Genomic DNA, 72,089 nt, shown 5'->3' with positions numbered 1-72,089 from the left:
GCCCAGTTGGCTACAACATTTGTTGTAGGATACAAGAGATCCTTTGGGTCCAGGTAAAATGTGCACTAACAGGGAGCCTGGTCAGACAATGGCCCTACTTTTAAAGTCTGTGTCTAACTCAAAGGGACAGTGACAATCAATAGAAAAGCTTTCACAATGGCCCCTTTCTTTGATGTCGCTTCCTCTCCCGTCCTTTGTGAAGATGGTCAAGGATGCTGGAGGCTGAAGCTGCCTGCATTCTGGCTGTGCTTTGCTTTGTCAGCCCAAGCACTCGGAGAGGTTCTCAGATGAGCGCCACTTGTTTCTATAAACTCTGCAGCTAGGAAATGGAGGACAGTTCAGAACTGGAGTGTCAAAGCCAAGAGGAATTGAGAGCCCACTTCGGATACTAGTCTTGGTCGACATTGTGAAGCCAGGAGAACGAAGTGCTGAGAACACTGCAGGCTGCTCAGGCTGCATCTCGCCTGCCTAACCTCACATGGACTGGGCAGAACAGGACTTGAGCCCAGCTCTTCTGAAACCGGGTTGTTGAATTTCCATCTTAGCTCCTATTTCTCTGGTGCTTCATCTCTTCCCAAGTACATTCACCAATCATTCTACCTAATCGCTGAAGTCACAAAACCAACCCAGGATGTGCACAGATAGCCCTACCCTGGTTGGTAGTGTTTTCAACCCCAAGTTTGTTTCTCCCTATTCCTTGTCTTTAGAATGGCTGAGAATGTTATAAAAAATGTCTCCATTTCATACTGGGAGTGACACAGAACATGGGACAGGTCCCTAGAATGTTTGGATGATTGATGTGTTCTGTTTCCTTAATTCTTGCTTCCTGGTGGCCCAATTGCCTGAAGCAATGCATGTATTGGGAATAAGAATTTAAGAAACAGGCATTCTCTCCTTCCCTGGGCATTAGAATCTGTACAGTTTACTAGCCTCTCAATCAGCTACTAATTCGAATTAGCAGAAAGGCATCCCCTGCATAAATCAACACTGTCAGTGAGCCAGGGAATGATTCTCAGTCGACCTACTTTCACTGAGGATGAAACCCTATTCCTAAACCTTTGGTTGAGGCTTGTGGATAAAGCAGAATGCATGCATGAAACTAACTTTTTATCAGTCTAAAACCGAAATGACCTTGGGTTTTATATTTGGAGGAAGTCAAGTGCTCTGATGAAAAGAGGAAATGGAAATTGAGCGTAATTTATTACAAAATAGGCAAAGACATAGAAGGATGCTTTCAGGCTTTTATGAAAGCAGCTGGGCTGGATTCAGAGGACAGAGGAGTATAACAGAGAAGGGAATTAAGAACCTGCCTACTCCTGAGAAATCACCCAGCAGTTCTCCTCTGTTCCTGGTTCATCTGTCAAAGAGGCTGCCCTCTCAGCCTAGTGAAAATAACTCAGGCCATGAGGGAAAGAAGGAGGTGGACAGCTCTGTCCATTCTGAGCTGACCTGCCTGCTGGGAGGCAGGCACACCGTAAAAACTCACTGGGGCCTTTGAATAATCCTAATATGGGATATTGATTAAAAATGCTTCAGAAGGTTGCAACCCATGACAGATCTTCCAGGAATATGGGAGCTTTGCTGGAAACTACAGGTTGAGGGAAAAGGTCTCCCTTTTGTTGATGAAAGGTTATCATTCTTAAGAATTAGTAAGGTTAGTTAGGTCAGTGTCACTGCCTTACATTTTCTCACCGGGTCTTCCCAAGGTAAGAGTACCAAGGGTCCCAGGTCTCTGAGATGGATCTGTATGTGAAGTAGCTATAATCACAGAACTGCTTGCTTCCTCTCATATTTGCTCTTGCTGCAGAAGGGCAGTCGTGGAGTAGTTTTCTTCCTTTCTAGCACCTGAGTGAGCTTAAGAAGTAGGTGAAGTGTGTTTGGGTGAAAGGCTTTGCTCTCTCTCAGCCCTCTGTGCTAGGCAGATCAACTGGACCTTGCTCCCACAATTTTTAGATTGTGATCCTATGTCCCTCTTGTACCAGTTCTTACCTAAATGGTTAGCATATTCCTGGTGCAAGGTGCGAGTTCACTGAATGCTTGTTTTGCTGCATAAAACAGACTTAACAACAAAACATTTTGGGATATTTAAAAATACTGAATTATTTATCTGAAAGCAAGAAGGAACTTAACATGTGCATAAGAGAAGGACAAAAAATGGTCCAGAAGTATGTCAAAGAGCCATGGCAGAATCATCACTCTTTTTTAAGGCACTATCTGGTTTGTGAATCTTCTGTGTCTGGTAGGGTAGAGGAGTTGGACAGACATTCAGGGGCTCTTGGCTAAGAGTGGCCTCTGCCTGGTCTCCCAACTGGGCCATTCACTCTCCCAGGCTCTTGTATTTTGCTTTACCCTCTCTATTTGCACTTTCTACACACGATTTTGGATTTCAAGATCTGATTTTCCACATACTTTGAATTTGTGTGGTTCAAAAGTTTATGACTTTTTGATCATATTTGGAAATCAAATAGATATTCTTGCTTATCCTATCACTTTGTAAACTTATTCATTACCTTGATCTTCCATGTTAGGTATATTTAATGTATTTTTAATCACTTAGTAGAATTGTTTACTACAGAAAAATAAAAAGAAGAAAACAAAAGTGAGCTATGGTCTTACTGCCCAGACAAGGCTTGTTAATTACAAAAGGAAAATTATGTTACACTGACTGTAAAAAAAATTGTGTTAACCTTCTTATTTTTGCTATGCTTTCGGATATAGTTTAAATGCACCAAAATATTCTGTTACTTCAAACGTTAAAAAAAAATTCACCTGTGACAATGGGTAGTCTTAGTGATTTTGGGAAGGGGTAAATAATCCTTTGACACCATGAAAGATACTTTTTCCTGGTGTCTTTCAGTGTCATTTTGAGGGGTTATTTTACCAGGTCCTTGGGCACCTCTGTGCAACTTTGTCTTCCTAATGCCATGAGGTCAGCAAGAATATAATTCAGATTCTAAACCCTTGCTTCCAGACTTTGAAATTGTCCCCAGGACAAAAATTAGCTTCAAGTGCTTGGCTCAATTTGCTAGATTCCAGAACTTCCCTGGATTTCAGTTGGCTAATTTCTCACCATCTGCTTAGCTGTTTACTGCCTTTAAACCTTTATAGAGAGCTAGATATTGGTAGAGATAAATATTTATGGATATAGATGTAGACATATGTATTTACGTATAGATATGGATGGATGAGACATAGATTGGCATTTTGGGTTCCTTTCAACAGAAGCATTGGTCTAAATTACCTGGTATTCCATTATCCTAAAATGAAAGAGTAAATAAGAAGATTAACAAAATCTTTTTACAGTCAATATAACACGATTTTCTTTTTTCACTTGTGTATATTGTCTCTCGTTGCTCTTAATTAATTTATTAACTGTAAATGGTGGCTTAAGCCTCAATTTGGTGTCTTATTTCCAAAGTCTCACTTCTTTTAAAAAGAAATCCCTTATTTGAAACTTCTATTAATAACTAAATTCACATTCCTTTATTTTTTTACCCTGCAGTTCAGAACGCTCGAGGAAACTTGTTTTCAGTCTGTGTTTTTTTTCGGATTAGATTGTTTTGGTTTTCACAGTTTTCTTTTTCTTTTCTTTGCCCTTTCTTACTTTCCTCTTTCCTTTCCTGCAGAAAGCTTGAATAAATGGTGTGTTGAGCTGCTTCTCTCTGCATTGGAGGTGAAAATATTATTTTTCAGGATGTTGTTCCTTCACAAAGTAGAAAGTTGCCTAGAACTTCACAAGCCAAAGCTGGGCAGGTCTTCGGAAACCCTCGTTCCTTTTTGCTTCTTTGTCTCTGTCTCTTTCTTCCCTTTCTGAAGCCATTTGTTGTTCATAGCATTAGGTTAGGAGGTTGGGTTAGATTTGCATTTGGCTTCATTTTCTTATCTCACAAGAACAAATCACTGATGGGATCTGTTTTAGAATGTGGGGTAAGGGGTGCTTGGACCACAAACTTTATTGTGATACACTGGGCTTCTTCTGACACAAAAACTGCTGCATCATGCTTCTAACATGCCGAAGCGGAGTTTCTGCTTTCGTAACATTCCCACCCAGGATCTGGAAAGAAGTTCTAATAAAATCAATGAGAACTGTCCTTTCCTACTTTCTCCTCCCGGCCTAGTCAAGTCCTGTCCTGTTTAAAAAGATGCAGTCAAGACTTCCCCTGCCACTGGAAGCTTTGGGAATATCTCAGATGCTGCAGTTTCTTTAGTTCTCCTGGGTCCAGACCCCTTTGGCCCTCTGTTTTCAGAATCAATCAAGTCTGCACTCAGCTATGCCCAGCTCTGCTTATCTCTAGTTTCCTTCAGCTAACTCCTTGGTGGTCTGCTCCCAATCCCACACTTCTGTAACCCTATGACAGGCAGCCACTGGGGTGGCCCAGTCATCCTCAACTCCGGATGCTCAGACTCCTGGGGTTTCCTTCCCACAAGGGTGGGCAGGACCTATGACTTAGCCCTAACTAGTAGAATATAGCAAAAGGGAAGAGAATGTCACAGCTGAGATTAGATTATAGAAAGACTGTGACTTTCCTCTGTCTCTCCCTCTCTGCAACCACCTCTCCCCGCAAGTCTTCACAGCTCGCCTGCTCTACTGAAGCACACAGCCATGTTGTGAATTCCCTGTGTGGAAAGAGGCCGATGTCTTTTGCCAACGGCCCTGAGAATCTGAGCACCTGCCAGCAGCAGCCACATGCGTGACCTCAGGAACACATCCTTCTGAGGACAAGTCTTCAGATGACCGCAGCCTGGGCCAACACTGTGATTGTGGCCCTGTGAGTGACCCAGGGTCAGAGACACCCAGCTAAGCCACACCCAGACTCCAGACCCACAGAAATCAGGAGATAATATATGGTTGCTGCTTTAAATCACCAAGTCCTGGAGGCATGTTCCATGCAGCAATAGGTAACTAATACAACCCCGTGTGGAATTTTCCCTCTACCTCTCCTGGGTAGCATGTTAGAACTGTCCTGGGAAATTGATTAAAATACACACATTAGACAATACCCTCGGAGGTGCCAGATGATGAGTCTGGAGTGGGACCTAGACATCTGCCTTTTTTTTTTTATTTTTAAAATTTTATTTATTTACATATATATATTGTTGTACTTTAGGTTCTGGGGTACATGGGCAGACCATGCAGGATTGTTGCATAGGTATATACATGGCAATGTGGTTTGCTGGCTCCATTCCGGCATGGGCCAATGGCGCAATGGATAACACATCTGACTGTGGATCAGAAATCTGCCTTTTTAAGCAGCATCTGGGACATCTGATGTTGGTTCAGAAGCAAGCACAAGGAAAGCCTGTCCTAGAGCGGCTGGGACCACCACGCTCTGTTACAATTTATTCTCACCAAGTGCCTAGGGGAGAAATAAGCTTTATTTATGGCCATTCAATGTTTATAAAGTAATTACTAAGCAAAAGTACCATGCTCGTTGTCGTAGATTATAGTTTCCAAAGAAGTCTGCGACAATTTCTCTTGTCTTATGTGCTCTTCTGCAAGGTGACTTTGACATTCCTCATCAAGAGGTGGAGTCTAATTCTCATCCCCTTGAGTCTGGACTGGCCTTGCGACTCACTTGTGACTAACAGAATGCAGTGGAATTGATGCTGAATGACTTCCATGGCTCAGTCAGAAAAGCTGTGCTTTGCCTGGTTCTCTGAGGACCAAGACAAGCCATGCTCCATGTAGGAAGTGTGATTACCTTAAGATCACCATACCATGTGTACACACTGTAGTTGACAGCCGCAGTCCGGCTGCACCCAGCAGCCTGTGCCACCTGCCAGTCGTGTGAGCAAGCCATCGTGCAAGGCCAGCCCACCAGCCCTTTGGATGACATCTGATGGTCACCCAGGAGAGGCCCCAAGCTAGAACTTCCCAGCCAGCTCTTTTCAAATTCCTGACTCACAAATCAGCAAAATAAAATAGTAGTTTTAAACAACTAGTTTTGGGGTACTTCGTTCCACAGCTGTAAGCAGAACACTGCTCAAGCTGAAATTGCAGATTAAAAGGCACGTTCTTTTCTCTCAGCTTCATGACTAAAACCATGGACAGAAATAATTACAACTGGGCCTGGAAGAGAAAGGGCTTAGCATTTGAGCTGAGGGTTGGAGGAAGAGTGCAGTCCTGGGAGGCAGCCAGGTGCAACAGCCAGCCCTAAGAGCTACAGAAGTTTAGCTGTAGTATAGGGGTTCAAAGAGTGGGTAAGGGGCTAAAAAAAGTGGGTAGGCCTGTGATGAACGAAGAGCTATTGCATAGGGACCTTCTATGCCAGACTAAAAAGCATACTGATTTTTTCCCGGCCCCAGTGAGTGAGTGCTGGAGATTTTGGAACGCGCTTATCTGGGTGGTGTAAACATTTATTTGTTGGTGGAAAAAAGGAATAACTCTTTGCCAATCAACCGAGTGGAAAAAGGACCACATTGCAACCCAAGCAGTTTCTATTTAAGTCCTTGTGCTCCCTGTGACTCACCCTATAATTTTGAAGAGATTACTTAAGGCCCAAGCCCTCCCTGTAAACACCTGTCACTCCTCTGGTTTGCAGAGATGCTAGAAGGCTAATGAGATCACACATATGGAATGTACAGGAGCTTCTAAAAGAAATAAACCAGATACATTCACGATAGTATTATCATCACTCCAGCCGTCTGGAAGTCAGCTTTCTAGCAGGCCTAGGGGTTCTGATCAGGGCAGAAGCCAGAAACTCAGGAATAAAGGAAAAACTAGAGGTATTTGGTCCCAGAGAAAGCAGGAAGGAGATATGGAAAGGACTGGAGAGTGAAAGATAGCGTGACACAGGATGTGCTTGGCTGTGGAGGAGACCCTGACACCTCGTTGGAGGGAATGGCAGTGAAAGCTAAGCTGATGCTCACACTCCTGGGGTTCCTTCCCCATGGGGGTGGGCAGGACCTATGGCTTAGCTCCAACATAGAATATGGAAAAGGAGAAGAGAGGTCACATCCGAGATTAGGTGATAGAAAGACTGTGACTTTCTTCTAGCTCTCTCTCTCTGCACCCACCTCTCCCCACAAGTCTTCACAACTCACCTGCTCTACTGAATGCACTGCCATGTTGTAAGTCGCCCATGTGGAAAAAGGCCGATGTCTTGTGCCAACAGCCATAAGAATCTCAGCACCTGCCAGCGGCCACATGCATGACCTCAGGAGTGGATCTTCCCCAAGGCAAGTCTCCAGATGACTGTAGCCCGGGCCAACACAGAAATTCAGAAATCCAGAAAAGTGAGAGATGCTGAGAGAGAAAGATGGGGGAGGAAAGAAGGAAGGGAAGCCCTCAGGCACAAGGCCAGAGTGTGGAAGCTGAGGAAGTGCAGCAGAGCCAGCTGTGGATAGATGGAAGCTGAAGAGGAGGGTCTTGAATTATGGGGTGCCAACCAGCCTCCCCCAAGCTCAGCAAGCAGACATTTCTGTGCAACGTCCTGCAGGTTAGGAGGTGGGCTATGTCTCTTTGACAATGTTTGTGCAGCAGCAGCTTTAAAGCAGTAGAGTGACAAAAGCCCAGATGTTCTAGGAAGAGCCGGTGGTGACGACAGACTTTAGTGCGCATGTGTGAGAAGGGATCCAGGGGCGTGACAGGAGCAGTTATAACAGGCCAGGTGAGAATAATGGGCCACCGAGTAAGACGGTGGCTGTCTGGAGAGCCCTGAAGGTGTTCCATGTGTCCACACCCTGAAGACCTCCTGAGTCAGGTTACCTACCCTCCTTTGCAAAACAACACCCCCTAAGGAATCCCAGTGTTTTCTTGTGTACCCCTGCACCATCTCCAATGCACTGGACCTGGACTGAGAAAAAGAAAAGGGGCACAGACCCCTTGGGTGGGACCTGCCTTTGGTGCTGTGCCTCTGAGCACTCATCCTAGCTGGAAATCCTTTGTGCCCGTGGTGGTTATGAGAGCACAACTTGTCGGCGCTCCTGCTGCACCCTCCCACCTGCAGTCTGGACTCCAGAGGATGCCTTCAGTCTTGGGAATGTGATTCTCTGATTACGTCCCTCTCCCTGCCCTGCCTTTGGGGGGACCTTGCACTCCTCTCCACCAGCACTGGAGTTATTGCTGCTACATTTTTTTCAGGAGGAATAATATACGGCTTTCTTTATTGATTCGTTTCCAAGGGCATTTGCTAGAGAAAGCAGGCTATGGGGAGAAGCAGAGTTTCCACCAGCCCACGCGGTGATTTGTTTCCTTTTAGCATCTGGTATCCCTGACTGGGTTTTCTGCTGATTTGGGTTGGTCAGGTCTGCTCTCTGGGTCCCGTCTTCCTCTAGAGTGTTTCAGATGATCTATTAGGTGTGTGACATTCACAGACTCAGCAAAGGGCTTTAAAAACGTTTGTTTTATGACTCCTTACTTTTATTTAATATTTGGCTTGTAACTCAAACTGATACTCATGTGCTACAACTCTTTGTCACCTGGGGGTCTGTTTTCCAAACATCGAAAGGTTGAAGTATTATAAATGTATTTTATTTATGACATTAAAAAAATCCTTGTAGGGCAATTTTTTTTCTATGATTTCAGCTCCTCCTTCAGAACAAATCAAGTATGTTTAGAAAGAAATAACATTAAAGCATAGCCATTTAATCGGGGTGGCGGAGGGGGGGCCTGCGGGAATTAAAAAAAAGGCATTTAATCAAACCAGGCAAGTCACTCAAAGCTTACTGAGTGTTGGGGTAAGTAACCTCTTTAGCAAGCTCTATTTGGAAAAGGCCATGTTTGGGCTGCTTTTCTGGTTCCTGAATAGAAGACCCATGCAGACCATTACAAGTCCACGTGTCATCCCTCTCGGGTCTATGCACCCACCTTAAGTTCTTACATCCATACACAGCCAACTATGGACTGTTCCTTTGTGCCAGGTCCCAGGCCCATGCCAGGAGTAGGAATACAGAAGGCTCACACTCCAGACAGCAGAAGGGCCACTGTTCTACTGTGAAGCTGCAGAGGATTATGGAGGCAGCAAAGAGAGAGAAGTTATTTCATCCTAGGCTGCCCGGAGATTACCTCCCAAGAATGACGTCACAGCGGAGGGAAGGAGGAAGGGCATGCACAGAGAAACAGAGGGGTGGAGCAGGGACCCCTCTGCAAAGGCCCACAGGGGTGGAGGGAGAGGAAGGGGCCAGTTGAAACATGGGTGCCAGGGATGCTATTCTGGGACTTTGGGTTTTATCCTTTAGGCCAGGCACTTTCCTTTTTAAGACAGTCTCACTCTTGTCACCCAGGCTGGAGTGCAATGGTGCCATCTGGGCTCACTGCAACCTCAGCCTCCCAGACTCAAGCGATTCTCCTGCCTCAGCCTCCTGAGTAGCTGAGATTACAGGTGCCAGCCACCATGCCTGGCTAATTTTTGTATTCTTAGTAGAGATGGGGTTTCATCATGTTGGCCAGGCTGGTTTCAAATTCCCAACCTCAGATGATCCACCCGCCGCAGCCTCACAAAGTCCTGGGATTACAGGTGTGAGCCACTGCGCTCAGTACTTTAGATTATTATTATTTTTTTAAGTCAGTGGAAATTTGTTTTAGGTGAAATATGAACATAAGCTCAATGTGTGAACTGGAGGCCAAGGGGCTCAGTTGGAAAGAAGGGGGGAGCTTCAGCCATCCTCTTCTGCACTCACCTTTTCAAAGATTTGAGGGTCTCCCCTGCTCTGCAGAGTATGGTCTGGAAACACACAAGACCCCGCTTTCCCCAGCGGTCAGTGGCAAGTCTGAATGCAGTCGAAGCCTCAGCGTCTCATGCCCTGTTGCCCAGTCACCCTGCCTGGCCTCGCCTCTTCTTCCCAGGCCTCATCCAGCTCTACCACTCATGGAGGGGCAGAAGCTGCTAGCTCACTCCCATCCTTCCCTCATTTTCACCATCAGAAGTAGAGCGGGTGATGCCCGGCTCATGATGGCCCTGTGTGAATAGAGGGAGAGCAAACCCACAGCAGGCCTTCACCCAGAAGTGGCTACCGTGGTCACCTAGATGTGCATCCCAAAAGCTCATGAGTGCATGGGACGTGGAAGGATAGCCTGCCATCTTCCCGAAAAACTTATCCCTGAACACATGGAAGATAACACAAGGGCCACACCAGAGACCCCTGTGATTCATTTTTCTTCTTTCTCTTCCTAATGAAGTCGGGCCCAGCCGCCTCCTTAAAGATTCTTCCACCTATATCCAGTTCCATCATTTGGACATGCCCCGCTAGGACCCAGATCCCATTTTCTACTTTTGTTTGAAAACGTAGACCAGCTCTGGGAGGTATGACAGTGTAGATGACATCATCTCATAAATGGAAAATCAGACCCTCAAAGGTGAATATTGTACTTGCACCCCAAGAGAGAGCTGGGAGCATAGGCCAGCTATGCTGGCCTCGACACCCAGGACACTAAATGTGCCCTTGTTTTCTGCAAAACAAATAGAATACTAAGAGAAGTGAAGCTGTCTGCCTGAACTGCAGAGTTGAAATGGGTCTACTTTACGATCTTCAGGTGGATGAAATTAATCCACACAGAGGGTGGCACAAGGTTGGATGCCACAGAGGAATGAACAAAAGAAAATGACTCAATTGTTGCAGAATGATTAGAGTTTGGTACCAGGAAAGAAAAACAAAAATCAAACAAACAAAACAGGCATTGGAGAACCTGCTAAGGGGTTTCTAGGGCAGGCCGTCAGGATGTCTTTTCCGGAGGCTCACAGACAAGAGGGCCACCTGTTAGGCAGGGATGGGCTAACAGAGAGGAGATGGAACAAGTGACCCATTGCTGCTCTGGTCCCAACCTTGTGGCAGAAGTTCCTCTACGTGGGTCTCCTGTCATTTTTAGGAGAAAGCTGTTTGTACATGCAAACTTATCTCAACCATGCTAAGACTTTGGTTTTATTACAAATTTTGCTGTTCAGATCTCCTTTCTCTTGCATTCCTGGAGAGGTGCAGCTGTAGGCAGTGGTTGCAAAGTGACACTTACAGACCTACCAGCCTGGCTTTAAAAGTCCCGCCACTGAACACCCAAGGCCCTGTTCTGCTTTCATAGCTCTCTGAACACTGAATTTTATCCAATAGTGTTTCCAACATTTGAGTAGAAAAGAGAAAGGGGTGAAAATAATTGGCTTATGGGGGTTCTCAAGGGTGAACTTTGCTGACCTGAGTCATTTGGCTGCTGCATCCAGACACCTGCAGTCGTGTTTTCAATAGGCAAGAGCAAAAAGCAATTGGGTATGCGAGAACAGAGTCGTTTGTACTCTGTGCAATCTGTTCTCCCTACGATCACAAAGAATTTTCTAATGATATTTCAAAACACTTTTTAAAGAGAAGTTAATGCAAAGCAGATTTGTTTGTGTAACAAAGACAGGAAGGATGCTTGACAGTAGCTCTTAAATCCAAGACTGTGGAGGCTAGCAGAAACAATCGGTAGCAGGTCAAGAACTCACATTTTGACAAGAGTTGTCAGATATCGTGAGTTGAGGGGCAATGAAAATTCTTCAAAGGTGCCATCCTTAGGTCATCAGAGATGTTTGTTGTGCTTATCTAGATTTCCCTCCAAATATCTTGCAAAGGTTAAGAGAACAAGTGATGATGTCTGGAGAGGCTTGTGATTTCAGGCAGAGGTTGTAAGGCAGGGCAAATGTGAACAACAGGGATTTGGGGATTTTCGCTGATAAGATTTTACCTGAAAGATCAGGTGAGTCTACCTCTGTATGCAACACTCTTAGGGTGACCTCTATAGGCATAAAGACCCCATTCTTGCCTTCAAAGAGTTTACATCTAGAAAGCACCACTTTCTCTCTTAGAATGCCTACGAACGATGAGTTCATGTCCTTTGTAGGGACATAGATGAACCTGGAAATCATCATTCTTAGCAAGCTGACACAAGAAAAGAAAATCAAACACCGCATGTTCTCACTCATAGGCAGGTGTTGAACAATGAGAACACATGGACACAGGGAGGGGAGCAGCACACACTGGGGTCTGTTGGGGAAACTAGGGGAGGAACAGCGGGGGGTGGTGAGTTGGGTAGGGATAACATGGGGAGAAATGCCAGATATAGGTGATGGGGAGGAAGGCAGCAAACCACATTGCCATGTATGTGCCTATGCAAAAATCTTGCATGTTCTTCACATGTACCCCAAAACCTAAAATGCAATAAAATATATATTTTTAGAAAAATCAGGAACAAAAATCAAACACGAGCTGTAATAACATCACCAAGGCCTGTGCAGATTCTTTAACTCATTTTGAAGTGAAGAAACTAGTAAAAGGTCACACAAGTTTCAAAGGAGAATCCAATAGTGATTTATGGATTAAGAATATTCGTAAATGGAAGCAAAACTGGCTTGGAGTGAAAGTCGTTGTTTGTCTTTGGGATAGAATTGATTTACATGTCTATGGACAATTATTTGCATTACTATCAGTTTCCCACATGTTCACAAAAATCTCTACAGCAGTGTTAAACAGCTCGGAGAAAAGTCTCTGATCCCTAATGGTCCAGATTATCCAAGGGACACCCTCATCCATTGAGAGGATGCCCAGTCATATTTTTGCTTATTCCAAAGTCTTTTATTTTTCCTTACATTGATAATTAATGCTGGATTCTGGAACACTTCAAAGATGTGTGAGAAAATTGCTGTGGGTGTGGGAAAGGATCAGGAAACCATCAGGGATATGAGTAATTTCACTTCACACTGTACACGAAAAGCCACTGTATTAGTCTATTCTCACACCGTGACAAAGAACTACTGAGACTGGGTAATTTATGAAGAAAAGAGGTTTAACTTTAGTTCTGCTGGTCGTACAGGAAGCATAGTTGGGGAGGCCTCAGGAAACTTATAATCATGGCAGAAGAGCAAAGAGGAAGCAGGCACCTTCTTCACATGGTGGGGCAGGAGAGAGAGAGACAGAGAGCAATACAGAGCACTCGAGTGAGCAAAGTGGGAGGTGCTTCATCCTTTAAAACAACCAGATCTCGTGAGAACTCTTATCACGAGACAGCACTGGGGGATGGTGCTAAACTACCGGAAACCATCCCCATGATCCAATCACCTCTCACCAGGCTCCATCTCCAACACTGGAAATTACAATTCAGCATGAGATCTGGGTGGGGAGACAGGAACAAAGCATGTCAGCCACATAAGGAATAACGGTGAGGCAGACAGCAATGCATGCCAAGGTCTAGGTCTGACAAATTCTGGCTCACATTATGTTCAAGGACTTTTTTTCATTTATTATTTATTGGTAATTGGAAGATTTTTTAAAAAAGTAAAAATTACACCTCAAAGAGAGTATTCTTGCAGAAATTTGGCCTTTAATAACATTGTCACTTGAAACAAATGAGTGAATGAGAGCAGAGCTTTGCTAACTTCTATAATACCCAAAAGGCAACCACAAGAGGAGGCCAGTCTTCTAGTCATCTTCAGCCTAATACAAAATTTCTTCAGGCAAGGCAGTGTCTGTGGCCTGGCGATTCCTCGTACTGTTTACAGAAAAGTAAATGTAACTGCAGAAGTTTTAGATAGGTCATTGCTTCTCACTCATCTTCGTAAGTATTTAGATCAGTGCTTTCTAAGTTTAATACGCACATGAATCATCTGGGAATGCTGTGGAAATGTAGTCCCATTCCCTAGGACTGGGGCAGGGCCTGAGATTCTGCATTTTTAACAAGGCCATGCTACCACTGCTGCTCTGTGAACCACACACAGCTCAGGATTGCTGACCCTTCATTCCCACTCAGCATCAATGAAGCAGAACATGTTCGAAGCAGATGGGCCTGGTTGGCTTTTGTTTTCCCCTCCCCTTCTCTGGTATCAGCAGCACCCAGTGGGTAGTTAAACTTGCACTCTCACTCAGAGGCAATATGACAGTGTGAATTGGTCTCCACTTCTCAGGAAAGCATTGGTGGAGTGTGGAAAGAGCTGAGGTTCCTTTCCACCCATGAACAAAGAGAACACCCAGATGGAACCTGTGTGTATATATCCCTGGCTCTTACACTGCACATTAGCAGGAGAACTACCTGCTAGTAAAAGAAGACTCAGTAAGGTCCTCCAAAGTCTGAACCCAAAGTTGCAGGATACAATCAATTATCACTCACCAATTAATTATCACTCACCATAGCAAGAACAAGGAAAACTACAACTTGAATGAGAAATGACAACCAGAGATGAATTACCAAGATGAATCAGATGCTGGAAATATCTGAGCACCCACCATAAAAATGCTTCCACAAGCAATTGCAAATTCTCTTGAAACAAAAATTAAAAAATTGAAAATGTTAGCAAAAAATAGATAATATAAAAATAACCATATGAAAATTATATAACTGAAGAAATGCTATCACCAACTCCCTGTCCCCCAAAAAGGAACAAAACAAAAACAGACTTGCTGAATGGGAAGATGGCAGAGACAGAGTCAGTGAATCTGACAGCAGATTAATAGGATTTACTCCATCTCAACAATGAGAAGAAAATAGACTATTGCGGGAAAAAGACAAAAATTATCACAGGAATCTCTGGGACAATAATGAAAGAACTAACATGGATATAATCAGAGCTCTGGAAGGAGAGACAAGAGAGTGAGACTGAAACAGTAATTGCAGAAAGAATAGCAGAAAACTCCCCAAATTTGGCAAATAAGATAAATCCAAAGAAGTTCATGCCAAGGCACTTCATAATTAAACATAAAGTGACATGTGCAATGGTACTATCCAGAGTGTGATGGAGGAGCTTGGTGATGGCACATCCAGGAAAACCCTGTGATAAAGGTGACTATGGAGGCACAGCCTTGGTGACTTGTTCCTGCTTTTCGGATTAGATCCTGGGGCTGCAAGATGGATGGAAATGGTCCCTGCTCTAAGAAGAACCTAGGTGATTTGGGGGGTGGACATCTATTATAATGGGAACACAAGGATTGTTCTGCCTCTGGCTGTTCTAATGAGGCCTGTCTTGATTTCAAGAAAATCCCTCTACTTTCCACATCTGTAAAATTGATGTACAGATTCGTGTGCTCTCTAAGTGTGGGACACAATTAATATATAGATGATAGTTGTATAAAATACCTTTTTTAAAGTCACATTTTGGAGAGTTGGAGCCAGGCTCTCCCAGCATTTATGGAGTTCTGTCACTCTGACTGATGGCTTCTGGGAATGATATGCATGGATTTCTGGTCCTTTATCTCCTCGTATTGGGACTCTTTGCTACGAATGCAAGAGATGGTTCAAGAAAATGATTCTCCACTGCAATAGCTACATGCGTACTTGGGAGACTGGACCCCTCATATGTGTTCCAGGTTTCTCAGCATGTCATTAAGAATGTTTAGGGATCTTGTAAAATTATTTGCAGAAGGCGAGTTTCTTTTTCCTACAAGAACTCTAGTGTAATTCCCTGGAAAACTCAGAATTCTATGGCCTGTGTAAATCACATCCATCTCTGGATGCTTCTCTGTATACCAACTGGCAACTTGCAATTCTTTTTAATAAGGTTAAAGCCAGGAGAAAATTCAACTTCAGTGTTTTTATATTCCTGTAAAAGGCTCACCTGTGAGAAAAGTGAGGATGCAGGACCAGGAAGGTAAGAACATCGAGCTGGATGACGAATCCAGCAAGCCCCACACAGATCTCTGTGAGTCACACCTTAGGGTTGTCCCTATCAGGAAAAAAGGAAGCCTGGCAGGTGGGGCATTGCCATAGGGAGAAAGACCAAATTCTTCAGGCACTTTCATCTCCCAGGAGTGGGGAGGGTGGGCTCCTGCAGCCTATGGGCAGCTCCCCAGCAAACAGACTCAGATGCTGGTGTTGGGGCTACACCAGGAGGCTGGGCAGTCTCCAGCTTCTCCAGCTGCTCTATTCCAATCCAGGTTGTCTCTTGCCTGGGACACATTCGTGCTGGACTCACAGCAAATTATTTTATACCTAGGCTACCAGCTGGACTTTAAAAATCATAAATTCAGTCATTTTTAAAACCTTCCTATGGTTCTTCCTTGTGTTTCAGAAAAACAATCTGAACTCCTACAAATGACCTCAAAGGCTCAGCACGACCTATTCCCTGCCACCTCGACCTCCACCCTACACCTCTTCCTTATATCTATCTATCACATTTCAGTTCCTGGCCCTCTCAGGATGGCTTAAAGACTCATTTCTACCTTAGGGACCTTGCATATATTTGCTCTGCAGAAATGTGATTTCTCTTGTTTATATAGATATAGTAACTATGACATCCTTGCAAAGAAGAAGGCCACTCCAAACCCATTTATATTATATCCATTTATATTTATATATCACTTATATGTCCATAGTGTTTTCCCAAAACGATGTCAACAGAAAATTATTTAGTCTTTTGCCAGAGACTGAGCAGTGATGGGATTGAGGCTCAGAAGCACATGTCTTTCCTCCTGTGAAGATTCAATTGCTTCTTTTATTATTAACCAGTAAGGTACTCTATAGTTCCCTTACATCCTTGCTGCCATTAAGATCATGTATAAATAAACTTTGTCTAAGAAAAGCAAAATTTGACCAGCATTATTCTGAAGTTGACATAGTTCATCTTATTGTAATATGCTCATTTCTAAGCATTCTATAGAAAGAAACAGTGGATAAACCATAGCAAGATTAGTGATTATGAATTTTAGTCAGAGTGGACTCATGGCTACAACAGATGAATCAAGATTGCCTTTCAGGAGCTTAATGAAATAAAAATATATTCTTACAACATCATTCTATGTGGGAGGAAGGTGTTCAGCTGTCTCTACCACAAGGACACAGATGAGGAGGATTCTCTGCTCCACATGGTCATTCAGGAATTTAGGCTTCTTCCATCTGTGACTTGGCCTTCCTCATGGTTCCTGGAATCGCTCCATTTACCTGGCAGATGAAAAAAGAGAGTAGGGATTACATGTGAGAGATTTCATGGGCAGGTCTGGGAGGTGGGGCACACTCCTGCTCACACTTCTTTGGCCAGACCTCAGGGCACTGGCCTCATTCTACCCCAAGGGAACCTGGTTGATATGGTTTGGTGCCTGGCTCTCCAAATCTCCTGTTGAAGTTTGATCCCCAATGTGGTGCTTGTTGGGAGGTGTTTGGTCCTGGAGGCAGATGACCCATGAATGACTTGGTGCTGTCCTGGTGATGAGTTCTTTCTCTATTAGATCCCATGGAACTGATTGTCAAAAGGAACCTGGCACTTCCCTACCCTCTCTTTTCCATTTTCTCTTACTGTGAGATGCTTTCTCCCCATTCTCTTTCTGTTATGAGTGGAAGCAGACTGAGGCCTCCCTCACCAAAAGCAGATGCTGATGCCATGTTTCCTGGCTTAGAACTGAGCCAAATACACCTCTTATCTTTACAGACTTCCCAGCATCAGATATTACACTACAGCAACAAAAGTAGACTAAAACACTGGCAAAAACCATACAGGTGTGTGCCAGGAGAAAGGAGAGCACAGGTACTGGTGGCAATTGGCTGTTTCTAACACATCAACCTAAGTTCCCATATCTAGAAAGCACCCGCAGGTTGGATGTGTCAATAAGCCTGATGAGAAACCAAAAGCAAAAGAAGCCCAAACACATAAACAGTCCAAAGTAAAAACCTTTTGGAGAAGGAAAACGTGGTTTCAGCAGTGACTGCCAAAATCATCTGCACCAGGCAGGGTCTGCCATGATCCAGTCTGAGGCCGAGGGTCAGCAGGGCGAGGGGCCCGCGGCTGCACAGCCCTGCCAACTGGGAGTGCTGCCCACAGCACACGTGTTTAGTCACACGGTGCAATTGCTGGCCTGCCTTGAACTGTGTCCATCTGTTCGGTGGCATTGCAGCTTAATCAGGCCCTTCGAGCAGGGCACAGGTGCCAAGCCAAGGGGGGGCTGACTGGGAAGCCCCAGATTGGACATCTGCTCCCTCTAGAAGTCCTCTGGGTCAGACTCGTGGCACAGGCAGCGCCCCCCAACCTCCTTATTTTTTTCAACAATAGAAGAAAGGAGGCTCCCAGATGCTTCTGGCTGCCAGCGCCCTGGCTGTCTCTCTCAGGGCCCTGGACACCCCAGAGGCCACTTTGGGAGCCAAACATGTGCCCTGCAAAAATGGTGCTGGGAGTTTCTGGGTGGAAGCCATGTTCTCCAGGGCACAAAGGAACCTGAAAAGAAGAGTCCAGATGCTACCCTGATAAGCCTGGGCCATGCTCAGGGAAGCAGTTCAGAGACAGTGCAGCTTCACATAAGGACAGATGCCTGGGAAGGAAATGGGAAGCCTTGTGGCTACATGGCAAGCAAGCTGCAGCCACAGTGAAATCTGCATGGCGAGACTGTCTATATGGAACTCTGCTTCATCATCATAACCGCCTGATGATGGGAGAATGACCTAATCTCACTCTGCCTCTGTTTCTTCTCCCAGAAAATGGAGATGATAACCCATAGGATTGTTAGGAGAACCAAGTGAGTTGTTGAAAATGCTTGGAACAGACCTCAGCCATAGTAGGGGCCGCCCCAGATGCCATCAGCTTCTCTTAGTTACTGAGGCAAAACTGCACACCCAGGTGCCTGCAACTGCACATCTCAGCACTCGGTGTGAACCATCTTGAAATACCAGTGCCAGGAGGAAGAGCGTGCACTCGGCATCTAAACGACCAATACAGTGGTCATTAGTCACAGGTGGCTATTTACATTTGTCAAAGTGAAATAAACGTAAACATTGATACCTTCATGCTCAATAGTCACATGTGGCAGCAACTACTATGTCGGGCATGGTAGATAGAGAACAGTTTCATGCATGCAGAGAGCTCTACTGGGGAGTGCTGATCTGGACAGCAGCCAATGGACAGGGAGGAGCAGGCTTACCTGCCTGCAGACCTGAGCCGGGTAGGCGAGTTTCTGGAACTTGTGAGGCCACTATAGTGGGAGGAAGGTGCTCAGCTGTCTCTACCACAAGGACACAGATAAGAAGGAACACTAAAAACCCAAGACAAGTGAAGATAGACATTTGACTGTCAGGGAAAGTGATCTTGCCAGTGTCTGAGCTGAGTGGGGGGCCTAGCCAACGCCCAGTAGTATTTCTTAATGGATGAATGGAGTAGGCCGAGAGCAAGACCTTCCCAAGGGGGCTGGCTCATGAGAAGCACTCAGCCCTGAACCTTCTTTCCTCAGGCTTGCAATGGAGATTACAGCAATGGGGGGGATCAAAATATGAAGCAATCATCAAAAAGCAACCAACTTCTCCCATCTCACACTGAGCCAATGTCATACCCAACAAGAGATGTGGCTCAAATTTATCTGAAGGGCATTTTACATCTCATTTAAGATCACATTTTTGGCACGACAATTTAAATTCCAAATATCTGAACATACTGCTTCATGCTGGAGTAGAGGGAAAGGAGGGCATAGCAGGGACATTTCTAAATAATGGAACTGTATTAATGCATTCTAAACTGACTATAACTCCATGGGGGTCGATATGGTTATTATCTCCATTTTACAGAGGAGAAAACTGAAGCACAGAGAGGTTAAGTAACTTGCTCAAGGTCACACAGCAGATGAGAAGCAGAACTGAAGTTTGAACCCAGGCATTTGGACTCTGAAGCTTCCATGCCTGTCCACTCTCCTGTCTTGCCTGAACCTTCTGCCTCTTAAATCTTTGGTAGACTTCTTAGAAATATATATCAATGTGTGTGCCCCTGTTCTCTGGAAGGTGAGAAATTAGTGTGTTTACATGCATTAATATTTATATTACAAGTCACAAACAGGTGGCCTGCTGGCTTCTAATCTTTTATTTTATTTTATATCTTTATTTTTTAGGCCTGCAACATTTTGTGTGTGTGTTGGGGGTGGGGGGGGGTAGTGGAATTAGCAATAATTTAGCATACATAAATTTTTTATCTTCTAGGTTTTCTTGAAAAATAGGACACTAACGACATTATGCCCGTTGTCTTGTATGGTGACAATTAGCTGGGGCTGAGTTGCAGTGCTCCATTCGACAGTGTACCCCCTTCCTCTCTACCTCCATCCGCACAAATATTTTCCCTGCTGGCACTTTTTCTTTCAGCTTTATAGAGCTATAATCACATACAAATAATCGCACATATTCAAAGTATACAATGTGATAAGTGTGAAATCATCACTTCAACCAAGGTAATGAGCATATTCATATTCATCACCCCCCAAAATGCCCTGGGCCCCTTCCTATCCCCTCCTCCACTCCCAGGCACCTGCTGGTTTACTTTCAGACACTGAAGATATATGTGGCTTTTCTATAATTTATATAAAGAAAAATCACACCTGGTTTACTTTTTTTCTGACTTCTTTCATTCCGCATAATTACTTTGAGATGTATTCATTTTTTTTTTTTGTCTGTGTATTTCCAGTTTCTACCTTTTTAGTGCTGATCAATCAATTTCCCACAGTTTGGAGACACACACTGTGTTTACTAACTCCCTATTGCTGGACGTTTGGGTTGCTTCCAGTTTGGCCTGTTACAATAAAGTTGCTGAGAACATTCCTGCACAACTCTTTCATGCTTCCAGCTCTTTGTAGTAAATATTTAGGAGAGGAACTGCTGTGTTAGGTGTATGTTTAACTTGTTAAGAAACTGACAAATTGTTTTCCAAAGCAGGTGAATTGCCTGTCCAGGGCCAGGCACCTGCTGACGTCTGACTTTGCCACCCGTGGTGTTCTGACAGCTGGTGTGAGAAGCTGTAAACCCAGACTTGAGGGAGTGGATAATAGGGAACCAGGGGATGCCCTTGCATTCCTCCATACACCCTGTAATATCACGCTTATTGGGAGGCTGTAGTGGCCGAAACACTTCCACACAGATAATTGGCTCTAGGTAGAGTTAGATTCCACATGTAGTGAGCTCTGTCCTTACAACAGGGAAAAAACTAGACAGGTAGAAAATTTACAACTTTCCACAAACCCATCGGAGAACTAAGATCACAGGACAAATGGCATTGTGAAGAGTGACAGGGGCCAGCAGGGGACACAGGAGTCAGACATTTGCATACCTGGGTAGAAGCTACCCTGCAAGCCAGCAGAGACATTAAACAAGAAATTTTGATGAGTTGCTAAAGCCAAAGGGTAGGCTAGCATGCAAGTGGGGAGCTCCTGGGGGCTGCAGGCAGAGAGGGGCTCCTGCTCTTCCTGAGTGGTATCCCAGGTGTTGAGACATAACAACAGAGCTTCACTTTCCCAGGCCAGGCTGAGGACTTTTAGTGTGAAGCTTCCTGTAGGTCAAGGGATTTGTTAGACTCTAGTGTACAGCTTCTCCTAAAGGCCGCTTCCGTGGAGGAGAAGGTGACATTTTGTAGATACTTGGGGATGATGTCAGCTCTCACTACAGACCATCAATTTATCTAAAATGTGCAGACAGATGGACACAGATCCATGTTGCAGATGTTTGGAGCAGGAGGTTGAAAAAGGTTGGTGCATGCATTTGAAAAATACACACTGAATCTGCTTCTAAATTGGGCCTTTTGCTAGGGTTTGGGTACAATGGTGACTTAGATAGGTCTGTCTTCAAAGAACTCCCACCCACCAAAGGTGACAAATACATTAACAGGCCATTATCAACAATGGGGTAACACCTTACAACAAACCCCACTTTGGAAGCCAAGCAGCCTTCCTGGAGGAGGTGGCATCTGGTTTAACTCTTACCATTTGTAAGAATTAGCCAGAGTTACGTGACAGGGGCTCAGATGAATAGCAAAGAGGGTGTGCCAGGCAGGGGAGTCCCTGGATCAAATGCACAGAGTCAGAAAGGGATGCACATGATACTGGAAGTTCAGGATGCTGGAACATCAAGTGTGCGGTGTGAGGCAGGGGACAGGGTGCAAGTTCTGTGTTTATCCCAATTCCCGATGAACTCATAGCTCTAAGGAGGCATGGTGAGGCATGGGCTGCATCCCTGGGGAGGGCTAGGAGAGAACAGGTGTTCAAAGACGTAAACGAAGAGCCCCAGGGTCCGGTGAAGCCCTTCTGCTCCCCTGGATCTGGAAGCCTGTAGCTACTCCCACATCTGGATTGGAGGTTCATAAACCATCCAATGCCACCATCCCTTTAAAAGTTTATTATGAAAACAGAAAGAACAGAACCAACATGCCTATGCGTACCACCTGGCTTCACATGAGTTCATATTTTGCCATATTTGTTTTCAGATGTTTTTCTTCCAAGAAATGAATCATGGCTCATGACACCCAGAACTGAAGTGTTTTTGTTTGTTTATTTTGACACAAAATCTCACTGTGTAGCCGAGTTTGGAGTGCAGTGGTGCGATCTCGGCTCACTGCAACCACTGCCTCCCCAGTTCCAGTGATTCTCCTGCCTCAGCCTCCCAGGTAGCTGGGATTACAGGCAAGTGCCAGCACGCCCAGCTAATTTTTGTATTTTTAGTGGAAACAAGGTTTCACCATGTGGTCTCGAACTCCTGAACTCAGGTGACCTGCCCACCTCGGCCTCCCAAAGTGCTGGGATTATAGGTGACAGCCACTGCACCCAGCCTTAAGTTCTTTAAATAAACTCCTGACAGACGACCTCATTTCTTCTCCACTGGTACAATGCTGCTTCCAATGGTTTAATATATTTCCTACTTATAATGGAACTATAGCATGTTATTAAAATATCACAGAAACTATAACCAATAATAATTGTACATTTTAGAAAGTTACAGAAATGGCGTTAACTGTATGTATCATTCTTCCATTGCTTTCTCCTCCTAGCACAATGGTATAAAGACTTATCCGTGTTGTTACACAATTATTTATTTTTATTGATGCAAATATTTTATCATACAAGTATAAAAGCTGTATTCATCGATTTCTCTATTGCTATATATTTAAATATTTCAAAAATTCTTATTAACAATGCTTGAATGAATCTCTTTAAAATGTGGGCATGCCCGATGTGATGGCTTATGAATATAATCCCAGCCTTTGGGAGGTTGAGGTGGGAGAATCACTTAAACCCGGGAGGTCGAGGCTGCAGTGAGCCATAGTGGTGCCTCATCTCAAAACCAAAAACCCATAAACATAAAAAATAAATAAAAATAAATAAAATGTGAGGATGGGCGAGCAGCAATGGGCCTCACACTCTGCCAGAGAGCTTGGAAGCACTGGCCAAGCCCTACCCCACAGCAGCTGGGAGCCTTCCGTCTAGAGGCGTGGCTGGGGGTGGGCAGGCCTGTTAAGCATCTTTCAAATATTTTACTGAACATTAAAGTTTTTCTTTGACAAATTTCACGTTCATGTCTGTTGCCCATTTTCCTATTCACTGTTCATATCTTTAATATGGGCTTGGGGGAATTATTACTTAATTCTCTATATGATTGCTTTGTCCATTATCAATGTTGCAGATCTCTCTGGCCTTGGCTTATCTTTTACAAATGTATTACATTATTTCTATTTACTCATGTTTTGAGTGTATAACACAGCCATGTGATTGGGAAATTAAAATGCTTTGAGGTTCACATCTGTCAGCCTCCAGCCTATCCCTTTATTTATACGAACTGCAGAATAAGTGACTGAAGTAACCTTCACCATCATCTCCATTTTATTTTATGGATGGGAACACGGACCCACGCAGACATGTTCCGCCTGTCCAGTGTCCACAGCTGAGAGGGCCTCTGTGCAGCCCTTGTGGCTCTCTGAAGTCACCCTCCACACAGCCCAAGGCTCGAGGATGTCCTGGGCTTCAGCAACTGCTCCAGGTGACAACAGAAATTTCAGGTGGGTTGCATTCCCACCTGGCCTGCCTGTGTTGGGACAGTATATTTTTTTAATGTGGAAAATGAGCTAAAGAGTAAAACAGAATTGGCTTGTCTCCAATTTGGAAGTGGGGTGAGAAGAGACCCAAAGAAGACTGGAGAACAGAAACACCTTCCATAGTGTCCCCAGCTCTCTTTTGGCCTCTCTGCCTACGCAAACACCTAGGTACACCGGACTAACAGTGACCGCATAGTTCAAAGACACACTTCACCCATAGTGGCCAAATACAACCAGTTACTGGTTCTTTCTCTACAGCCAAACCTCAGAGCTAATTTAAGTCACTGTGTGGGAATGTACAAATTTTTCATCCTGGCATTTATCTCAGGGCCATTAGACATTTCTCTGGAAAGGAAAAAAGAATTAAAAAAAAAAAAAAGAAATAACAGAAGGCGTATTGGTTTAAGTACATTCTTAAAATGTGAATTTATAAGAGGAAGTTGAGATGTGGAATTTTCTCCAGTCCCTGAGCAGATGAGCTGCTTCCTCAGGTATGTCCTGACCCATCTCTTCCCTCCCAGGACCACGGGTGGCCTGCAGCCCCATTCCGTAGGCACAGAACCTTCAGGAGGGCAGGGCCATTGCCTACATGGGGCTTGCACACAGAGGTCAATAACACATCTCCCTTATTGAGGACCAAATTGTGGTTCTCCTGGTAACAGCCTTACTATCTGACTGTGCTGGAAAAGTCCACTGGATGCCTGGAGATGAGGTGAAGACTGTGCAGGGTCACCATGGATGTCTAGAGTTTGAGTGGGGCCCACTCAGGGTCACAGTGGATGCCTGGAGACAGGAATGGAGGGTGTGAGGGGAGAGAGGAGGGACTGTTCAGGATCTAGTAAGCACCTGGAGATGGAACCTATGCTGTCTGGGGTCACAGTGGATGCCTGGAGACTAGGTGGGTTTGGTGCAGGTCACATTGGTGCCACTGTGCCTTCCAGGGATCTCTGCATGGACAGGGCCAACATGAAGTCAACACTGGAAACCCTCTTCCCAGTGGGTGTAGGTGTGAGGTTCCCTCTCTTTGGGTTGTCTGATGTCCCTATGTTGCTGCCTGCTCTGAGGCTCCAAAAGATACAGGGGATTTATTTTGTGTTTTCCCCAACGTTGAGGCCAAGGCCCAAGGAATAAATCCAGGGCAGAGACAGAACAGATCTTGTTGACCCAGGCTCTGGACTCTTTCCCACAGAGGTGAAGAGGAGAGGAGGGGCAAGGGCATCTCCTAAGAGGAAATTTCATTTAGCGCATGTAGGTCCACAGGGCCGTCCTCTGAATCACGGCTTCCTGTGTCTTCGAAGCAGAGTCCAGAAATAAGCTTGTCATATTTGCTTCTTCCTCGGATGCTCAAAGGACCAGGGCTGCCCTAAAGGTCTGAAGGCTACTCCAAGAATGTCAGGCAGGCCGGGCTGTGGGCTCCCAGGCCAGCGCATCCAGACTCAGGGTTGGACTGCGGCCATCCAACACAGGCATGTGCGGTGTGTCCAGCTCCAGGATGCCACCACCCATTTGAATGCTGTGCTGTGGGCTCACTTTATTTAGGGTTAAGTGACTAAACCACAGTGAAACTGAAAGTACTCCTTCTAGATCTGACTTTTTCCCTTTTCTCAAAACCGGCAGCTAGATTGGAAATCATGCAGAGTAAACCATAAGAAACACAAGTACAGAGCCAAGCAGCTGACTTGAGATAGGATTCCAGTCTCATCAGTAAGCACCCAATTGTGTGTCTACCACTGCAGCTGTTGCCGGGAGTTTACCGGGAGGTTCTGTCTTCACAGATGTCTGGAAGTAAAACTTGGCATCTGTTTCTCCTAACTTCTTGCTGAAAACATTCACAACCTTGAGATGGGACAGTCAGTGTTCCTGTTTGGATTTGGGGGTGTGGAGATCTCCCCAGATTTCAGGGTCCCCACTACATTGTATCAGTGCCCACAGCCATGTACACACCCTTGGGTGGATATGACAGGCCAAGTCAAGGGGGACAAATGACACCGATTTGTAGTGTCACTACAGAGTTGACGGAGGGCTCTCAGGGAGCTTCTGCACTGACCTCAGCTTGAGGAAGACAAGGTAAAGCCCAGAGAGGCTCGGGCACTTGACTGAGGTCTTCGGCCACATGTCACAAGGCTGTCCTGTGCTCCAGGGCTGCTAGCACTCAAAGGACGTGGGTCTGCTGTGCCCTCGCTGGGGCCACCTTAGGGGAGTTTAGCTCAGGGTGGCTGCAGCTTCTGTTGGGGCTCCAGTGGGACCCGGGGCTGAGTTTCTCAGTCAATGTGTTGCCCAACAGGCCCCAGTGCTGTGGGCCACCCTCTGTGACTGTTCTCCTCCCTTTCACTGATGGTGACATGGTCATTGTTCTCCTTAGGAGTACTAGGTTGTCTCTCTATCCTTGGAGTTCAAAGGGACATGAGAAACCATCTGGTACAACTTCTCATCTAACAAAAGTGTTGAAGCCATCACGGAACTCTGACTGAATTGGCCCTGGCGGCACCTTGTCCATGACGGCCTCCTTTCTTCGGTTTCACTTCTTTGCTCTAGGAGAGAGAAGATCATGCAAGATAACTCCCTTGTCTTTCCTGGCATGACTGTGGACTGTCACACCACGCTCCTGCACCACGGCCACCTACACTGTGAATCTGATGTCCACACCAAGGGCTGATGATCACACAGAGCTCATTTTCAGCGGTGAGCACAGCAGTGGCTGTGCCAGGGTTCTCAGGCCAAGCCATAAGGTAAGTGCTCTCCCAGGCATCCTCCCTTCCCTCCCTGGTCACTCCCTCTCCCTGAAAGCCCCTTTCCCTAGACTGCTGATACTCCAGCTCTTTACCCTGGAGACCCCAGTCATGCCCATCTACAAACACAGCAACACACACACACATATCATTTCACTCACCACACACACTTGCATGTGCATGTACACCACACATGCTACATGCACATACACAGGAACATGCACACACAGCACATATACCACACACCACACCTCCACATACACACCCCACATGTATCCCCAAATATATTCATACCACAACACACACATACACACACACACAACATTCTTCGAGTCACAGATCAAACATAACTAAAGAACAATAAACGTGAGTGTGTGTATGTGTATGTGCACATATGTGTGTGCCTTTTAATAATTTAAACTATTCACATTAATAGTTCTTAATCCTGTCACAAACTTTTGCATGTTAAGAAGTCTAAATAAGAAAAAAAAAAGTTCCCTCTCATTCCTAGAGGCATTCTAGAAGACAGGGGCTGTTTCTTCTATTTTCTCTGATCCCACATGGATTCATAAAGGTGTTTAAAAATAGTTGTTGGAAATTAAAGAAAACCTAAATAAATGGAAAAACATTCCGTACCATAGCTAGAAATACTCAACACTGTTCCAGTCACCTAAAGCCACCCACAGATCCACAGATCCCTATCAACATTCCAATGGCCATTTTGCAGAAATGGAAAAACGGATCCTCAAATTCATATGGAATTGCAAGAGACACCTGAGTAGCCAAAACAACCTTAAAAAGGAAAAACAGAGTTGGCAAACTCATACTTCCTGATTTAAAAAGATATAATAACCAAAATAGTGTAATACTGGCATAAAGATAGACATCAAAATTAATGGAATATAATTGAGAGTTCAGAAATAAACTCATACATTTATGGTAATTGATTTTCAAGAAGGATGCCAAGTGCATTCAATGGGAAAGAACGTTCTCTTTAAAAGATGGTGCTGGGACAACGGGATATCCACATGCAAAAGATGTACAAAAATTAACTCAAAATGAATCAGCAGCCTACACAGAAGAGCTAAAACCATAAAACTCTTAGAAGAAAATAGGAATACATCTTCATGATCTAAGATTTAGCAAGGGCTTCTTAGATATGTCACCAAAAGCATGAGTGACAAAAGAAAAAATAGATTAATTAGACTCATCAAAACTGAAAACTTTTGTGCATCAAGGGACATTATCAAGATAGTGAAAAGAAAACCTACAAAATGGGAGAAAATACTTGGATAAATAAAATGTGGTATATACATACAATGACGATTATTCAAAAACAAAGGAAATGCCTTCTGGTACATTCAGCAACGTGAATGAACCTTGAACACATAATGTCAAGTGAAATAAGCCAAACACAAAAGAAAAAAAGATTATATGATTCCATTTATATGGAATATCTAGAATAGGCAAATTCATAGAGACAGAAATTAGATTAGAGGTTACTAGGGACTGAGAGGAGGAGGGAATGGGGAGTTATTGCTTCATGGGTACAGAGTTTCTCTTTGGAGTGATGAAAAAGTCTTGGAAATAGTGATGAGGATTGCACAACATTGGGCATATAATTAATGACACTGAATTGTTACTTAAAATGGTTAAAATGGCAAATGTTGTATTTTATCTTACCACAGTTTTGAAAGTTAATAATGTATTATACTGAAACCACTGACTGACCCTTTACCTGAGTAAACTGTTTGGTGTGTGAATTATATCTCAACAAAGCTGTTAAAAATTATTTTTGATCTGGCCTGGCCACTAACTCTCAATCATTTCAGATTTAATGACTTCCTCGGGGAGATGTTTAGCAAAAATAACTATCCTGTGTTTATCCCTATGTTTTCTTCTAAGAGTTTTATGGTTTTAGCTCTTCTGTTTAGGCTGCTGATTCATTTTGAGTTAATTTTTGTGCATCTTTTGCATGTGATATCCTGTTGTCCTGGCACCATCTTTTGACTAGAGTATCCTTTCCCCATTGCATAAGGATGAACTTGGCATCCTTGTTGAAAATCAATTAACCATAGGTAGATGAGTTTATATCTGAATCTCCAATTAAATCCCATTAATCTGGAGAGGAAGATATAGACCTCTTGTGATGTTCAGAGTTAAAAAGAAACCCTTGAGAATCTTGCTGGTATTTTAGGACAGGCCTTTGGCACCTGCTCTTTGGAATACAGAGCACATTGTGGGTGTCAATTGTATTGCCATCTGAGACCTTGGGTCAACTCTCAGGGCCTTGATTACCTCATTAGCGAAGTCAGTGGCCGAGAACAGGGGTGTCTTCAACTCCAGAATTTTGTGTTGCAGCAGTAAGCAGAGACCGAGAAGGCCCCAGCCAACACCTTTCCATCAGCTCCTTCACTCCGTTTTCACTCCTGCACCTGGCAGTGACAGGGACTTGATGGCCTATGTCATAGCAGTGAGGGTCCTGGTGGTCTGTCCCCCTGGAGTTTCATCCCACATCCTTTGCCCCATCTCAGCCAGCCACCTACAGGCACACACAGGGACCCACACTATCTGACTCACCGTGGGGAAGATTAAGGCAGACCCCCATGATAGCTGGGCTGGCATATCCCTGAGAGGGCTTCAGTCACAAACAGTTTTGTTCTCTCTCACTTGGCCTTGACAATAGTCAATTTTTCTTACATGCAGGATAAATTGGATTTATCTTCAAAGTTAGCCAGCAATGCTAAATGCTGGTTTAAAAGCATTTCTCCACTGCGGTAAAGAAAGCAAGTTCTCCATGTGACTCAACCCATGTGAAAGAGGGAAGAGAGAATTTTTCCATCCAGGACGGTTCATTCACATAAAGGTGACAGCATTCAGGATATAGGGTACTTAACAGGAGGGTTTTTTCCCATGTGTTTAAGATATAATTTATGCATCATACAATTCACTCATTTCAAGTATGCTATTTAATGGCTTTTAATGTATTAATAGAGTTGTGTATCTATCATAACAGTTCACTTGAGAACATTTGCAGTATGTCAAAATAAAGAACCCTCCCCCTCTTTCCCACTTCAGCCCTAGACAATTACTCCTCCACCTTCAGATTCTAAGAATTTGCCTCTTCTGGAGATTTCCTTGAAATCGTTTCATAGGGGCTGAGAGCGGTAACTCATACCTGTAATCCCAGCACTTTGGAAGGCCAAGGTGGACAAATCACCTGAGGTCAGGAGTTCAAGACCCGCCTGGCCAAAGTGACAAAATCCCATCTCTACTAAAAATACAAAAATTAGCTGGGTGCGGTGGTGCATGCCTGTAATCCCAGCTACTTGGGATACTGAGGTAGGAGAATTGTTTGAACCCAGGATGAGAGGTTTCAGTGAGCCGAGATCGCACCACTGCACTCCACCCTGGGAGTCAGTGTAAGACTCGACCTCAAAAAAAAAATGGTTTCATACAACTTATGGTCTTTGGTGACTGGCTTCTTTCACTTAGCAGAATGTTTTTAAGGATCATCCATGCTGTAGCATCTTCACCCCTTCTTTGTGCCAAATAATATCCCATTGTGTGGGTCTATCACCATTTATTTATTCATTTATCAATTGATGAACATTGGGTGCTTTCTACTTGTTCACGATTATAAACAATACCATTTTGAACCTTCATGCACACATTTTTGTGGGGATAAGAGTTTTAACTTCTCCTGGGTATATACGTAGGTGTAACATTGCTTGGTCATATGGTAACTCTCTGTCTAACCATTTGAGGAGCTGCTAGACTGTTTTATAAAGCAGCTGTATCACTTCACATTCCTACCAGCAGTGCGTGAGGGGTGCGATCTCAAACAGTCCTTAAAATACAAAGCCAGTATATATATACCATGAAATACTATGCACCCATAAAAAGGAATGCGATCATGTCCTTTGCAAGGACATGGATGGAGCTGGAAGCCATTATTGTTAGTTAGCAAACTAACACAGGAACAGAAAACCAAACACCGCATATTCTTACTTATAATTGGGAGCTGAACAATGAGAACACATGGACACAGGGAGGGGAACAACACACACTGGGGTCTGCGATGAGGGAAATGTGGAGGGACGGCATCAAGATAAATAGCTAATGCATGCTGGGCTTAACACCTAGGCGATGGGTTGATAGGTGCAGCAAACCACCACAGCACACGTTTACCTATGCAACAAAGCTGCATGTCCTGCACATGTATCCCAGAACTTAAAATTAAAATAAAATTAATTTTTTTAAAAAACCACTTTGTTTAAGTTACCATATGACTCAGCAATTCCACTGCTAAGTATACATTCAAGAGAAATTAAAACACACATCCACGCAATAACCTGTAAATGGATATTAATAGAAACGTTATTCATCAGAGTCAAAAAGTGAAAGAAGCTAGTCATAAAAGCCACTTCTATGAGGTATGAGAGGAGTGAAATTCACAGACAGTAGAGTAGTGGTTGCTGGGAGTGGAGGAGGCAAAGTGCAGAGGAAGGAGGAGGCACTGCTAATGGGTACAAGGTTTTTTCTTGGTACAAGGTGATGAAATTGTTCTAAAATTAGAGAGCGGTGATAATTGCATAGCTTTGTAAATATAATCAAAACTGTTGAACCATACACTTTACAAAGGTGAGCTTTATGTCAACTGTAAATCAATAAAGCTGCTGAGAGACAGGGAGAGCTCAGCTTCGTTACTCTGTTCTTCCAGCATCAGGCTTTTTCCTGGACACTTAGGATTTAGTTAGCCTCTCTTTCTCTCTCTCTCTCTCTCTCTCACACACATACACACACATCCTCACTCATGTATTATAATCTTCTCCTTTTCTCTTCATCCTTCAAAAGTATCAATCAAATGGAAAGTGATGTTCCCAGTGTAGAGACACTACCATTCTTACTGAGATCTCAAATAGGCGGAGGCAGGGGAAGGTGGCTGTTAGCTTTACTTTCCAGTAAACACAGGGCAGTAGGAGTTCACACGGGCCCTCCTCCTCCTATAAAAAATTCGTGAAGATGTGGATCAAATGTGACACCCTCAAAAATGCACACAAGAGCCCAGCAGAAGAAGCATAAAGAGCGCTGAGCCCTGGACTGGCAAACTCCAGCAGCTGCCCCCAATCTCTAAGCGCTGGTTGGGTGTGGAGTCTGGTGGGGCATGAAGTCCAGCCAGGCAGGCTTCAGAGAGGGACACAGCCACCTTGTCCACTGTGAGACACAGTAGCAAAGGTAAGAAGCCACGTCTGCTAGTTTCTGCTAGACAGTGTAATTCTACAAAGCCCCTGACACTGTGATAACATGCAGCTCTCTGGTGGGATGCTTTGAAGACAAAACAAGATAGAGCACATAGCCACCCATGTCTCTCACCGGAGTCCCTACATTCTTATAGTCAAAAAACACATGATCCTAGTCCCTGCATTTCCTACTCGTAAAATCATGTCTGGTCGGGTGTGGTGACACATGCCTATAGTTCCAGCTATTCAGGAGGCTGAGGTGGGAGGATCACTTGAGCCCAGGAGGTCGAGGCTGTAGTGAGTTATGATCGCACCACTGCACTCCAGCCTGGATGACAGAGGGAGACCCTGTCTCAAAAAAGAAGGAAACGTTTGACCAGTTAGTGATTATGCCTCTGTGATCTATCATCTGTAAGTGTATTCTTACTCTTAAACCTTGATTTGGCTCTGCTTTAATGTAACTTCCTAGCAAGTCTGATGGGATTTTGCTGATACTGAACCCTCACTACCTGTATCTGAGCTATGGGCTGAAACCCTGGCCAAAGCCATTGATAGATCCCCTCTAAAGAACTGCTCCCGCCGGGCGCGGTGGCTCACGCCTGTAATCCCAGCACTTTGGGAGGCCGAGGCGGGTGGATCATGAGGTCAAGAGATCGAGACCATCCTGGTCAACATGGTGAAACCCCGTCTCTACTAAAAATACAAAAAATTAGCTGGGCATGGTGGCGCGTGCCTGTAATTCCAGCTACTCAGGAGGCTGAGGCAGGAGAATTGCCTGAACCTAGGAGGCGGAGGTTGCGGTGAGCCGAGATCGCGCCATTGCACTCCAGCCTGGGTAACAAGAGCGAAACTCCGTCTCAAAAAAGAAAAGAAAAAAAAAAAAAGAACTGCTCCCAGGTGATTGGCCTCTGTCTATAGTCCTCAGTGAGGCTTCCGAATAAAACTCACTTTAATTCTTTGAAAGCTTGATTATTTTATCTTTAGTTGGCACTAGGAAGGAGGATGTGTCCCATGAAGGCAGGGCTATGGGTACTGCCACGTCGGTGATGGGACTGAGCACCCTGCCCAGTGGGCCAGCAACACCACCAGGACACATGGCTCTGTCCAGGCATCTGTGTGGAAAACAAGATGAGGCCCAAAGAGAAGACCAGGGCTTGGTGAGGGTGAAGGACTGAACAAAGAGGGAACAGCCGTACACGTGTGAGTCCTGTAGACACCAAGACCTCACGCCATAAAATCCTGGTTTATTGCAATGAAACTGAAAATGCTACATGGCAGTTGGAGAGGGCAAAGTACTTAGCATTAAATGACACTGAAAATGCCCCTGCGTCAGGGGGTGAGAGATGTAGCTAGAGTTGTGTGGAGAGGAACACGGAGCAAGGAAAAGAATATGGACATTCACAGGCCAAGATCCAACTCAGAAGACCAGAAAATGAACAACCCAGCAAACTTAGGAGAAGGGGAAGGAAGGGAGTTTGGAAGGTGAGAGATGGAAGCGTCCGCAGACCAGTCCTAGCAAAATGGAGATCGAAAGGCGGAAAGTCACAAATAAACAATGTTAGAAACGAAAGGCAAATATAACTACAGATAAAGATTTGTAAAATACAATCAGTCTTGAAACTAGAGAAAATCAAACGTAATTTTAGAAAAATATAAATTCTCAATATTGTGTTAAAAATAAACACACACCTGAGTTGTTAGGAGAATCTGGGAGTACAAAAGTCACCCCTGATAACTCCTCATTTTAACCTAATTAGAAATTAAATGATTGCTAATGCAAAATTTTAAGACTCCACGGGGATTTTTCTTCCTAAATTTTGCAAATTATTTTTTTTAATTTTCAGAACAAATGAAGCTTCCACCAAATTTGTAGATGCCTGAATCTAGATGCCTCATTTAATTTTCTTTTTTTCCTATACATCTTGTGCTAAGCAATACTTATTTTGTAAGATTTCTTAAAAGATCCTGATTATTATATGATTATTGGTCCGGAAGTATCCCCCTTTCCAGCCTCTTTATCTGATACATGTTATTATTCCTTTCTCCCTCCCTCCCTTCCTTCCTAATCCAGGGGTTATCCTGCTGCAAGAATCCCTGTCATCTCTACACAGGAGTTCTACACAGGCAAGCGGCCTATATATAGATCATGATAAGGGGCTGGGTGCGGTGGCTCACATTGTAATCCCAGTGCTTTGGGAGGCTGAGGCAGGTAGATCACCTGAGGACAGAAGTTCGAGACCATCCTGACCAACATGGTGAAACACCGTCTCTACTGAAAATACAAAATTAACCAGGTGTGGTGGTGCATGCCTGTAATCCCAGGTACTTGGGAAGCTGAGACAAGAGAATCTCTTGAACCCAGGAGGCGGAGGTTGCAGTGAGTCGAGACTGCACCATTGCACTCCAGCCTGGGCAACGAGAGACAGAATCCATCTCAAACAAAAACAAAAACAAATAAATCATGTCAAGCAGTTTAGCAGGAAAATCCACTCATCCTGAAACTGCCTTTGACAGCAGGGTGGAATAGAATCTTCCAACTCCTGAGCAAAAAAATAAACTTATAAACTCCCCTTGGAAGATGTCAAATATCCGCTGCCCACTTGTTCTGGAGGCTCTGCACTGCCTGTAACATTTCTCTGGAGGAGTGAGATTCTTTCTTTCAGTGGGCTGCCAGCTTAGAACTCTATTCCTCTTACTTGAGCATTGGGCTTTAATCAGTATGTCGGGCAAAAAATGGCCTGCAGTTTCCTCAAGTTTCCCGTCAGGAATATTCTCCAACTTGGGGATTGCCACTCGATGAGTCTAGTACAGTTATTTCTCTCTACAGGGGTGAGAAGTCTCTTTCTTCACTGGAGAGCCCATAGGATAAGTGACCAAAATAGGCATTTTTAGGCCAAGAGGGCCTATCCAGTGTGGTGACATGGTCTGTCATGAAAAATTAGTTGCGAGTGTGTCTACTGGTAAGAGAATAAAAGGAATGCATTTAAAACCTGATCCCCGTTGCGCCTCTGCCACTTTTTCATGGGATCTGTGGCTTTGTTGAGGACTTCTTTCTAAGAATGTGAACAGATTGTAATCATCAAACAATCTATGCAGTATAAATAAAATGTTTAAGATTCCTCTCGTCCGTTTTCAGTCTTCTTTCTCCAGGTCAGGAGACCTATGTCTTTCTCTATGTTCTTACAAACATATAATATGTAGAACGTCCGTTTTTATGTCATTTATCACTTTTTTACATTTTGTAGTTATAATTGCGGCAAAATGCACATGATGTGGAATTCGCCTTGTTAACCATTTTGAAATATACAGTTGAGCAGTGTTAAAGTTATTCACTGTGAATAACCTTAATTGAAATTCTATGTCTGCTAGATACTAGCACCTGTTTCCCCACTGCCCCAGCCCCTGGAAACTACGCTTTGATTTTCTGTCTCTATGAATTTGACTTTTCTATATGAGTAGAGTCATACAATCTCTGTCATTGGGGACTGGCTTATTTCACTGGGCATAATGTCCTCGAGGCTCATCCATAGCATATGTCAGGATTTCTGTCTTTTTAAGGGCTGAATAATATTCCATTGAATGAAGAGACCACATTTTACTTCTCCACCGATCTGTCCATGGACACCTGGGTTGCTTCCATCTTTTGGCTAGTCATTCCAGACCTTTGAACAGTATTTCTGGAAGAAAACTTTACTCAATCCAATCAACTCTGGAGGTGAAGAAAATATTCTCCTATATCTTCATGCATGTATTTACCCACAAGTGCATTCCGTTAGAGAGTACCTAGTGCATGCCAGGCGACCAGGGGCTTGTTTCACAGAAGGAGATAAAATGGACATGATCCTGCCATTATGAAGAATGAATGACTTAGACAGACTATAAAGTGAAGGAGTAGGAGTGCGAGACAGGCTCTGAAAAAAATGAGCTACGTCAATGACAGAGACAAAGGGAGGGTCAAGGCTGGCATACTGAGAAGCTGATAGTTCAGCTGAGGGTGCCAGGCTGTGGACCCAGGCATGCACATGGGTGCTTTTGGAGTGGGTGCAGGCCTTCCCATTAGAGAAAACATGCTGAATTGGAAAAGGGCAATCAGAAGGCACAGAAGAAGCGGGCATGCCAGGGGCACAATGAACTGCAGGGACTGTGGCATGAGATGGGCATGAAGAGGGATGGGTGGACCAGGGTGTGAACTCTGAGTATATTCCACATGCACGGTATGTTCTGAAGGATTTAAGTGAGGCCGTGGCAAGACTGTCGGTATGTTACAAAACAGTAATGTGGGAGAAAATAATTTGAAGGGGAACAGGAACGGAAGCAGAAGGCCATTAGGTGGCTACTGCGACAGTCCAGGCACGAGATAAAGAAGGATGGATCTGGGGTTGCAGCAGTGGCACTTGGGAAAAGTGGTTGAATCTAAGATACATTTTGCAATTAAAACCAGTGGAACTTGGAAGGGGGAATTGGATGTAGGAGGTAAGGGAGGGAGGAGATGAAGATGGTGCCTTTCTTTCCTGTTTCTTTTAGTCTAGAACACTTTGTCATGATCCCCAGTACAGTGGGCTTAGGTAGGCCCAGGACACACAATGCATTTTTGTGTGCTTGAGTTCCCCTCCTGCTCCCAAGTCCAGGAGCTGCAGAATGCTGGCTGGCTCTAGCACCTTTGATTTCCTCTAAACCTACAGGTTAGAGGATCTCTTGTGTGAACAAATGCCTGCAGGTGGAGGTGCTCAGTGGCCACTCTGTTTGACCATCCCAGGGGTGTCTGGACAGCAGCATGAGCAAAATAGCCCAGAGGTATGGGGATGTTCTATTTGGGATCCACCCTCCATTTTTCTAAGTCACGTGATAACTTCATTCATTATCCATATGAACTATTTTTCCAAATGTTTGAAGTCATAAGATAGGAAGAGAGAGAAAGAACTTGAAAGCTAGAGAAGCAGAAGAAAAATCTGAGGCTTTCTCATGCTTCAATTATCTGTCTTTTAAGGCCATCAGTTCTTACCTTAAAAATAAGAAAATTTTATTAAATTTCCCCAAATTTCCTTTCAGCCCTACCAATTCATGACTTCTTAGAGTAATTGTCTACTTTTAGGAACAATAAGATCATGTGAGTTTTTCAAAACAAGAACAGCAACCTTGTATCAACAAAAAGACTGAAAACGAAATACATTTGCATTTGTGCAACTGAAAACATGTAGAAGCACTACAGTAGGTGTAAGTCACTTCTTTTTTTGTTTTTGCTTTTCCAAATTGAAATATAGGGGCCAGGCGTGGTGGCTCACGCCTGTAATCCCAGCACTTTGGGAGGCTGAGGAGGGCGGATCACAAGTTCAGTAGTTCGAGACCAGCTTGGCCAATATGGTGACCTTGTCTCTACTAAAAATACCAAAGTTAGCTGGGCGTGGTGGTGTGCACCTGCAATCCTAGTTACTTGGGAGGCTGAGGCAGGAGAATCACTTGAACCCAGGAGGTGGAGGTTGCAGTGAGCCAAGATTGCACCACTGCACTCCAGCCTAGACAACAGAGTGAGACTATATCTCAAAAAAAAAAAAAAAGAAAGAACTGTAGGAGTTCTGCTTCTGAATATGATAAACTAGTTTATAACAGATCAATGTTCTTGCCCAGAGCCACTGAAAAAACCAGATAAAATGTAAGACTCTGCTGAAATGCACTGAAGAGCCATCGAGGCAGCTCACAGGAACCCCTTTCTCAGAGCCTGCATCTGGGAGGAGTGTGGTGGCATGAAGGGGAGCTTTAATGGGCTGCTTTTTACTTTGGAACATCTGCCAGTTTTGGTGTGGGGAAGAGGCCAAGAACATCATTGTTTTGGACAGAATCAGGCTGTCAAGAGGCCCAGAAGCCAGAAGAGCTTTTAGAAATTTCACAAACCTAAAAACAGACTTTGGACCTCAGGATTGGAAGATGGGAGCAGGATTTGCAGAGAGCAGGGTGGGAAGGAGGGGTGCAGTGAAGACAGGCATTTGCTGAACTGTTCAACTGAATGGTAAGAAGACTAAGAGAATTAACAGGAAGCTGCAGGAGATGCAAAAGCAATTGTAGTACATAACAGGAGGAAGCTTAAGTTATGAGTTCATCTGATGCTCTATAGAAGGGAGTCCTATGTGACCTCTGCCCAGGAGCCATGCTGCATGAACGTAAATTGATTACACAAGCAGTTGTAAGCCATGGATTTCTTGCTTGAAGTATTGCACAGACAGGTATTCTCCAAGCAAATAGCATTAGTCTATTTTCCCCAAAGCCCAGAATTATGCCTTAATTTATTTCCTCTAGGACCATCCCTTCACCCTCCCATAATAGAAGGAAAAATGCAACACAGCCCAACTGCTTCAACTCTGTTCTCCATGGTGTTTCGGGGAGAAACTCAGAACCAGACATCTTGGGTTCTGAACCTGGCACCCCATGTGAATTTAGGCATGTTACTTTCAGATGTGCTATATCTGAAAAAAAGGGGGGTGGATAATAGTACATGCACAGTAGAATTTTTATGAGCATTTAATGAATTTTGCTAGCCTTGCACGTAGTAAGCACTCATTCAGTACTTGTTACCATTATTATTGGCTTATCTGAATTAATACAAATATCAAGTAGAAATAGCACAAGTGGGTTTAGCAGAAACACAACTGGCTCTTGGGAAGCCTAAATTGAGGGCTTCCTGGTTGTTGATGTGGAAATATGCCCAGAGGGTGAACTCCATTAGCATGGTCCTTCAAATCCTTCACAGATGTAAACTGGTTATGTTCAGGTGTTTGCTATGCTCCAGTCAGATGTGGGAAGGGTGGCTGGTGAGTCCTGGAGAACATCATCCTGGCACCATCAGGGCTTTAGATGTGGCATTGGCTTTCTTGCCAACTCATCTGGTGTCCTCAGCTGGCAGGTGACTTTGGCTTTATGCAGAGCCCTTCTGCCTGCTACACACTTCTGTGCTAATATCCCTCACACTAAGCACATCATTCAGCTGTTGAAGTCCATGCATGTGAGCCCAACAATGTGGGTGCGTGTCAGCGTCCCAGAGCTCTATGAGGCTAGGACGACAGCAGCCCAGTTGATTGGAACACAGGTATGCAGACATCTTGGAGAACCAGTGGGGTGTCTGACTGGGTTGGTTGAATGGAAGGCTATCCAGAACATGGCTACTGTAGCGGCTTTATTTTTCTTTCTTTCCATTATACAAGTAATACATGCTGGCTGAAAAAGAAAATCAGATAATAATTAAAAGCATAAAGAAGTAAATTAAAATTACCTGTCATTCTACCACATGGTGGGTCTGTTTTCTGAAAACGTGATTATTTTGGTTTCTAAACTGTTTTCAGTACCAGAGTTTTTGCTTTGTTTTTGTTTTCCAAAATCATGGCAGATGAATGCATGAAAATTTACCCCTAGATTCCAAACTTCCAGTAATTAAATGTACGTGTCTTGTCTGCAGTACACTTCATCCAAGGTGAATAAAAAATTGACAAAGTGATTTGGTAACACATCAAATGGCGGGTCATTTGTAATACATTCAGTGCCACCCTCGCTCCTGTTCTCTCAAAGGAATTTCAGTCTTACCCCAGTCAGAATTAAAAGGTAGATAAACTGTCAGCCTACGAGCTTCCTGGTCTAATTAATTTGGGGACAGCAATGCTTATGAGACAGTAACAAGCATCTGTTTTCTCCTGAGGTTATCAATTCTCTTTTCTGTACATGTCAACTGCAAACCTGAGAATAGACTTCAAGGGAAAATTTGGAACAATGCACGCTTTCTAAAAACAAAAAGAAATGAAGTGAAAGATGAAGAAAGGGAGAAGAAGGAAGAAAGAAAGGGAGGGAAGGAAGGAAGAAAGGGAGGGAAGGAGGGAAGGAGGGAAGGAAGGAAGGGAGGGAAGGAGGGAAGGGAGGGAAGGAAGAAAGAAATGGAGGGAAGGAAGGAAGAAAGGGAGGGAAGGAGGAAAGAAAGAGGGAGGGAGGGAAGGAAGGAAGGGAAGGAGGGAAGGAAGGGAGGGAAGGAGGGAAGGAAGGGAGGGAAGGAGGGAAGGGGGAGGGAAGGAGGGAAGGGAGGAAAGAAGGAGGGAGGGAGGGAAGGAAGGGGGGAGGGAAGGAGGGAAGGGAGGAAAGAAGGAGAGAGGGAGGGAAGGAAGGGAGGGAAGGAGGGAGGGTGAGAGGAAGAGAGGGAAAGCAAGCAAGCAAGAGCAGATGCAATGCTGCTTATTTCTTCTTTTAATATTTCATATTTTAAAGTGAAATCTGCTGCTTTTTACAGTGCATATTTGTTCTTTGACCACACTGGCGTTTTGCAAAACTTAAATTATTTGAATTTTAGTAAGATCAATGGGGTCACCATTGATGCTGCACTATTTCTTTTCCCAAATATTCATTTCCCTTACAAAGTGGCAATTCGCATAAACTGTGATGTTGGAAGTACACAGACTTTAGGTTGGAAGGAAGTAAAATTGCCCCAGGTCGTTTAAGCTGTTGATTTTATCTCCTAGGACTTCGACATTCTGTGCTTCTGCAGCCATCTAAAATCAGCTGGGAGGGTTTAAGACCCCATTTCCTGCTCTCGCATGGGCTGTCCCAGCTGCTGTCCCTCTCTTTGCAGTAGGAGGGTGTTTCTCTTCCTATGTGAGAGGAGTGCCAGCGCTTGAGGTTTGGATTCCGTCTTTTCCTGCCCCTGCAGGAATCGTGCTGCAGCATCATCTTCTCTGCCCAGTAGTAGCAGCGTCTGCCGTAGCTAAAGACAGACCAGAAGGAACTCTCCTGAGAACTCATGCCCCTTCATAGGCACCTCCCTTCTCTTTCCCTTTAGGGTCCTTCAAAAGCAGCTACTTATTTTGTTCTCCTCTTTCACTTTGATCCTTTATTTCTAGCTCTGTAATCTATGGTATTTGTCTCCACCATTCCCCTACAAACTAGAAGCTTAGATTCGAGAAGTTCTTCACGAGCTTTTCATGCTGATTTTTTGTAGTTTTCTAATAATAAATCTACACACACACACACACACACACACACACACAGACACACACTTTTTAGGCATTTGCATTCTTGATGTCTTATGTTGATTGCCAATGCTGATGCCTCTCGAATCCAAAACTCCCAACCATACTTTCGTTTCAAGCCCTAGGCCAGTATCCAATTTCTTAGTAGACCAGAGCATCTGGATCTAGACAAGTCTAAAACCTAACTCATGATTTCCTGTTTGAGCCCACTAGACTCACTCCTTCTAGAACTCATGTGTGGTGAGCAAAGCTACCACCCCACCTACTGTTCAACAACACACCTGGAGGTGATGCTAGGTGCTGCTCCCTAGCCTCTCGATTCCATTGGTCACCCACTCAACCCTACGGATTCTCTTGCTAAAACATATCATTCCATTATCTTATGACAGGTTTCCACCCTTTCTTACCATCCACATTTATAAAAAAATTTACAATAGTTGTGAAATACAACACTCAAGAAAGTAGTATAAATTTCACATATATATTAGGTTGTTGCAAATGTATTCTTTTATTTTTTTATTTTTTGCACCAACCTCAGAATAAACCAGTCCTCAGGTCAAGCAAAAGAATATTCCTTGAATTCTGAAAGCTTCTGAGTTTTCTTTTCTGGGTAACATCCCCTTCCTTCTTCTGAAGGCAAACCCCTATCCCAGTTTAAGAGTGATCACTTCCAGGCTCACGCCTATGATCCTAGCACTTTGGGAGGCCAAGGCAGGTGGATCACAAGGTCAAGAGATCAAGACCATCCTGGCCAAGACAGAGCAAAACTCTACCTCAAAAAAAAAAAAAAAATGGAAAGAGTGATCACTTCCTTACTTTTCTCTTAGTTTCCTCTCTGACACATGTGCCCTGGGTTTCCCTCTCTGTGAGCAGTATGTATTCTATTCCTTTATTTTCATTTTGTTTTTCATTCACAGTTATGAGTTTGAGATTCATCCATGCAGGGAAGCACAGTGGTTTTTGTGTAGGGTTTCATGGCATTAATACAGAGCACACTTTTTTTCCATTTGTCACTTGGGAGACACTAGGTGGTTCCTAGCTTGGAGTGGATCGTAGTAACACCACTGCCTGCAGGACACACTGCGGTTCCACTCCCTGCTATGTGTCTGACAAACCTAGGGTGCATTCCTTGGAGTGGGATCTCAACCCCAATTGGGGCTGGTCCCAATTGTCTACCCCATCACTACCTGGCGTAGAAGTACCACATGAATTCTTAAGCAATTTCTGCAATAGCAAATGAATCGTTCTCTTTCCTTTCACCTTCGATGTCAAGGATTTTCCCAAGGCACAGATCTGATGATGCCACCCTTCTGCATGTCATCTTTTCAGCGACTCCCCCCCACCCTCAGACAATATTTATATTTTCTAACAATGGTATTTAGGGCTGATTGTGATCAGAGCTCTGTCCTTCAATCCAGACTCCCACCCTGCCATTTACTTACCTCAGCCATATACATCACCCATACGGAAGTGCTCCCAGCTACTGCAACATGAAAGCGTTTCTTCAAGAGCTGACCCTTTACACACAATTCTTCATTTATATCAAATCCTTATGGAAGATATTCCCTAATCTCCTCCCTGAGTCTAGTGCAAGTCCCCAGGATTCTGAAATCTCTCTAGGCATTCATTTATTATAGCAGCTATCAAGTTGTATCGAGAGTTATCTGTTTACATTGAATTCATTCATATCCTGCCGCCTTATACAAAAGGGTTGGATAGATGAAATAGAATAGAGATGGAACCATATAAGCAGTTAAGTGTAGCTAGACTGCAGTTTAAAGAGGGAACATTGGAAATTAGATACACAAGCAATGGGATTCCATGTGGTCATTAAAACTGGGTCCCAGAAAGACACTTGGGACAGGAACCACAATGCAGGTGTGCTCCTTCACCAGATGATGGGAATGAGGGCTGTGTATTCCATCTTTGAATTCCCAGTGCCTGACACCTCCTCAGAGCAATAGGGTCACGTGGGCATTGGAAGTGGATGCCCAGGTAACAGGCACCTTTAGAATTGCCATCATCTCATTCATATGAAGTTGGTGTGTATGGTTAGACGATTAAAGTATTCGGAAGGATGAGTGCCATCTACAAGCCTACTAATCCATCTGGAGGGACAATCTGTCAGCAGCTGTCACAAAGACTGAGCAGGCTTAGGAGTTGGGAGCAACTAACGGCAATGATGGAGGCCTTTCTTTTTTAATTAAATAAACATGAAGAAAATTTTAAAAAATTAGCTAAAATGACTTTTTGTTCTTAAATATTCACAGCTTCCAGTTTTATAACTTTTTTCACAAGGTTAGAAAAAGAACACTCAGAATTTAGGAGTGCCTAATAATAACTGTCTTCAACGACTTAGGGAGGATAGGCAGGTTGAAAGAGATTTGTTTTGAGACCAGCATCATAAACTAGCTTTGTTCACAACCATTATCTGAGAGGCTGCCATCTACACAGGCCAGACGTCAGGGATGAGCAGCTCTGAGGCCCCTCCTGGAAACTGCATCCCCTTCCTTCTGTCTGCTCACCAAGTCCTGACCACATTATGGGGACTAACAACTTACCCTGCCTTGTTCCCTTCAAATATGATTTGGGAAATCAGAAAATTTTTATCTGGAGCTAGTAAGAGACGGTTTTATTTATTCTGATTTCTCTTGAGAGGTGCACTAGATGGAAGACATCAATATTCCTTTTTATTGTGCAGCCCGACATGCTGAAGTCTTGTTTATAAACACCTTCCATCTTGCAGTTTCTCTGTAGCTGTTCTATGCCTGGTGGTGATGTAAAGGTTTCTCAGAACATTTACGTTTATTCAGTCAGCCAGACAATGGCATCCTGTAGGCTTACTTAAAGTTTGTCTTTTGGTTATATTGTTGCAACATGTGATTCTTAAATCCTCAAATTCTAAGAAAATAAAGCCTGAAGGCAAGGAGGATGTGTTTGACACAATAGCTCACTTAAAGGTAGACCAAAATATCCCTGGAGAACAAAACAGAAACTGAACATCACCTTAGAATAACAATAATAATTTTTTTATTATTATTGAGGCAAGGTCTCACCGCATCACCCAGGCTGGAGTATACTGGTGCGATCACTGCTCACGGCAGCCTCAACCTTCTGGATGCAAGTGCCCCTCCCTCCTGGGACTCCCAAGTAGTCTCTCTGTAGAATTTAAAGAAAAATGCTGAGTTAAGAGATGGCATAGAGAAGGCAAGGATTACTCTGGAACCCATCACCCTGAGCCTTCACAACAGCATGGGCTCTTCTGGTGGTCACCACCTAGCTTCTCCTCAACATGATAGGAGCCACACAACTGAGCTGAGCATTCAGATTGGTCAATCCCATCTGTTGCCCACATGCCTTCATCCCAGTCTTCATCTATCCGTGACACACATCCTAGGGTGCCACTCCAAATGTAATGCCCCCTGTGCAAGTTCTAATCTGACCCTATGGTGCATCCCTCCCCTCCGCCCCCATCTTCTGGCCAGCCTGAGTCCAGTGCATGTCCCCAGGATTCTGCTCTGTGCCCCATCAAGCTCTCCTCTGATCTTTGCTCTCATCTTTTGACACCTGGCTGTTCTCTGGGAACACCCTGTCACTGCAGACACAGGTTTGTTTGTTTTTCTTTCTCACATGCTGCCTACATCAGGATCAGGAAGTGGAGTTGGTTTCTCCTCTTTCTTACTGTTCCTTCCAAGGCTTTCTTCTCCCTCTCTCCTAACCAGAAGTCCTGATGCTCAAGGATGTGTCTCACTGGCCTCTGACATCCCCTGCCCTAGTCATTGCCACTGTCTCCTTACTTGGTCCTCCTCAGTCATTTCAGACACTAGATCCAGGCACAGCTTTGTGCACACTTTATCCTGATCATCATCTACATTCTGATGATCTTCTACACTGGTGTTGCCAACCTCATGGGTGCTGAGGGTGGCCATATGTCATGGTTTCTTTTGGAGTGTCCATTAGGCCTATCGTCCTGGTGTGATTGTCATTGGCACCACTTTCATTTTCACACCTCCCCATTTGGGAGATAAATGATATTGGTGGTCTCGTTGTTGGCCAGATATCTACTCCTCTGCCACTCCTTCATCTTCATCTACATTCTCCTTTCTCCCACTTCCACCAGTCACTCCTCCATCATATCTGGAATCTTATGCTCACCAATATGTAAGGTCTCAACTCTGAGCATTCAAAACTTGAGTATCACCTCCTATTCTTTCAGTTGCAAGGCAATTTAGACTTCACTGAGATCTTCCATTCGACGATCCCTTCACTTCCTCTCATCACAATCAACTTCCCGATGCCCTCTACTCCAGTGAAATTCCCTGCCCAACCCTAACCTGCTTTAGTGTAAGTATCTTTCTTCCTTCTGTCTGCATCCAAGCAGAACTTGATTTTAAAACTATCACTCTACCAGACTGACCGGTTTCATCTTAAATCATGACTACAAACTTCAAATGAGTAATGATCCTATGGACCAATCCTATTCACGTTCCCCCCATCTGCAGTCTGACAGTGTGTCAGGCAGTGGCCTTGAAGACAGAGGGTAGAATTTACCTCATCTGAACAACAGAAAGAAAATAGATTAGAAAAAATAAAATGAAGAGAGCCTCAGGAACATGTGGGACTCTGACAGATGATCCAACATTCATATTTTGGGAGTCTCAGGAGAGTGTGGGGGTGACAGACATAAGGTTCATACATTTTGTTTACATAAACAAAGGTTTATATATTTTGCCAAATTTGGGGAGTTTTCTGCTATTTTTTTTTGTTCAAAAAGCTGAACAAATCCCAAATAGAATACAGTCGAAGAAATCCAAGCCAAGATATGTCATAATTACACTTTCAAAATCTAAAGACACAGAAGAAAATCTTAAAAGCAGAGAGAGAGAAATGATGCATCATTGTAGGAAAACACCCACTCAAATGACAGCAGATTTCTCATCGGAAACCACAGAGGCCAGAAGAAAGTGGTACAGCATTTTTCAAGGACTGAAAGTAAAGAATTGTCAACAATGAATCTAAACCCACAACAATTATCCTTCAGGAAAATAAAGACCTTTCCCTATAAAGGACAACTAAAAAATTTGTCTCTAAAAGACCTACCTTGAATGATTGCTAAAGGCAGCTGTTCAAGCAGAAAGGAAAAGCTGAAAGGAAGAATCATGGAGTATCAGAAAAGAGGAAGGAATGATGGAAAAGGCAGGTACAAACAAGACTAGGCTTTCTTCTGTGAGTTTTAAAAACAGTATTTGGTGAGTGAAACAAACATAACATTATCTAACACTCAGATGATATTTAAAAATGGGACCATAAAGAGACCTAAACAGAAGTTAGGTCTCTTTATTTCACTTGAAGTCATAAAATACAAGGTCTAATATTACTCATTAAAAAAAAAAGAACTCCTTCCTCAACAACACCTTCCCCTTCACTACTTTTTCATCTCTCTGGCAATTCATAGCAATCCTTCTTAGAAGAGTTTTACTCACCATCCCACTCTGAGTTTGTTTCCCTTCACACTACTCCACCCAAAAGGATCTTTTCAAACTCCTTTGCGATTCCGGCAAGAATAGACAGCTGATATTTTCCCAAATTGTCTTCTAGTAATCAAAGGCATTTTCCTGTCAGCTCTCTCTGATGTCAGGATTATTCAGAATATGTATTTTCTGAGTCATCCTCCCTCACTGCCTTTGGTTCCTTGACAATGGAGCTTACACATTAAAGCACAAATCCTCCTAATATTTCATATGTTGGCTTGGATTTCATCATTCTTAACAATTTGCTACCTTGAAATTAAAACCCCCTCACATCTACGAAAGGCTTAGCTTTAAAACAGCACTTCAACCAGACAGTTAGTCCTGTGGGGAATGACATAATTGCCCAAAGAACCAAGCCACAAGGCTTTTACTATACAAAGAGTGAACATTTGCAAGAGTTAAGCCTTGTTCTATTTTCACTCTTAATTTCTTTGATACTACAAAATTATGGCACTCCTAGATATGCGGCAGAATCAGAGTCTTCTTATTATTTCTCATGTTGACAGCACTTTGAACTGAACTATTTTGAGTTCAGTATTTTGAGTCTTTCAAGATCAGTTTCAATTTGTAAAGATGCACATCTCAGTACAGAACAAGCTCCAGAGAAATGAGAGCCGTCTAAAGCTTAGGAATCCTGTTTTGCCCAAACACAATGAAAAGGAAAGGAGATGAGAATATATGGGCATACATATGAAGTGCGTGTGTGTGTGTGCATGAGAGAGAGAGAGAGAGAAGCAAATTAGAATGAAAAGACACCCTTTAAAAAATCCATTGGTCTGAGTTTAGATGTTTACTCAGGCAAGTCACGTAGCTCCTCTGAGCCTCATGTGTGAATAAGAGGATAATGCCCATCTTGCAGCTTGGTGGGGAAGCGTCCATGTTGATCACCAAACCTTGCTGCTCTCTGTTCTCCATGAGGAAGACTCAAAAAGTAGCTATTTCTGGCTTTGCTGGGGCGTTGGCGCGCCACACGACTCATTGTGGCCATGAGTTAGGAGCAGAGAGCACCTCAAGGATGTGCATTTGATTTTCAGTGTGAGGCCACACAGAGCTCTCTTGCCTGCCACATGGCCAGCATTCAAACTGCTGCCTTTAGGCCTGGCCTCTGAGCAGCAGGGGTGAGCAAAGAGCCTTGCTGATGTGCATTGCCATGTTTCATGGACTGGAACTAAATCTTGGTTGTTCAAAACCCTGAGACGTTCAGTCCTGTGTTTCCAAGGCATCATCAAATTTCTGCCACATCCGGTGACCGTTACAGTGATGGAGGTCAGAGAGGCTCACTGGGCGGGGATGTTACAAATGCTGATATTGCTCTTGCTGTGAAATCCATTCTTACTGATTCCTCCCTGTCTTTAGGAGAGTGTTGCAAACTCTCTCCTCATACCACCCATCCTCACATAACCCCCTCCTCTTAAAGTCTTTGATGGACTCAGGTTCATGTGAAGACAGAGAATATAAAGTTGATTTTCCAACAGGCACTGGGAGTCAACCCAAGTTATTTGCTTATTGGGTGGAGGCAAGTGGCCTTAACCCTCATGGTAAGCCTGTGACAGTGCAAGTTCAGGTAAGATACCATTGTGGTTTCTCCCTTCTCTGCCAGGCCCTGTTCTCATTGCACTGACCTTGCAGTGAGACACCGTGAATCCTGTGCTATTGAAGATCTGAGGCCCTCCTAAATGGCCTGCTTTATGGAAGGGTTTTTGGTACCCCCATCACCACATCCACAGAGAAGTCAATTGTAGGCTAAGGGACCAGCGGCTGTGATGCTGCTGGTGTGCTGAGCCGCTCTGCATTGCCAAGGCCTTATGCTTGCTATAAACACTGTCATTGCCAGCTCTGCCCTTTGCCAGGACCCTAAGTAAGGGTCACGGTGGAGGGCAATGAGCAGACAGGAACTGCCCCAGCCATGGCTGGTGTTCACATCCCTCCACCTGCAGGGAGCCACAGACCCTGCTACCGCTGAGGCCAGGAGACCAGCCAGACACCATTGCTGACTCCACGCATGCTCCCTCCACTTCGTTCACATGTGCCACACTAATCATCCCAGAAAGCGACTTCCACATGTCACCTCTGTGTTCCTCTAATGGTTCGCCATACTTTGCAGAGCACAAGCAAACTCCCAGCGTCAGTCAGCTAGGGCTGCCATGACAGCACCACAGCATGGCGGTTTAAACCACAGAGATTCATCATCTCACAGGTCTGGAGGCTGCAAGTCTAAGATCGAGGTGTCTGCAGGGTCAGTTCCTTCTGAGACTGTAAGAGAGAACGTGTGCAGGTCTCGCTCCTGGGGGGTTGCTAGCAGCCTGTGGGTTCCTTGGCATGTGAACTTATCACCCTGACCTCTGCCTCTGCCTTTGAATGGCGTTCTCCATGTTTGCATCTGTCCTTGTGTCTGAATCTCCCCTTTTTCACAAAGACACCGGTAATATTTGATTAACTCCCTCCCCCCAACCCGCTTGCCAAGGACCTCATTCTAAATTGACTGCACTGGCAAAACCCTATTTCCAAATCAGGTTACATTCTGAGGCACTGGGGATTAAGACTTCAACATAGGCATCTTAGGAGGGGGTGCAGTTCAGCTCAAAACACGCCCACAGTCGAGCAACCCAGGCTCTCCACCACGTTTCCAACCTTCCTTTTCCATCTTATATTCTGAACTCTGATATGCTTTCCCACCATGCCTGTGCTAGCCAGACTGCTCAAACACTTCCTTGCCTGGGGGTCTAAGCCTTCCTTCTCAGGTCTATCCATTCCTTAACACCTAGGGAAATCACTTTTGTGAAGGGTTTCGGGATCCCTCCAACCTTAATGATATAGGTGAGTGCGCTGAATTCAATTATTTGCATATACCACAGATTGGGCAACTACTCACAGGCTTTCTTGCAGTTATCCTATTTTCCAGGGCAGTGTCACCCCTAGACCGGGCAAGAGTGACCACCATGTGAGGTGTCCATGGACCCAAGGAAGAGGCCTATGAAGAGCCTGCAGTCACCTGCCAGACAGCTTTCCCTCACCAAAATGTGTCCCCTCCAGAACTGAGGACTGGATCTTCCCATGCTGACACCTCCAGCGGGAAAGAAAATTCTAGATTCAGCTTGGGTGTCCAAGTCATTATGGAGGTATATTTGTCAAGGTGGAAGAAAAGGACATACTCTGTTTAGCAGTTTGTAAGTTTGATTAATAACTTTAAGATATTTGGACCTATGGTGTGGGTGCCATTTGCCTCTTAATCAGGGTCGGGTAGGAGTAGGACTTGCTATGGGCAATCTCCTTCCCCACCTGCTGCACTCCTGTATTCTGACATGGACTTTTATAAAGATGAATACAAACTTACCTGAAAGGAAGTTGGTCCTTTCTGGCCCTTCAGCATATGTTTAGCTGCTCCTGTTCAGTTCTGATATCATTATTCTTCCACTCTCCTGTTTTGTGCTGAAGTAATAAGATGTTTCCACGGGAGTACGCTTTTGTCCCAATAAAAGAACTTTTGGTGAACCAATAGAGCAAGTCCCCAAACCCCAACCCCAAGTCGCAATGATAGTCTCATGATGCAACAGGAAAGGTGGTTTTAGGTGGAGCAGCTAATGGGTTGGGATGTGGGAATGAGGCTTCTGCATCTCACGTGGCACCCACTCATGTCTGCTGTGCAAGTCAGTTTCTGTGTCTGCCCCCAGGCAATGTCCAGACACCTACTGTCCTTACGTGATAGGGGATGAGGAGGAGACACTCTGCACAGCTCCCAGTGACAAAGAAGAGGCCCTGAGCTGTGGCTACTCTTGTGTGAGTACAGGGGAGGATTTCTCAACCGGCAGGAATAGCTTCTACTTGGATGCATTTGGGAATTTTCAAAGGCATATCAGATTCCAGAAAATTAATGCAAACAGTTTATGCTGGCAAAAAGGCATTTGGTTGAATACAAACTCATCTGGATTTTTCCTTTCTGTAAATGAGAAGAGATTGTGGCTTTTCTTTTCTAGGAGCACCAGGAAGGGTTGGCTGTTCCCAGGTGAGAGGGTGGCAGCCGAGCCTTCCCAGTGGTTCATACCACCTCCTTCTCCCTCCCACCACCAACCCTCTCTGCCTGGGGCTTTCCCCCAACCCCTCTGCTCCCTTCCTCCTCAAGACATAATCACTTAGCCCTGTTATTCTGTCATAGTTAAACTAACTTCACTTCTAAATATTCACTTGGGCAAGGAATATTCTCTTTAACAATTTTCCTCTCATTTTATTTCTTTTTGAAATCTTATCTAAATACTTGAGTAAAACCTCTCTTCTTTTTCTCTGTCAATTCTATTTTTGAATCAGATTACTCCTATCATGGTTTAAGTATAGGACTGACACACCTCTTCAAAGCATGTCTGGGATAGAAAGATATTCTATTTTATATTTGATCCAAAATGCATCCTGATCTTGCTGTCTGCTGCTGGCCCACTGCTAGTTGAGAGAACAACTTATCTTCATTGAGGAGAACAGAGTCCTGGAGATGTTTTAGATGAGTGGTGTAAGTCACTTTCACTATCAATAGCTAAGTAACTGTTATGAAGCTTTTCTATAATACCATCATAACTCAAGTAGTTCTGAAATAAAAATGAAGCAAGGTAATGAAGAACCATTCATCACTACGTCAAGAGGTTTTAATCTGGTGCAAATAGACTTATAGGTACACATATGAATCATTAATTTTACTTTTTGTGGGCAGAGTGTAATTTGTCCATCCAGTACCTATCTCTGTTTCTTCCTTAGCCACAGAACCCTTATTTAATTGAAATAACAGCTGGGCACGGTGTCTCAAACCTGTAATCCCAGCACTTTGGGAGGCTGAGGCGGGTGGATCACGAGGTCAAGAGATTGAGACCATCCTGCTCAACATGGTGAAACCCCGTCTCTACTAAAAATACAAAAAATTAGCTGGGCATGGTGGTGCGTGCCTGTAATCCCAGCTACTCAGGAGGCTGAGGCAGGATAATTGCCTGAACTAGGGAGGCAGAGGTTGCGGTGAGCCGAGATCGTGCCATTGCACTCCAGCCTGGGTAACAAGAGCGAAACTCCGTCTCAAGAGAAAAAAAAAAAAAAAGAAAAAAGAAGTAACAGTGAGTCCACCTACAAAATTCATGTTTCTCAGCCCCCACTGCAGACACTTGTGGCTGCGCTAAATTCTGGCCACTGAGATTTAAGTAGCAGATATTGGCTGGGGCTTCCAGGAAAGTATCTTAAAAGAGGGAAGGGCTGCTGGCACACTCCCCTTAGTCCTCTCACCTTTATCTTTCTTCCTGCCTGGGATGCAGGCATCTTTCTTTCTTTCTTTCTTCCTTCCTTTCTTTCTTTCTTTTTCTTTCTTTCTTTCTTTTCTTTCTTTCTTATTTTTTTTTGCTGGAGTTTCGCTCTTGCAGCCCAGGCTGGAGGGCAATGGCGCAATCTCGGTTCACTGCAACCTCCGCCTCCCAGGTTCAAGCGATTCTCCTGCCTCAGCCTCCCGAGTAGCTGGGATTACAAGTGCCCACCACCAAGTCTGGCTAATTTTTTTTGTATTATTAGTAGAGACAGGGTTTCACCATGTTGGCTGAGGCTGGTCTTGAACTCCCAACCTCAGGTGGTCCACCCACCTGAACCTCCCAAGCTGCTGCGATTGCAGGCATGAGCCACCATGCCTGGCCTGGACTTCTGTATATGAGACAAAAGTAATCTCTCTCTTCTTTAAGCTGCTGTCAGGTCACTTCTGTTCTATGCAGTTGAATTTGATCCTAGTTAATACACTCCACTGCACTCAAATGCAAGAATGTCATATTATTTTTCTAAATCACAAACAACAAATTTTCAAGTCCCACTAAGCTGACTGGCAAGAAATTCAGTCTCAGCATGTGCAGCTGGCTCCCATGTGTACCTCTGGGCCTGACACAGTGCCCAGAAAACATGGTAAGGGCTTCTCATATTTGGCCCATCAGGATGGCTGCTAAGATACCCATTCAGAGGCATGCTTAATTTTTATTTCAGAACTACTTGAATTATGGTGGAAAGATACACACAGAGCTGCCGGGTTTGATGTGGGCACTGAGGTCTTTGGCTAAGTCTGCAGCCTGTGCAGCCCAACACAGCCCTCTGGGTGTATGAGGCAGCCACGTCTCTCCCCTTGGGTTCTATGAGCTCCAGCACTGACCTCGACTTTCCCAAGGCCCCCCAGACTCACACCCCTCCCCACAATCAGGAATATCCTCAGCCTCCAGGCCAACCCCTCTGCCTCCATGTTTCCAAATTCTCCTTGTTCCTTGCCCTCCTTCCTGTCACTCTTGGAGAAATGGGTTCTTGAACCACAAAGGACCTCTCCTAAAGGCAGATGGGCATGAAGAAAGAGGATGCCCACCTTTAGGAGAAGCCCTTTCACTCATGTGTAAGCATTTTCCTGTGGGAGACCGGGACCACTTTCCAGACTCACAGAGATTTCTGTGAACAAAGAAGATAGAGTATGGAAGAGGCTCAAAAGTCCCTTTCGGAATTTCCTCATCAGCATCTCCTGCTTACACCTGTTCTTGTTTCCATGGAATAGAGAATGGTTATAAGGGATACAAGCTTAGAAAGTCAAAAGACAAAATAAAGAGAGAATGAAAGGCAAAGTAGAAAATGGGAAGACTTGGATCTGAATATGAGAGAAGACAAGAAATGAGCACTGATTGGATAGGCACATAGCCCATGCCTGGGTATATTTAGCAATCACAGCACTACTGATAAGAGTCACGGGTCAGGGGCTGGGCACAGCGGCTCGTGCCTGTAATCCCAGCACTTTGGGAGACCAAGGCTGATGGATCATGAGGTCAGGAGTTCAAAACCAGCCTGGCCAATGTGGTGAAACCCTGTCTCTACTAAAAATACAAAAATTAGTTGGGTGTGGTGGTACACGCCTGTAATCCCAGCTACTTAGGATGCTGAGCCAGGAGAATTGCTTGAACCTGGGAGGCGGAGTTTGCAGTGAGTCAAGATCGTACCACTGAACTCCAGCCTGGGTGACAGAGTGAGACTCTGTCTCAAAAAAAAAAAAAAAAAGTCACTGTCAGAATGAAATCACTAGCGATTATTTACCCTTTATATAAATAAGTTAAAATTACTATAGATTTTGCCATATCACAATGCTATGAAAAAGTAGATATATCACTTAAATAGACGCCTGATCTCTTACAATCTGAAATCAGGGAGCAAGTGGAGTTTGACAGTGAGTAATGCATGCATATAAGTCCATATAGAATTCTAGCAGTGGTCTCTAACTTGAAGTCAAGATGTTTATAGCTCTTCAAATATTAAAATCACTGCAGAGTCTAATCATGGGTGTATCAGTCTCAATTTCTAACCATTGTAATGCAATCAACAATTTGCTGTTCAGAAAACTCCGCCTCTCTGTTTTCTCATCTGCAACACGGGAGGCCTCCTTAGCATTAATAACTTAATATGCGTCCAAGCTTGGCTGAGGGAGAGAGCCTACAGAGGCAGGCATTGTTGCTGCTGCTGTTATAATAATGATGATTGTGTCTGGGGCGCCGGGTGTGTGTGGATGCAGGGAGCTCACGTTCTGATGGGCTGGCTCCCTGGAACTTTCCGCCTGGCACTGGGCCTGCCCAGGGAGTGGGGTTATGGAGTTCAGGCCTGTTTGGGTTTGTAGCGTGTAATGATAGTTTCAGGGCAGCTGGTGTTGTTGAATTTGGAGCTGGGTCTTGGGTGTTCACCATCTGATTAATTTGCCCATCTGACTCATTCACCTGCCAAGAGAGTCAAGAACCCTGTCTGTAATAGGGGAAACTGGAATCACTTGTTTCAGGCAAATTTATCCAAAGGCCTTATTTTCTCAAAGTGCTACCTGCAGATATACTGGAAGAAAGCTCAGCATGGCTCCTCTGGTCAAGTCCTGCATCCTTTTGTTTTGTTTCGTTTTTTTCCTAGGCTACTGTACTTCTTTGTAAAAAGAAAATTAGTTAATGGAATGAGCTTGTTAATACATTACACTCAGATTGCAAGAAAATTCATGGATGAATCAAATAATGATCTTAAACTTGTGCTCTTAGATGAGAGAGAAATACATTGAAAGAGGACATGCTTGACCTCTGCAGACTGAGCCCGGCCAGGTCCCCACTTGTCCTGAGATGATGAAAGGAGGCATGATGTGGCCGTGGAGCGCTGGAGCTGAAGGGGCGTCACCTTCACCAGGCCCTTCATTAGCTGTCTGCTGTCTTCTTACAATGCTGGTGTGTCTGGAAGTGAAGTATGGGAGTGTGCCCAGCTGGGGCCCATTTTGACATAAAAGCATACAAAGTTGATGAAAAGTGCTTGCTTCTTTGTGCTCAGGTCTACTGTGATCTGTAAACCCCCCAGAGAATTCTGAGCTCAATTCTTTTCATCCCACCTGCACCATCTGATGTCTGGCTTTCCTGTGACCACAGGGCACAGATTTCCCTTAGTGAAAAGGGCTCTGCAGGAGGCAGCCGGGAGGGAGCCAAGCCAATGGGCAGTTGGGTCACACGTGTGAAGTGGGGGTGAGTGATGTGGACGATCCTGTAAATGGATGGTACCTGTGGATGGTGTCAGGCCACAGGAGGAGCACAGAAGGGATAAAAGGGACAAAGTGCATTGAAAGGTAGAGGCTGAACTAGAGAAGCTCCTTTTAGCTGAAGCTGCCCGAGCCCTACTCATAGCCCTTGACTCTTGGCCTGAGGGGTTTCTCTGGATGCTGGAGCCCTTGGACCATGCACAGTGCCCCCATCTCGCATGAGAACAGGCTCCAGCCCATGAGTGATGGGACGAGAGCTGGGGGTCCAAAGCCTGAGTCCCGAGCCCGCCGTGGGAATGACAGGGGCCACTGCAGGTAACCTGCAATAATGTGCCTTCGCGCCGGGGGTGTGCTGATAGAGGAGTCTCACCGGCTCTCCAGAAGAGCACAGAAGTCCTCATTTGTAGCCTTTGCCGACTTCCATGATGCCAGTTCCCTCACTGATGGCAGAGTTGGGAGGAGGAGCCATGATGCTGACATGCCACACCGGGGCAAGGTCAGCACCAGGCTGGAAGTTTTAATGTAATGCGTTTAGTTGTAAGTTTGTATAATTTTCAACAATAAAAAACTTTCACAACCGGCTTACAAAAATCCTGAAAAATATCCCAAACAGGTTGGGCTCTCTGCTTCCTCCCTGCCCAGCAATTCCCTCTCCCTCAGGGCTGCCAGGGCCACTCCTCCGTTAAGTGCTGTCTCAGGCTGCTGTCTTCCTAGAGGGACTTTTAACAGTCACTCAGTCGTGTTTCACTTGTCTCTTGAAACCCAGCAGGTGGTACAGATCCGTCCAGCTCCACTCCCCATTTCTCTTTTCCTGGGAAGGAGTGTCACCTCTCGTCCTCACAACCGCCACGCTCAGCTCTAGCAGCCGCTGCGCTGTCAGCTCCATGCAGCCCTCAGCCACCAGCTTCCAGACACGGGCTCCACTGCAGCCTGCACCTGAGCCATGCCCAGGGCTGGGGCACAGCAAGGGCTGGAGAGGGCATGAGTGTGAGCTTGTGTATGTGTGTCTGTGCATGTGTATGAGTGTGTAGGATGTGTGTGTGACAGTGTAAGGGAGTGTTTGTGCATATGTATAAAAGTATGTGTGAAAGCATATGCATGAGTGTGTATGGGTCTGTGTGTAAGGAGGAGTGAGTGATTGTGTGTATATGATATGTGCATGAGCGTATGACTGTGCATGTGATTAAGGATGTATGATTGTGTGTGTGCATGCATGTGTATGAGAGTGTGCAAATGTGTGTGTGTGTGTGTCCTCAGCACCTCTTCCTCTTTTCTGTAGCAATAGCACCCCACTTTTCTTGGGGTACATACCCCACATGGTCAGCTGCCAGTCCAGATTGCCTGACACCCTGGGAGGCAGAGTCCTGCCTCCTGCAGGGGAGTGGGAAACTCAGGGGCAGCAGTGGCAGAGGCCAAAGGGGAGTCCCTTACTTGAGCCACCTGTGTCACCAGGGCCCAGAGCCTCTTCATGTGATCCTCCAGCCCTCTTGAAATAGAAGCTTTCTAATGGCATTTTGTAAATTTCTTTCCTGCTTAAGTCAGCCAGGGAGACAGGTTGTTTGCAAATAGGAGCTCTATTACATAACTGTCTTGTGAAGGGGCCCCTGTTGTCCCACTAGAATTGTGAAATTCTTCCCCGAAGGTGGCCTGACAGGGCACAGGGCAGATTAGGTCTTATCACCGTGGGGGCGGGGGGACAGAGGGCCAGGCTTGTTGCTGAGAGACAGGAACTGTAAGGACGCTGTCTCAACAGAATTTCTCCCAAAATCTATGTATGGAACCAATCCGATAACCAGGTTAAGGACTACCGTTGTAGACAGATAGAGGAAAGAATCCCTGGAATCCAAGAAGCATGTGACACCTTATCCTGCTAACAAAAGCAATGCATTCTGACCACATACTGTGCACCAGGCCTGAGAGACTACATTACTGAACCATCACAGCACCTGGAAAATAGATTTTTAAAAGGACCTTAGTTTCCTATGATCCAGACAGTGCCCCTCATTCAGATGACCTCAGGGGCACAGAGGTCACACAGAAACACACAGGTCAGTGGTGGAGCCGGGAATGAACAGGGAGGGACCCACTCCAGAGTCATCAAGTCTGAATCTCTGGGGTAGCGGCTGGTAATCTGCATTCTAGCAATCACCTCTCATGGCCCCTTGTGCACCTATCAAAAAACCACTGCCTTATGCAGAGAGCTGGATCAGTGCTCTGTGAAACACGTGCTGATTTCTATGTGTTCTCTGCAACTGACTTCTGAGGGATCTGGTTGGAATGCTAAGAAATATACATGGGCTCCATGGATCCATCCGGCCCTGCCTGCCTGGAGAGGTCTCCCACAGCACTGGCTGGCTGACCCTGGGAGTAGCCTCAGGCCTCCTGGCCTCCCCTGGAGACCTCTTATTAGCTTCACAGGTCACCTGGGTATGGGGAGACTTTGCTACAATCCTCCTGCAACATGCGGCGTGTTGTCCAGGATTCATAGCTATGGATCCTGCATCAGCTGTGGGAGCCACTCCGTGTGGACCAGGCTCAAAGAACAGTGTGCAGAGAGCCGCCCAGCTTGTTTACGCACCATTTGTTGTGTTTCCAGAGTGAAAGGAACAGGACATACAGGGTGGACGAAACCAGTAGGGGCAGCTATGTCATTTCAGACAAAAACAAGCCTTTTCAGAAACATTCAAATACCAGATGATTATCCTTTCCAGGGTCAATGTCTGTCTACTTCTGTCTGCAAACATACCCAGGGACTGAAAGCATCTTTAAGCCTGCCTATCTGGGTTAGGGAGTCACTGAGAGGCAGAAGGCACATTTTGAATGTGTGTGTTATCAGCGCATCACAGAGGATGAGGCAAAGGCACAGACATCTGACACTGTGTCTGTGCCTCCGTCCCCACAGTGTCAGTGACCGCCTCACCCTTCTGCAGGATGGCCCCCTAGACTCACACACCACTGCTTCATTCTGCTTTGGTCTTGAATCTTTGTTCTGTGTTTCATTCCCAGCATCTTTGGCTGCTCTTGGGGTCTTTGCTTTCCCCCAGGCAGGGGCCAAAGGGCAGGACAGCCCCACCTGCCCTGGTGGTCTCACCGCTCCTCAGTGGGCTCATCACATTCACAGAGGTCCTTCGTGCCTCCCTCACTTCATTTCCACGACAAGAAAGATTTTGCTCATCTCTATTCTAAAAAGAGCCATCAAATGGCTGGCTATGGTCACCCAGCCCCAACCCTGGGTCTTGTTGGCCCAGGACCCCGTGTTTATCTTGCTGTCATTTCGTCTTCCCCCTACTCCCGCCAACATCTTCTATTTAATCTTTCCCCCAACTCCTCCTCCTTCCTGCAAAACTGAGGTGCCTATAAGGAGCTGGATGTGAGAGGTGGGCGACACCTCAAACAGAAATTTCCAGAAGCCCATTATATGTAACCTCGGACTCTTCAAAGGAGCACTGGGCAATTTTGCTTGGGGAAGGGGTGGAGGTGGGTAAAGGATCTCTGCATTTTCATCCCCTGGAACTGGCTGGAACGGGCTGCCTGTTGGATGTCCCTGGAGGTGTGGCATCTTTTGCATGTCGACATCAGGATTTGGCTGTTGTCTCTGCCCCGGGCCTGCCTCCCTGCTGCCAGTGCCGCTGGTCTGAATGCACTTGCTGCGAATTGCCCAGGTGACAGTGGTGGAGCAGAGGCTGCTAGGAGACGCAGCAGGAAGCATAGAGCACCATGGGGTCCCAGGTGTGACAGCTGGGCATGGTGCATTTGTGAGAAGAGGCTCTGGAGCTGGGGTCTGGGCCCTGGAGATGTGGGTGGGCACAGGGGACAGAAAGAGGATGGGTGAGCCCAGATCCCCTGGCCTGTGGAAGTCTTAACTTGCTAGACCTATCCAAGCCTCTCTGTAGTGAGGAATGCCAGGGAAAGGTTCTGAGGCCTTCCAGGTAGTGGAGTGGAGGGCAGGGGGGCTGTCTTTCACAGGCAAGAAGGAGAACATAGTAGACACCCTTGGATTCAGGCTTAAAGAATAACTAGGGGCATTGGCCTTCTTAGAGAGGACACAGGACTTTGTCTGACTTTGCACTTGTCCGGTGTCATTCCAAGTGATAGTTCTCAATTCTCAGTTCTCCAGTTCTCCAGTGCCATCTGGGTGTCCAACAAGTTCACTCCATGAACACTGGAGGTGAAAGTCTCTGTCCCACAAGTCTGCCCCACAGCAGACACTGGCCACAAGGTCCAAGGGTCATCCAGCTATGAAATCAGGGGCTCTTTTGACCTTTCCCCAGGCTTAGCACCCTGCTAGAATGAGTCACAGAACACAGGGAAGCACTCTACTTACAATTACGGTTTTGTTATGAGAGATACAACTCAGGAGTGGGCAAATGGAAGGGAAGCGTAGGGGAAGGTATTGGGGAAACGAGTGTGGAGTTGCCCTGCCCTCTCTGGGTGCACAGCTCCCCACTTCATGTGGATGCTTCTACTACCCTGGAATCTCCCCAAACCCCATTGTTTGGGGATTTTGTGGAGGTCCCATGATGCAGGTGTGATTGACACATCATTGACCATTAGTGAATGACTCAGTCTCCAGCCCCTTCCCCCCATTCTGGGTTGGGGATGAAGTGGCATCATGATTGGTCTTTCTGGCCACCAGACCCCATCCTGAAGCTGTCTAGAGTCCAGCTACCAACTGTCTCATTAACACACAGAAGACAGCAAACTCCCAGGGTTCCAGGAGCTATGTGCCAGTCTGGGATGGAAAGAGATCAGAAGGGGGTAGATGGATGAGCAGGGGCATTTTCCTGTCTATCCCCAGCACCAGGCAGAGCCCCCTCAAAAAACAGGCTGTCAAGGCAGAGGCAGGGCTCATGGTGGAGTCCCAGGTGTGGAGGTGCTGCAGACCATCCGTACCTCCAAGGAAGTAGATGCTGCCAGGGGCACAGATCACCCAAGAAAACCTCGAGCTAGTGTTGCCTGACTGAAGGACCCTGGGCATGAGCAGGGCTTGCTCAGAGGGCCCTGAGCCCTCTCAGGCCAGCCCTGGCCACATTGCAGCCTCCACTAGCCCTGCATCAGGTTCTGGGACTGCCCAGAGCCACCTCCCTGTGGTGGGGATGAGATATCTCAACTTCTCTCAGACTTGGGAGGCCACCCAAGTTCTCAGGTCGGAAGGCTGCCTAAAAAATGCTTGGTTTCCAATTCTTAATCTTTGGGGATTTTGGGGGAGGCCAACAGTGTATTGTGTGTGGTTGTGTGGTGCATGCATATAAGCATGGCATGTATATATATCTGTGCTTGGTATGTCCGTATGGATGGATGTATATTGTGTGTATGTATAGGACACCTGGTTTGTAACATTTGTTGTTGTCTGTGGTATAAATCTTCCCATGACAGCCAATGGGAAACCAATACCATGTCACCAAACACAGAGCTGAAAAGAGTGTGCAGAGCCACCACCTAAAGTCTGGTGACATACATATATCACCAGACAGATAAACAGACATACAGCCTAGAGAGCACTGATAATAACACAACGTGGCAGTTATTACCTTGAATTTTAATCTAATTTATTTTATTGCAAATCTATTCATTTTAATATTTTTTTTGGTGTAGGGGGTCGGGGGACGGAGTCTTGCTCTGCTGCCAGGCTGGAGTGCAGTGGCACAATCTTAGCTCCCTGCAACCTCTGCCTCCCAGGTTCAAGCGATTCTCCTGCCTCAGCCTCCCGAGTAGCTGGGATTACAGGTGCCACCATGCCCAGCTAATTTTTGTATTTTTAGTAGAGACAGGGTTTCACTATGTTGTCCAGGGTGGTCTCCATCTCTTGACCTCATGATCCGACTGCCTTGGCCTTCCAAAGTGCTGGGATTACAGGCATGAACCACCACATCCAGCCCATTTCAATTTTTAATAATGGCTGTGTGTAACAGCTGGTCCCAAAATTCACACGTATTTGGCTGTTGACCGCATCAAGGAGGTATGAGTTGGCCTACGCAACCCTGGATTCCTTCTCTGGCTGTGCTTTGTGGCCAATGTGCTGAGCCCTGCCAGCCTCTTTCCTCAAGAAGCTGGGAATCTGGTAGGAGCTGGAGACAGTTTCACTGGGGTTCCCGGATCACCCAGCATGGGGCTGCAGAGGGAGTGGTGGAGACACAGATGGAGGCCTCCTGACTCTGGGGGTGGCTTCACACTCACTCGGGGAATTGTTCTAAGGGCTCAGGCTTGAGGCCCCACATGCAGTTTTCTTTTTTTAAAGTATAGTATTAATTTATACTTGTTTATCCAATAAATGGCATTCCAAATAGCAAGGCCCTAGCCTGAAGGGCAGGGAGTGTGGATTCTGTTCTAAGCAGGTTACGGCATCTGCTTACATACTCATGCATATGCACATGTGTATATATGTATATCCATGTCTACATCGGGCGTAGGCACTTATGACTTATATGGCATAGCCAAAGATAAAAGGCAACACCCAGCTCCATTGTGGAGGAATCTCACTTGGGTAATACAATGACAAAGAAAACTAGAGAACTAATGGCCATAAGACTCAGCCCAGCTGTGCCCTGTGAGGGAGGAGAGATTCGGGAGTGGGGTTCTGTAAGGGAGTGGGAAGGCTGTAGAGTGGGCGCTGGGGGTTACAAGCATGTTTGCCTTATAGGACTTCATTAAGCTTCACGTTTGCTATATGCAGCTTCCTGTACTTGTGGTACACTTAATAAATGTGCCATGTTTACTGTTAAATATATTCTTGTATATATATGTGTAGATATCTCTCAGTATATATGTTCATATATGTCTGTATGTGTGTGCTGTATGTACACACACAGAGACATTAGAGACAAGTATTTTCTCTCTTTCACCTGAGTTGAGAGAAGGTTTTGTTGCTGGGCCCTGCTGAGATAATTGGTTTTCCCAGTGGCTTGCTGGCCTTGCCAGGCTGTGCTGAGCTGTTACTTGATGACTGGCAGGTGGTGCCTGGACTAGAACAGGTCCCAGTGCTCCAGGTGGAACCAGGGTGAGCAGCCCTTCTCCTCCCCTCTCCCTCAGAAGCGGGAGCAGCCCAGGCTTCCATGCACTTTCCTTACTGCGGGTTTACCAGGCCTCAGCTCTGAGAAGGCTCTGACCTGGAAAATGCTCAAGGACGTGTGGCCTGCCCTGCCTGACGGTGGCTCTGATTTCCTGACCTGTGCACAGGAGCTGGCCGAGGGGTAGCCGCTGCAGGCTTTGAGTTTTCTGGTGAGAAGTGTCGGGGCAAAAGGAGCTTGAGCTGGTCCCTCAGCACTTCTGGGCCATGTGGAACCCTCCCCCTCCCCAGGAGAGGGGCAAGACTGAGATGCCCCTCTGCCCCAAGGAAATGCACACCGGGGCAGGGGTAGGAGATACTTAGGCTCAGTCCCCACTTTCTGGTAAAGGACCTGTGGTCACGGAAACCTCGGGGCTTCTTCCTGTAGGTCTGAGTGGTTCTCAGCAGCAAGCTTTCACTTTCCATGCTTGGCCGAGACAGCTGGGTGCTGAGACTGAAGAGACAGCCCACCTGTCCTTCTGCCCAGAAAGTGAAAATGCCCGAGAAGGAGCTGGGAGTGACTGGGGACAGCCAGATGAAGGTCCAGTTCTGGTGCTGGGTCCCTGAGGAGGGAGCACTGTGGACCAGCTCCTTGGCACATGCTCGTGGGGCCTGCCTGTCACCGGTGCAGGGGCCAAGGTCGGAGTCCACTGGCTGCTGGGAAGGCTGGCATTGGAGCCACACTAACACGCTGGGCAGCATCAGGCACTCAAAATCTATTTTAAGCCTCGTGTAAACATGCATGAGGCAAAGTCTCCCTCTCCCTGCCTGCTCCTGCAAAAAGAGCTGTCCTTTGCATTGCCAACTTCTCAGGGTTCTCGTGGAGGTTAAGCGAGTGTTGTTTTGATTTTTTGTGTGGAGGTGAAGTGAGTTATAGTCTTGTTATTTTAATAAGTCACAATATTTACAAGTTCATTTCTTTGAACTGTGAGCGGGGCTTATGTTGTCTGCAATTTTGAAGGTAAATAATTTTCTGCTATTTCACCATCATTGTAGCCAGATATTTTTGTTTGGTTTGATTTTCAAAAGAAAGGAGGAGAAGGGAACTGGCTTTTATGGAATCTCTTTGCTCTGTCCTTGTCAACACGGGAGTTGTGCTTCCATTACCTTCTTTAATCATTTTCATAAGGATTTTTGTATAAATGATAAGAAATAAATGGTGGTTTTAAATTTGTTTTTCAGAAAGAAGTGATGCATGAGTCTGATTTGCGGCTGGAGGATAAATCCGAACATTTCAGTATGATGTCATGGAGATCTCATCTCTCAGCATCAAAGTTGCCTCTCCCAGCTTTTGAACTTTAAGTGTTCGGTGTGGAAGAAAAATGGAGACAATAAATTTCCATGCATGGATTCAAAGAACCCTCGTAGTGTACAGACTGCATTCCCCCCAACTTTGTATCTCTGTGTATTCTTTTTGTTGAGTTTTCAACCACATAGTGTTACAATTCACCTTCCCACATTACATTTTTCATCAATATTTGAAGGCCTATTTATGCAAATACCAGGAATTATCAGAACTCCCTGCAACAGGAAACCTGACTCCCAACTCCCCCAAATGCATCGTGATAAAGAGTCACTTGCCAAAATAACAAATCAGCTTCCTGGAACACGCTTGCTCAAAACCAGGAGACGTCAGCTTGACTTCTGCCTCGTACGCAGGAAGGCTGACCTTCAAAGATCAAACGTTGGCCCAAATCTCCCTTCATCTCGTAATGCTCCTGCTTGTCGTAGCTCCTGTTAAAATCAGGCCCTGGGCCAACCATCCATCATGTCAGAAGAGAGTTGGGCACAAATCCTGGATTATTTTGAAATATTCTAGTTTAGCATAATGAATATATTTTAAATAATTTTGTTAATTTTATTTTGTTCACTTTGAGTTATGTAGGGCATTTTGTTTTCAAAGTTTGTGGTCTGAGACATTTGGTATTTTTGTAATTAATTTTTTGAAAAATAGGGCTGACCAGCTCCGTACATCCTGTATTTGTAACTGTGTAATTGTTATTTAATATTGTTACTCCACATCCTGAATCAAAAAACAATTTTAAGTAAAACTTTTTGTTAGGCGCCCCCCTTCTCCCCTAACCTAATCCCTCTGCTTCTATAATAATCTCCTTACCGCCCCCTGACCCTAAACTGGTATAAAAATGTTGACCGCCCTTTGTTCTTGGCTGAGACGTTTGAGCTCTAACTGACTCTCGGATGCCGGCATAAAGGTGGACTCTCAACAAACTCAGTGCATGATGCTTCTGTTTAAACTCACTCAAATACAACATTTGGAGGCCCCAGTGAGAAAATCGCTTCTATTTAAACTCGTTCAAATATAACCATTTCACCGTTGCCCTGCTGGTATAGACACTAGGTGTTATTGCTGGGCGACTTGCCGACTTTCACTCTGAGCCACGGCTTTGCCAGAGTAAACTAAAATGGAGACTTCAGAGCATAATAAAATATGCCATTTTTTCTATATAGAACTGAAGACACAGGGGAGAGAGAACAACCTAATCAAAAAGACAGTGCCCTTTTAATGTTCATATTAATAAAATAAGAGGAACAGTACCAAGGAGAGTGCTTTGTGAGGATGTCAAGGCTGCCTGTTCCCTGTTTTACACAGCATGTCTCCGACAAAGCGGGAGCCACAGAAGGGGCACCCGGTGGAGGGCCCTAGGCAGCAGAGCAGAGCCCCTGCCATTCTGGAAGCTGAGGTGTCATTTGGTGTTTTGAATTAACTAGGAGCCTGGGGGGCCACTGCCAGGATCATTTTTTAGCAGGGCGGCACCATTTGGTTCTTTCTGAGAAAAGGGCCACTGCGCAAGAGTTTCCGAGTCTGCGTTCAAGTAGTGGATGAGACATGGATAATAATACACACTCCAAATCTTTTCAGGGATTTACGGTCTCTGTTTGCAGTATTGTCCTGAATTTGATCACGACATGCACAGAACTGGTTTGAAAATTATTTTATAGAAGTAATTCATTGCTAAAACTTTTTCATTTGAAAAGCAATCTAGCCAAAGTATCAACAATGGTAGCTAGGATAAAAATAATTGCTCTGGATCCCAAGCTAAGATGAACATATAAGTATTATCATTGATTTGGGTGCAATATCAACCCCTTGTCTCTCCCCAGCCCCCTCGATCCTGAGATCCCTGCCTCTCTCTGTGCTTACAGGCTTCTCCCTGGGAGGGACAGATGTGAAGTGCCTAAATGCTTAGTGGTTTCATTCTAGGGCACAGTCCTATCATCCTGGCTACTGATGCCAGAGGAAAGCAGGAAGGGCAGGGGGTTGGGTTTGCAGCATCTGATGGAGATTGTGGTTTGGAGGTTGTGAATTGGTGTTTTGTTCTACAAAAATAATGAACATGGTAACCATAGAAACCCAGTAGAAAGGTGTCCAAGAGGCTAACTGACCCGGTCAAATGAATGTTTCTCTATGATGACTTGTAGTGATCCTGGTAAATTGTGCAGGGTTTCTTTCTGTGGGGCAGCAGGAGCTGTGACAAAATGCATTTATTTTCCCATTCTCATGTGTCAGACTGACAAGGACTGCTGTGTTGTTGCTATGAGCTGGCTGCATACCAGCACCCACAGCTGCAGGCCCATTGCAACTGCTTACTTGCAACAGGTGCCGTGTTTTAAGACTCAGACCCCAGAACCTGGATTGACAGAGGGGCCAGCTGCCTAATTTTTGGCTGGCTGTTTTTTATCTGTGGAGTGGTGCCCCTCTTAAGAGATCAGAGCATGTGAAACTCTATCCTCATGCAAAGAACACTGTCCTAATTTTTCTTTTGCTGGAGGCTGCAAGTGCCAGAGAGAAGGCTAAGAAAGGCTTTGGGTCAGTTGCCCCAGCTTGAAGACCACAATGCCAGACCAACCTGGGCAGTGCCTGGAGTTTCAGGAATTTGCAAGCAAAGAGTCCAATTGCTGAGTGCATTCGACTAGTAAGTGTGTCTTTATCCCAGTTGGCAGAATTTGGGGAAAAAAAAAAAAAAAAAAAAAAAAAAAAAAAAAAAAAAAACAGAAAATAGCAAACAAATCTTTGCTTTTTGGGCTCAACTTTGCCTAGCAGAGCACATTAGCTTAAAATGTCAACAGTGACCATTGCCAGATAGTGATGTACGTCCCAAGAAAAATACTGGGGCAGTTTCTATTCTGGGAGACACTTTTGGTGAACAAAAACCTTATTCCAGTGTGGCTCATCACTATATTTAAACCAAAGAGGGAGGATGTTTTAATAGCAAAAATGCATTTAACATTTCAGCTGACTCAAAGCCCAGATTCTCCAACAAGTTGTTTGGTGCTGGTGGTGGCCTGGACTCACAGGAGTGCAACTGGGGCTTCTTCACAAGGGTTGTTCATTCCATTCAAGGGTGATGCTGAAATATATACTTTCCTTTCTCAAATGTGAAAAGGACGTGAACTTTCGGAAAACCAGGACAACACACAAAAGTAATTAAGTAAAAAATATGCATAATTGAAATATAATCTCCTGATTAAAAACTGATGATTCTACCTATTTTTATTTGTAGTCTTTTCTCAGGGGAAAGACTTAGGAGTCCAGAAGAACTTTCTGGAAGCTGGGTCTCCATCTGATTTGTAGTGACAACCAGGATCCAAAGGAGAGGACAGCTTAACTGGACAGTTCACAAGCAGCAGGGTAAGGCTGTGCAGGTGCTGGAAGAGGATGCTTTGATCAAAGGAGCCTAGGAAAGCCATCATGACTGCCTGCCTGGGAGGTGCCTCTCATCCCCAGGGGGCTGGAACCTCCATGCTTCCATCTCTCCCAGCTCCCACCTTTCCCCTTTGGAGTTCAATAGCTTCCTGAGTTCCATCAGAAACATGCTGTCTCCCTCAGCAAGGCAATCGGGTGTGCGTTTTGTGAGATGAGGACCAGGAGGGCAGACAGTCTGTGAGAAGAAACAGGGATGACTCTCCCCAACTGCTGGATGGCTGGGGGCATGTCAGGAGGACCCTGTACATTCAGGACCACCAGCCACAGTGACCTTGGGCCCAGCTGTGAGGGAGAAAGCTCACATGACTTCCCTGTCTCCCCTCACTTATCAGGGGCTCCCTCACACAGAGAGGAGGAGTGGTACACCTGGGCTATTGATGGGACAGGTGTATAAATCTTAGGTACACACATGAATGTGCAAAAAATGTCCTAGGGCCTTATTTACTTGTTAAGTAAAATCAGACCCCAGTTCTGAATTAAATCTCAATGAGTTCTGGACTGTCTCTCTCTGCATGTATTTCTCAGGGTTCTTGAACAGAACAATGTATCTGGGGGCTCCAGGTCCTAGTCACGCCAAGGTACCTGATTGATCCCTGACTCTGTGCCCTTAGAGGCCTTGAAGTCCTCCATCTATGCTACATTTTAGTCACAGGGAAGAGTTTCCTGTTGAGATTTCTGGGTCTAGGGGCTACCGTTCCCTAGATATAGAAACACCATGTTGAACAAAATGTGGAACGAGCCTATTTTCCTGGAGGATTTTCAGTGGTGGGGAGACAGACTAAGCACACACACAAACTGCAGACACTAAGCCATTGCCCACCAGGGACCAGAAGCTTCTGTGAGACACTGTGGTAGTGGAGGAGCGGGTGCTTTGGCAGAACCCCTATCCTCTCTGTGGTGAGTTGGGTTTATGGTAGTCATACCTGCTTATTGGAAGCCAGACTGTCAGGAAATTAATGTTGACATTGACCACCGCATAACTATGGGGGAAATTAACCTCCAAGATTTTGCTTCTTCGTCTATAAAATGACAGTGATGATAGTGCTTGCTTCTAGGACTAAAGTGAGATAGTGCATGGGGCACGCTTAGCCCAGATGCTGATCCTTAGTATCTAGTGCGGTTAACACTGTCACATCTCGCATCCCCTGATCATAGTTCCATCCTCCCATGGCTTTCTGGAAAGGTTAGCAGTGGTACTAACGGTGAATGGGTTTTGGGTCCTGGAGTCCTCTGATAATTTGATCAGCATTTAAATGATCTGACTAAAAAATAAAAGTGCACACAGGTATCTCATTTCATTTCAGAAGATTCAAACTCTGCACTAAGAACTCACAGCTAAGTAACTTCATAGTTCTTTATTTCCTATGTCCAGTGAAGTAATTCTCAGATGTTAGGATGACTAGGCCACTAGGGTCCCACTTCCTCAGGATATTGAATTTGTGACAAATATCTCATATGCTTCCATATAGTTAAATCTAGCTGCTTCAGATGCTGGCTTCATTCCTCACTTCATCTTACACCCCTGCCTGATTTTCCTTCTGCTTTGCTTATACCGTCTATTTTTATTTTATTCTCACTGACAATGTCTTAAATCCCTTTTGGGAGGCAGAGAGCAACCACATGGAGTATTAAACAAAATACACATTCCACTGCCTCTGCGGGCAGGGCCAGGTGGAACTGCAGTTGTTCTCTCTACTACGATGCCGCAAGGCCTGGAGCTGGGTTTTGGTGAATGCCTAAGCTAGTTCCCCTGCTTTCCTGCTGCTGATGACTTCACTGGCGCTAACCAGAGAGCAGCCGCTGTGGAGTCTTGCTGCTGTCTGGTTTTTGCTCATGTTTGATAGGGCGTTTGTGCTACGGTCCCTCCAGAAGCTAGGGCCTGCTGGCTGTGTCCCCACACTGGTTTCTGGTCCCACCATGTGTCAGATGAAGTGTTCTCTGTGGTTGGCATTCACCAGTCAAGCTGGGCCAGAGATCCACAGAGGCTATGGTGTTTTCTGGTCATACAGAAGCCCTAGAAGCCAGCAATGCCTCATGTATTAGTCAAGGTTTTCCACAGAAACAGAAACAGCACCGAAAGGATCTCTCTTTTTCTTTCCCTCTCTCTCTCTCTCTCTCACACACACACACATACACACACACACACCCCCATATTTTTTTTGATTTCCTCATTTTGTTTTGTAAACTAGGGTTAATGATAAGTAACTAACAAGGGTTTCATGAGGCTGAGAGAGAGACTGTGTGTGTGTTTATGTGTGTATGTGTGTGTGTGTGTGTGTAAAGAGAGAGAGAGATTTATGATAAGGAATTGGCTTACACAATTACGGAGCATGAGAAGTCCCTGGGTCTGCAAGCTGGAAAGCCAGGAAAACCCATGGTGTGATTCAATGTGGTTCTAAAGGCCTGAGCACCAGGGGAGCCGATGATACAAATCCCAGTCCAAGGGTCGGAGAAGGTGAGATGGGATGTCCCAGTTCAAGCAGGCAGACGGGAAGCACGAAGGGTAAATTTCTCCTTTCTCTGCTGTTTTGCTCTACTCAGTCCCTCCACCGATTGGCTAAGACCCCTCCACACTGGGAAGGCCCATGTTCTTAAGTCATTTTGCCAATTCCAATGTTAACCTCTTCCAGAAACACCTTCACAGACACACCCAGAAATAATGTTTAAGCAAGTATCAGGACACCCCATGATCCAGTCAAGCGGACACATAAAATGAACCCACCACACGTCACTTACAAACTCTCTCCCTCCAGATTCAAGAGCATCACTCCGATACTCTGTGGTTCAGTTATTTAGTGACCTTTTTGGCCATGGAGTTAAGTATTAATTGAATACAAAGCTAGCTAGATATTCAAAGCCATATGGGGCACCAGACTTATAGCCATTATTCTGTACACATTCCTGGTGAGCCTGATAGCCCCTCAGCTTTCTTGACTATTTGTTCACTCTACACCTAGCTGCTTTTAATCTGGGGGCATGGGGGTGGGCATTTAAGACCTTTTGTTTCCCTTAAAATAGACTTAGACAGTTGCTGCCTGTAGCCATTTTTTTTTTTTTTTGAAATGCATGTTACTTTCGAGAATACAGTGTCCACTTGCAGTTCTTGGAGTGCCCTTGAGTTCACAAGAGCCCCTGTAACACTGAACCTGTGATTATAAGGATCACCAATGCTTCCGTCAAAGGGCAGGTTCTCTTCATTCTCCCCTCCTGGGCCGTCCCTCCCCACACATCCCATCTTCTGTCTCTTCATGCAGAAGGAAGTAACAGCAGGAATTGTTTAAGCAGCTCTCATAGTCCTTCTATATGCACATTTTCTAGCATACCAATATTAACCCAGGCGTAGATTGCGCACAGTTTGCTTCCTAAGCAAATTCATCACGCAGGAGCCTTCCTTTCCTCGGGACGTGATGCTAACTCTGCTCTCCCTTCCAGTGGCAAACAGATGGAAACTAGATTGGGAAAGTACCCCATGGAACAACAATCCTTTTATTCCCGTGGGACCTAGTGCGTGACCCAGGCGGCTTCTGGGAGGATAGGCTCACGGACAATGGGATGTGGGGACGTGAATGGCAGCCAGGCAAGCTGGGCCAGCCGAGCACAGCTCAGAGCTCAGTCTGCAGAGGTGAGGCCCGGCAGAACATGTGTGTCAGCCTCCTATCCGACAGATAAGCTGGAACAGTGCGCAGGGCTTCAGCTGGGGCAGGAGCAACACTTCCTCAAACAGCAGTTTGCATGAAGTCCCAAAGTTCCCACAGAGACTCAAGCAGCAGAAGCAGTTCCTCCTGGCTGGACAGGCACCCACAGTCCCATCTCCCTGGAACATACACCCCTGTCTATAAGCGAAGTGGGTGCTCTGCATCAGTTGACAAAACATACTGTAGAATTATCATTACTTGAACTTTTGCCCAACCTTTTATTATGAAAATTTTGAAATGTATCAAAAAGTTGAAATCATTTTACAGTGAACACCACTGATCCACACCCTAAATCACCCCTTTGCTACATAGCGTTTGCTTCATCACACATCTGTGCCGCTAGCCATGTCTGTATCCACCATGAGTTCCTCTTATGCTTTGTATTTCTGAGTAGGTTGCAGACATCGGTTACATTTGCTTTTCATTGCAGTATTTGATTAATTTTAAAGTGTCGAAGGAAATTAATGAAAGGCATGATATTTTGTAATTATCAAAGGGGGCATGGGTTAAAACAAGTTGAAGAATGGCAACTAGAAGACACATTTTCCGCTCTGAAGGCTGAGCAGTCCGGCCCTTAGGGAAGACAGGATAGTTATAGAAGCACATTTGGTGGCCGTAGTTAGCCCATCAAGGTCTGAGGACTCCAGCAGGTAAAGAGAGCCTGGGCTGCATCTGGAATCTAGGGGTGGGTTAGGCAGGGTGGATTTGTGAGATTAAAGGCACAGGGCTGAGGGACAACTCAGTAGGTGGCATCAAGGACAGAAATGCAAGCTGAAAACCAGTCTGGTGGCCTCACTGAAGTCTCACTCTGAAGTGCACAGAGAATGCAGGCCTGGTGTGAGGAAGAGAGAGCCCAGCATCACAGCAGAAGGGCCTGGCATCAAAGGGACGGACCAGGGGGAGGATCCAGAGCCTCTGTGGTAGCCACCTCATCTGGGACACCTGGGCTCCCAGGGCACTCACGGGCCAGCATCCAACCAGACGTCCAGGTGCAGAGTGTGGCTGCACGGACCCTTTGCCTTGTAATGATGGTCCTGGATTTGGGGTGGTTACATCCTCCAGTGCCACACCAGAACACTGAGTGTTTGTTTGCTTTAGTCTACAAGGGTTCTGTGTTCATTCCAGTAATAGGGAACAGGCATTGGATGAAAGATGGTTCAGCCATGATAAAAGTTTGGGAAATTCTAGGTTAAATATAACGAGTTTCTACGAGTTTCTTGACTACAGGGCTTCTTAGATGTTTAGTGCACGATGTGAAATATGAATATCGGAGAAGGTAATGTATTATGAGGTATTTCCAAATAATTCCACCCTCTATTGTTCTTGGGAACTTGTTTTGTAGCACACAGCCCTAAGTTATCTGGGGCATCATTTGATAATGGGGCTCACGGGACTGTTAAGTGAAATTAAAGCTATATTCAGGGCAGAAAAAAGGAAAGCAAACAGTGTTTCACACGGACAACGAGGTGTGGGGCAATCTCACCTTTTCTCACCTGCTTCTTCATCAGAGCCAGTTGGGGGAAAGGACTTGGACATTTCTGTCCCTAAACGTCGCTGACTGCCTCAGGTCAGTCCAGGCTGCTGCACGAAGCCTTTCCTATTGCCTCTGGCCAGCTGGTTTCTTCTGCGTGGTGGTGGACTGAACCCTTTGCACATTTCAGCCCTGCATCTATGCTGTCTCATATGGCTCGGTTCTCCGAGTGTCAAGAGAAAGTCTAGGCTTTCGAATCAAAATAACTTTTCCAAGTTTCCCTGCTCTTTGATTACAAATACTTATCATAAGCTTTCATTTTGTTTTATACACTAGGGTTGATGATAAGTAACTAGCAAGGGTTTTATGAGGATGAGAGTTAATACAGACGCTGAACCCTCCCTGAAGTGTCTTGCATATAGTAAGA

At 45.2% G+C, this 72,089-nt stretch overlaps 1 long non-coding RNA gene across 1 annotated transcript; it reads left to right on the top strand.

Annotated features, from left to right (window-relative positions):
* The first annotated feature begins 30,917 nt into the window (after positions 1–30,917).
* On the top strand, positions 30,918–49,406 carry LOC110568480 (uncharacterized). Its single transcript, XR_002478759.2, has 3 exons — positions 30,918–30,985; positions 40,164–40,320; positions 49,104–49,406. It is a non-coding gene; the product is annotated as an uncharacterized LOC110568480 (long non-coding RNA).
* Positions 49,407–72,089: the final 22,683 nt, after the last annotated feature.

The sequence above is a fragment of the Aotus nancymaae genome, unplaced genomic scaffold (assembly GCF_030222135.1).
Source record: "Aotus nancymaae isolate 86718 unplaced genomic scaffold, 86718_ANA_hifiasm-v0.15.2.pri h1tg000041l, whole genome shotgun sequence".
NCBI lineage: Eukaryota > Metazoa > Chordata > Mammalia > Primates > Aotidae > Aotus > Aotus nancymaae.
Note: the sequence above shows the minus strand (reverse complement) of the source record. Positions and strands in the feature narration are given on the sequence as shown.